Source organism: Coregonus lavaretus (genome assembly GCF_964263955.1).
Source record: "Coregonus lavaretus genome assembly, chromosome: 26".
NCBI lineage: Eukaryota > Metazoa > Chordata > Actinopteri > Salmoniformes > Salmonidae > Coregonus > Coregonus lavaretus.
In genome coordinates this window covers 4263820-4335908 of record NC_140013.1, presented here as the reverse complement: position 1 = coordinate 4335908, position 72089 = coordinate 4263820, and the positions used below count along the sequence as shown (strand labels likewise).

The 72089-nt window shown below is 44.0% G+C and overlaps 2 protein-coding genes across 2 annotated transcripts; one reads left to right on the top strand and one right to left on the bottom strand.

Annotated features, from left to right (window-relative positions):
• Positions 1-15809: 15809 nt before the first annotated feature.
• LOC311101481 (transmembrane protein 120A-A-like) lies at positions 15810-34781 on the bottom strand (the record flags this gene model as incomplete). Its single annotated transcript, XM_084142634.1, has 10 exons — positions 15810-16007; positions 16734-16740; positions 25797-25937; positions 27093-27158; positions 27823-27912; positions 30266-30361; positions 30593-30652; positions 30805-30924; positions 31047-31165; positions 34764-34781. 10 exons carry the CDS (start codon positions 34779-34781, stop codon positions 15918-15920), a joined length of 807 nt encoding a protein of 268 aa, XP_083998760.1. The 3' UTR covers positions 15810-15917.
• Positions 34782-40290: 5509 nt separating this feature from the next.
• Positions 40291-67259, top strand: LOC311102269 (lysophospholipase D GDPD1-like). The gene is made up of 11 exons (XM_084143553.1): positions 40291-40437; positions 40743-40900; positions 41065-41107; positions 44221-44356; positions 44913-44958; positions 45041-45162; positions 45295-45384; positions 45609-45742; positions 65850-65915; positions 66112-66163; positions 66258-67259. Exons 2-11 carry the CDS (start codon positions 40765-40767, stop codon positions 66408-66410), a joined length of 978 nt encoding a protein of 325 aa, XP_083999679.1. The 5' UTR covers positions 40291-40437; positions 40743-40764; the 3' UTR covers positions 66411-67259.
• The last annotated feature ends 4830 nt before the right edge of the window (positions 67260-72089 follow it).

Below are 72089 nucleotides of genomic sequence, written 5' to 3'. Positions count from 1 at the left end.
TTCTGGTTAGTGCCAGAATGCGCTGTTCTGTGAAGGAGTAGTACACAGCGTTGTACAAGATCTTCAGTTTCTTGGCAATTTCTCGCATGGAATAGCCTTCATTTCTCAGAACAAGAATAGACTGACGAGTTTCAGAAGAAAGTTATTTGTTTCTGGCGATTTTGATCCTGTAATCGAACCCAAAATTGCTGATGCTCCAGATACTCAACTAGTCTCAAGAAGGCCAGTTTTATTGGTTCTTTAAATCAGCACAACAGTTTTTAGCTGTGCTAACATAATTGCAAACGTGTTTTCTAATGATCAATTAGCCTTTTAAAATGATAAACTTGGATTAGCAAACACAACGTGCCATTGGAACGCAGGACTGAAGGTTGCTGATAATGGGCCGCTGTACGCCTATGTAGATATTCCATTAAAACCAGCAGTTTCCAGCTACAATAGCCATTTACAACATTAACAATGTCTACACTGTATTTCTGATCAATTTGATGTTATTTTAATGGACAAAAAAAATTGCTTTTCTTTCAAAAACAAGGAAATGTCTAAGTGACCCCAAACTTTTGAACAGTAGTGTGTGTGTAATGTAATATATATATATACACACACACACACACACACACACACACACACATACACATACACATACACACACATACACATACACATACACATACACATACATACACACATACACACATACACACATACACACATACATACACACATACATACATACATACATACATACATACATACATACATACATACATACATACATACATACATACATACATACATACTTACTACCGGTCAAAAGTTTGGACACACCTACTCATTCATGGGTTTTTCATTATTTTGCACTGTTTTTTTATATTGTAGAATAATAGTGAAGACATCAAAACTATGAAATAACACATATGGAATCATGTAGTAACCAAACAAGTGTTAAACAAATCAAATATATTTTATATTTGAGATTCTTCAAATAGCCACCCTTTGCCTTGATGACAGCTTTGCACACTCTTGGCATTCTCTCAACCAGCTTCATGAGGTAGTCAACTGGAATTCATTTCAATTAACAGGTGTGCCTTCTTAAAAGTCCTTCTTAAAAGTTAATGTGTGGAATTTCTTTCCTTCATAATGTGTTTGAGCCAATCAGTTGTGTTGTGACAAGGTAGGAGGGGTATACAGAAGATAGCCCTATTTGGTAAAAGACCAAGCCCATATTATGGCAAGAACAGTTCAAATAAGCAGAGAAACAGTCCATCATTACTTTAAGACATGGTCAGTCAATACGGAAAATTTCAAGAACTTTGAAAGTTTCTTCAAGTGTAGTTGCAAAAACCATCAAGCGCTATGATGAAACTGGCTCTCATGAGGACCGCCACAGGAATGTAGTCCCCTGTAGCTCAGTTGGTAGAGCATGGCCCTTGCAATGCCAGGGTTGTGGGTTCGTTTCCCACGGGGGGCCAATATGAAAAATGTATGCACTCACTAACTGTAAGTCACTCTGGATAAGAGCGTCTGCTAAATGACTAAAATGTAAATGTAAAAATTAATGGAAGACCCAGAGTTACCTCTGCTGCAGAGGATAAGTTCATTAGAGTTACCAGCCTCAGAAATTGCAGCCCAAATAAATGCTTCACAGAGTTCAAGTAACAGACATCTCAACATCAACTATTCAGTAGAGACTGTGTGATTCAGGCCTTCATGGTCGAATTGCTGCAAAGAAACCACTACTAAAGGACACCAATAATAAGAAGAGACTTGCTTGGGCCAAGAAACATGAGCAATGGACAATAGATAGGTGGACATTTGTCCTTTAGTCTGGAGTCCAAATTTGAGATTTTTGGTTGCAACCGCCGTGTCTTTGTGAGACACGGTGTGGAACGGATGATCTCCGCATGTGTATTTCCCACCGTAAAGCATGGAGGAGGAGGTGTTATGGTGTGGGGGTGCTTTTCTGGTGACACCGTCTGATTTCTTTAGAATTCAAGGCACACTAAACCAGCATGGCTACCACAGCATTCTGCAGTGATATGCCATCCCATCTGGTTTGGGCTTAGTGGGACGATCATTTGTTTTTCAACAGGACAATGACCAAACACACCTCCAGGCTGTGTAAGGGCTATTTTACCAAGAAGGAGAGTGATGGAGTGCTGCCTCAGATGACCCGGCCTCCACAATCCCCCTGACCTCAACCAAATTGAGATGGTTTGGGATGAGTCGGACCGCAGAGTGAAGGAAAAGCAACCAACAAGTGCTCAGCATATGTGGGAACTCCTTCAAGACTGTTGGAAAAGCATTACAGGTGAAGCTGGTTGAGAATGCCAAGAGTGTGCAAAGCTGTCATCAAGGCAAAGGGTGGCTACTTTGTAGAATCTCAAATATAAAATAAACTTTTTTGGCTACTACATGATTCCATATGTGTTATTTCATAGTTTTGATGTCTTCACTATTAATCTACAATGTAGAAAATAGTAAAATGAAAAGAAAAACCCTGGAATGAGTAGGTGTGTCCAAACTTTTGACTGGTACTTTTCACTACTGCTTGACCAAAAAAAATCTGCCCTAGCCAGGAGTCACACAGTAACTGGAGGGGTAGTAGGTAGTGAATAGGCCTATAGACCAGTTTTTTTGTTTACAAAGACGTCACGTTCCAGTGATGCGTGCGCATCCCGTTACCAAAAAGCTCTGTAGCAGGATAGCGGACGCTAAAGTTGGGACATGACAAACTTAACAGTGAGTGAGTGATGAAAATGAAAACATACAAGACTAATCGCTACAGCCATGTTCAACAAGTGTATTATTCTTTTGGCGAATGGATGATACTGTATATGCTCCAAAATGTGATGTGGTTGGACAAAAACACTGACATTTTGCCAAGGCAGGGATGAATGGCCGACACCGAGATGCTCGCGGAAAGTAGAAATTCTGGCCTAATGACAATCACTGAATGTCATACATTTTTTTGGTGTTTTGTGTATCACGTCTCTTTCCATTCACTACTGTTTGGAGGCTTGAAATGTGTTGCAAGTGGATTAACTTGCACAGGAAACAAGGTGCCAGGGTTCTGGTCTAGAAGGACAGTATCAACTGCTCCTATCGTTTTTCGGTACTGCAGTTTAACTGACGCCTGGCCCAGAAAGACAATTTCCAACAAATATTAGTGTTTTTTAAAGTGTAAAATTAATAACTGCACCATGCTCAAAGGGATATTCAATGTGTGCTTTTTTTACCCTTCCACCCTGCTTTGCGAATCATAGGAAAACCTCCCTGGTCTTTGTGGTTGAATCTGTGCTTGAAATTCACTGCTCGACTTAGGGAGCATAAAGATAATTCTATGTGTTGGGTACAGAGATTGGGTAGTAATTAAAAAATCGTGTTAAAACACCATTATTGCACACAGGTGCATGCAACTTATTATGTGACTTAAGCACATTTTTACTCCTGAACTTATTTAGGCTTGCCATAACAAAAGGGTTGAATACTTAGACTCAAGACATTTCAGCTTTTCATTTTTAAATGAATTTGTAAACATTTCTAAAAACATAATTCCACTGACATTATGGGGTATTGTGTGTAGATCAATGACACAAAATCTCAATTTAATCCATTTTAAATTCAGGCTGTGACAACAAAATGTGGAAAAAGTAAACAGGTGTGAATACTTTCTGAAGGGACTGTAGAGAAGTCAGATTTTAAAATTCCCAATAAAACACTTTAGTCATCACCTTTGTGCAACAAAACATCCATTGGATTATTTAAATAATTGTTGCTGAGGCCGATTTTTTTCCCATCACTCACAGCCGAAGATATTAACATTCTACACACAAAAAACTACAAACGCAATGTGTAAAGTGTTGGTCCCATGTTTCATGAACTGACATAAAAGATCCATACGCACAAAAAGCTTCTCAAATTGTGCCCACATTTGTTTACATCCCTGTTAGTGAGCATTGATTAAACAGCATGATCATTACACAGGTGCAATGCCACTCTAAAATGTGCAGTTTTGTCACAACACAATGCCACAGATGTCTCAAGTTGAGGGAGCGTGCAATTGGCATGCTGACTGCAAGAATGTCCACCAGAGCTGTTGCCAGAGAATTGTATGTTCATTTCTCTCCAATGTCGTTTTAGAGTATTTGGCAGTACGTCCAACATGCCTCACAACTGCACACCACATGTATGGCGTTGTGTGGGTGAGCGTTTTGCTGATGTTAACGTTGTGAACAGAGTGTCCCATGGTTGCAGTGGGATTATGGAATGGGCAGGCATAAGCTATGGACAACGAACACAATTGCATTTTATCGTTGGCAATTTGAACGCACAGAAACACTGTAACGAAATCCTGAGGCCCATTGTGAGGCCCATTTTTTTTAAAGGTATGTGTGACCAACAGATACATATCTGTATTCCCAGTCATGTGAAATACATAGATTAGGGACTAATGAATTTACTTCAATTGACTGATTTCCTCATATGAACTAACTCAGCAAAATCTTTGAAATTGTTGCGCTTATATTTTTTCAATATAGTTCTGACTATGCTCTTCAAGAGGTGATGATATTACAACCAAATAGTTATAACATTTAACAATCCCTTGAAAAACAGTACACACTTATCAATGGTTTTAGTGGAGCTGGGGGTCGCCTTGTCCCCCAGCAGGCAAATCAAACGTTCTGCACCTTATTGTGACGTTATTTTGATAACAACCTATTGAAATATGGATTCTACATGTCATTTTATGATTAGGCCCATAAAAAAAAAAGAACATGCACGTGGCAGGAGGTCCAGTACAAGGAGGAAATTAAATCTACTTTCACCCCGATGATGTCCCAAAGTGGTTCGCTCATTCCCAGTCAAATAAATTAGCAGTACCAGCTGACACACTGCAATAAACATCTCAACTAGTGCCATTTCATAAGGAGGAAGTTGATAATGATTTGTGACAATGTGCCCTTGAGCAAGGCACTTAACCCTAATTGCTCCTGTAAGTCGCTCTGGATAAGAGCGTCTGCTAAAATGACTAAAATGTAATGTAAATGTTATGATAACTAACCAAAGGAGCATAGACAAAAGGGAAAATAAACTGCTGAACAAGCATTTAGAAAGTGTGATTTGTCAGCCATGTGGCCAAGTGGCACGTTCTGGTTGTTAGGAGGAGACAAATGACACAATTCTGCTGATATATAGCTAGTTTGTATAAAGTTTCAACATGGCTCTGGGCTAATGACCTGTAGAGATTTCTAACTTATAATGAAACATGAAGAATAAATGCTAAATTGTAAGAGCAATGTTATTGTTGTTGACAGCCTATGCCGATTAATGTTTAGCTATTCACATGTAATGTCCACGTCTGCAAGAATGCAACAGGTTACAAGAGTTCATCTCATGCCTCTTTCCTTATCTCAAGGTTCATGATATCATATCGCTCATTTATTAACTTTGGACAAAATAGACAAATTAAAAACAGCCATCAAACAATATACCTAATATATAAACAATGCCTAATAAATGTATTATTACACTAATAACAAGACAGGAACTACGTTCAGTTTAGCCCAAGATGTACTCTAAAGGAGCTTACCATTACTCCCTAAGGTCCAAGGACTTTATATGTTATTTTCAGAGGTAGACTGGCTCTGGCAGCCAAATACTCCATCTAAACGTGAATCGATGCTCAAATTGCGATACGGTTCTAGAAACATAAAGCCCTTTACTTCCGTATCACATCAAAATAATTTCACAAATGCAAAATATACACTGTTTAAACCGGCTTTAATTACAGTTGCAGTGACAGTATTTTTCAATGACAACACGTTTCTGGCGGACTTCTTCCGTTACACACAGGTGTTCAGAGCATGCTAGATAGCTAATTAGCACTGTCTTTTATCTTCCGTAAACGCGCTGTAACATGGAAACATGGCCGTGTGGGAACACCAACCCTAGCCCTATAAAAGGTGTATCAATTAAACCTTTTGTTGAAAAAATATTTCTGGCTGGTATGAAAGATAAGGTCCTTATGCTTCCAAAACCATACCTCAAGCAATGTGTCTCAATGTTCAGACAGAGCTTCGGGGCTCTTAACAAAACTCCCACGTATAGAAGAGCCTTCGTCCAATGACTTGTGTAGTGTAATGGAACTGAGAGTCATGATCAAGTGCTACATTCAGTCAAGCAATGCCCAGAGATAAAACATTTTTTTTTTTAAATGCTTGATTTTTATTTTTGCTAGCTATAGGTCATCATCAATAAGACGTCACAATACAGTGCAGAGCGTTCGATTTGGCTGCTGGGGTGCAAAGAGACCCCCAGCTCCGCTAAAAACCATTTACAACTATGTGCTGTTTTCAAGGGATTGTTAAATAAATGTTAACTATTTGGTTTTAATATCATGACCACATGAAGAGCATAGTCAGAACTACACATTTCTGATTATTCCAAATCAGAGTTATACAGCCAGTAACGTCCTGCTGTTCATGATCAATCAACATCAATTGATCATGTAATTTCAGATTCATGGGTAGCCTATCCATTTGGCATGTAGCTAGCTATACAAACAACATGTGTCATTTAGCTTGCTCCATTAGAGATTAGGCTTTTTTTTTAAAGCTTGACATCGGCAAATCCTCATCCTGGTAAAGTGGTCAGTCGGACTTCTGTCATCACCACTATAGATGGCTAGCAAATCAAACAATATTTGGATATAGCCATCTAGTTTATCCCCTGAAAGGTAGCTAACTAGCCATATTGACGTGATCTGTTATTAGCTTGCTAGCCAATTTGATGTGGTCAGTCAAATAGACGTGGTCCATCAATCAATCAATGTAGCCGATTAGTTACCGGAGTGTAACTCCAGTTCTATGAGTGGAGCGGAGCCCCATAGGGGAGCTCTGCTCCTAGTGGTTTACCCTCTGCCCTAAGGCAGCAGCAGCCTGAGACAAAATTATGCACACACCTACAGCCAATAGGAGTACAGGTGTCCCTATAAGAGGGGATGCCTCTCCTCAATCAGCCTCCCGGTAACTAATCGTTCTATATCGTGGAGCTCCGCCCCATAGGGGAGCTCTGCTCCTAGTGGTTTAAGGCGGAGCGTAGCGCTCCAAAATGTACTCCCTGCCGAGCCTAACACTTCCCATCGAAACGAGAAAGTCAGGCCTAGCAATGGCTGCAACCGAGTCCCGCAACTAAAAACCCCTACGGGCGTCACAATATACCGCGTCATCGGTTAAAAGACCCGCCCCACCTAGTCCAATGGCAATGCCAATGACTAGTGGGCAGATCACCAGAATAGAAGCCATACTAACCTGTACTAGCAGATAGATGTGCCTCAATATCCTGTGAAAACACTACCGACCACTAATGGAATGACATCAAGTGTCACTCTACATTGTGAACGCGGTAGACCGCCTCACTCACTCAATGGAATCCCAGAGATTAGTGGGCAGGAACAAAAACATGAGTCATACTAACTGAACAAGCAGATAGATGACCTCACATTCTGTAATCAACGCATGCCTCTACTGTACTGACCCTGTCAGTCAGGATTCATGCCACAAAATATGTTTTCTTATCCAAAGCGGACCTGATGGAAACCCTGTCCATAGTCCTGCTTTTCCCTCTCTTCCTAGCTCAAGATCTCCCTTCAGCTATGCTGAGTACAGACCGAGCCAAAGAGTTAGAAAACACATCTGTCAAAAACACGTCTTCCTAACCAAAGCGGACCTGATGGAAACCTGTGTCCACAGTCCTGCTTCTCATCTCTTTCTTGCTCAAGATCTCCCTTCAGCCACGCTGAGTACAGATCGAGCCAGAGAATTAGAAGACATATCTAAGAGATAGAAACGGATAAATGGAGACGGCGTCGACCAGGATGCTGCTCTACAGATATCCTCCACTCCTGTTCCTCTGAAAAGGGCAGTAGAAGCCGCTACTCCACGAGTGGAGTGAGCTCTGATACCCTGAGGCAATTGCCGCCCTGCTACCTCATAAGCTGTCTCAATGCCTTCACAAAGCCAGTGAGACAACCTCTGTTTTGAAAGTGGTCTACCTAGTGCAGCCGCACCGTGACACACAAACAACTGAGGCGATGACCTAATCGCCGCTGTGCGCTCGACGTAACACGCCAAAGCGCGTACCGGGCACAGGCGATGGAGCTTTTCCTCACTCCTCTCTCTATGAGGAGGAGGAGAAAAAGCCCACAGCTCCACGGTCTGTGACCTATATGAACTCTTAATAACCTTCGGTACAAATGCCGGGTTAGGACGTAACACTGCTCTGCTCAGGTCACCATTGATGGCCAAGCAGTCAGGTCTCGTCGAAAGAGCACACAAATCACTGACCCGCTTAGCTGTAGTCAAAGCGAACAACAGTGCTGTCTTTATAGACAGCATCTTGAGGGGTATTTGATTCAATGGCTCGAACGGCGACTTACATAGCGCTTCGAGTACCAAAGCCAAATCCCACTGAGGAAGCGTGACTCTAGGTGTTGGCCTAAGTCGCCGCGTTCCTAATAGGAAGCGTTTCACTAGAGGGTGGCTAAAGACATTGTCTCTGCCAAAACCCTCATGACAAGCTGAAATCGCTGCTGCAAACACTCTAATCGTGGCAGGCGATTTTTGCTTATCAAACATGAGCTGTAGAAAAGAGAGAATACTCTCCACCTGACAGCTCATAGGGTCTACACCTTGTGTGACACACCATCGTGAAAACATGTTCCATCTACTGGCATACATCTTAGAAGTGGAACTGGCACGTGAACCCTGTATGGTCCTGATCACTGCATCAGATAACCCACGGCGCTCTAGCCTGTCCCTCTCAGCAGCCAGGCCTTCAGTGGTTGGCCGATTATGGGCAATTTCCCTATCGTGCCAGCCGCCTGAGACAACGCGTCCCGTCGATGTGGAATTGGCCAAGGTTGCGCAATCAACATCTGACTCATCTCCGCAAACCACGGAGCCCCCGGGCGATCGGGCGCTATCAGTATCACTGACAGCCCCCCTGACCTCACCCTGGCTAGCAGTGGGAGAATGCAGGACAGCGGAGGGAATGCATACAGGAGAACTCTCGGCCACGGTTGGTGCGCAAAGGCGTCCCTTCCCAGTGGCGAATCATCCAGTTCCCTCAGAGAGAACCACAGAGGACATTGCGCGTTCACGCGTGACGCGAATAGGTCCACCTCGGCTCTCCCGAATTGTTCCCAAATCTGGAGAACAATGTCTGGATGCAGACACCACTCGTCGTCTCGAGGACCCCCTCTTGACATGAGGTCTGTTCCTACGTTCAAGTAGCCCGGAATGTGTGCTGCTCTCAATGAGCGAAGGTGCTCGTGAGCCCACAGCCACAATTCCTCTGCCGCCCGATGGAGAGCAGGAGATCTGACTCCTCCCTGGCGATTTATGTGGGCTACTGTGGTCCGGTTGTCTGACCAGACCAGCACATCGCGACCCCGAAGGGAGGTTGATGTGACGACCTGATTGAGGCCACACACCTCCTATCGCTTGTGTCTGACATGTCCCTCCCCATCCCGTCAGGGACGCATCCGTGAATACTGGGATGTGAGAGGACACCTTTCCTATCGGGACTCCATGCGTGAGAACGCGCGAGTTTCTCCAATAGTTTAGGTCTGCACTGAGCGAGAGGGGAACCACCACCAACCGATGACGTTGACGCAATGGGTCTAGTCTTAGTTGGGCGAACCATCGCTGCGTCCTGCGCATATGCAGGAGTCCCAGCGGAACCACAGAGTGCGCTGACGACATGAGACCCAAAAGTGACATGATCGACAGCGCCGTCACCGTGTGATTCGGACGGCACTTCCTTAGGGCTAGCAACAAGGCTACCCTTCGGGGGTCCGAAATTCGAGCCCTCATCCTCACAGTGTCTAGCTGTATTCCCAGGTAGACAATCTGATGAGTGGGCCAGGGCGCGCTCTTTTTCCAATTCACAGCAAACCCCAGACTTGTGAGATGCATCACTGTCTGTGTTGTGTGAGTGATCGCCAGCTCTGCTGACGGGGCGAGAACCAGTAGGTCATCCAGGTAGGCTAGTAGCCGTATTCCCTGACGACGCAACGGTTCTAATGCCGCCTCCACACACTTGGAAAATGTGCGAGGTGCCAGGGCGTACCCAAATGGCATCCTCGTGTATTCGTACGCCACCCCTTAAAAGGCGAACCGCAGAAACTTCCTGTGATGCGGCTGAACCGGCACATGAAAGTACGCGTCCTTTAGGTCTATGCTCGTACAAAAGTCCCCTCTCTGGACACATTCCAGCAGACGTTTTGTCTGCAGCATTCGGAAGAGCCGTTTGGTTATGCTCTCGTTGAGAATGCGTAAATCCAAAATCGGCCTCACTCCCCCCATCTTTTTGGGCACTAGGAAATAAGGCGAATATAGCCCTTTGTTCCTTTGCTCCCGGGGAACTACTGTCACCGCCTCCTTCGCCAAAAGTTCCGTAATCTCTGTCATCAGAGCGGCCACTTTGTCTGGCGTTTTCATCACCGTCTCCACCACTCCCCTGAACGGGGGTGGGGTCCGGTGGAATTGGAGAGCATAACCCTTCTGCAATGTCTGTTCTAGCCAGCGTGAGAGGGTGCAGCTTCTTCGCCACTGCCAGCAATGCAGAGAAAGTGGCTGGGCGCGAAGCTGTGGTGCATCCAGTAGGAAGGACCTGTATTCCTCTATGGCCCTTACCGCCACTGTTCCCCAACATTGAAGTGGTGGAACAGCCCAAGGTGGGCCTCCCGTGAAAGGGAGAGGAAATGCGTTCTGAGAAAGAAAGAGGAGTAGGGACGTCGGTTAAACCCGTAACCGTCGTATTCCTGCCCTCCTTGAACGGATCGCGGGTCTGAATTGCGCTGACCGAGGCCACAGCCTGCGGCAGGGCACCATCCCCAGCAAGCGATTGCGTCATCTTAGGTGACTTCTGTGTGTGTTCAACTCTGCACCCCTGGTGGGTTGATTCACGCTCAGTGTGGTGAGTACTGGCTCGTTCTGTCAGGGGAGCTGATACTTTGGTTATACCCATAACGCTAGTAATCCTGCCCTCCGTGAACGTAGCATGGGTCTGAATCGCATTAACCGAGACCTTGGTCTGCGATAATGCGCCGTCCCCAGATAGCTGCTGTGTTACAATGCCTGGGGGCGCCGATACTCTGGGCACCTTGGTGACCGCGGTAATCGGGCCCTCCGTGAACGCAGCATGGGTCTGGCTCGTACTAGTGTAGACCTTAGTCTGTGCTAGTGCGCCATCCCCAAATAGCGGCTGCGTCCTCATGTCAGAATCTGACCGGGACTGCTGCCTTCTATGTAAAGCACTTCTTATACGTGAAGTGTGATGTGACGACCTGATTGAGGTCTTCTGGATACCTACTCTTAGTGCCTGTTCAGCAACGCACCCTCGGTGGGCTGAACGGCTCTTAGAGTGGTAAGGAAGAGAGGGTGAGATTTGAACGCTCTCGGACGTATTATGGAAAAGAGGCTCTTTTTTGACAAAGTCAGGTGGAGCCAACTCTTTATTAAACACATCAACAAAAGCATTTACATCAACACCCGTCCCTTCAACCGAAGGGTGGGGGGGAACAGTGGGCACGTTCGACACCATCGATGCGTCCTCCATCCTCTCCCCCGCGTCCCGTCACGTACGCCTCCCCTGCCTCCCTTGGAGGGCCAGGTCGGCGTCCTCGTCACCTCCCTCGCCGGCTGTAGTGGGGCTACCGTAGCTGCTGGGAGGGCCGAGCCCGCTCCCTTGCTGCTCGTGGCCGCCGGGTGACGCCGATTACGCCGCCTCGTCGTAGACCCCGGTCTACTTAGAGGGGCGGAGGTAGATGGCCTTTGGGGAGGAGGGGGGCCGAGTCGTCCTGCCAACGGCAGGTGCTTGGCCAGCTGCTTCTTCTCCTCCTCTATCTTTGAAAAACGCTCCGTCGCCTCTTTGACTGCGACCCCAAAGAGGCCGTCGTCAGAGAGGGGGGCGTTCAAGAGAGACGTCCTGTCTGCCTCTTTCATGGAAGTCAAAGACAACCAGAGGTGTCGTTCCCCGACCACCGAAGTGGCCATGGATCTCCCCGCGCAGACTGCGGACGCCTGTGTAAGGTGGAGTATGGCGCCAGAAATTCTGGACGCCTCCTCCGGTGCCATCTCTGTCTTACCCGTGGTTAAACGGGACAGAGAGGCCGCCAAGAGGGCAATGTTGTTAGCTGCTGCTACAGCTTGGGCTCCCAACCCAAAAGACTTCTCTAACAGCGACGCTGTGAGTCGGTCCTTCTGGGATGGCAACGTGGCCTTCTTGGAAGAGGGCCAAGGGCTCGAACCCGGTACGAGATACGCCGCCATGGCGCTCTCTAACCTGGGGATTCCCTGACCCTGAAACCTTCCTTCCACTCTCGTGAATGGGAGATACGCTTTTACAGGCGAACGCGCCGCTAAAGGTGCCTCCCACGAGCCCTCAACGTACCTAGCCAAAGAAGGCATGGCAGGAGCCACTGGCTCTGCCGCCTTCCTTGGCCTGGAATAAGGCCCGCCCTCCATCATATCAACCTCCGGTGCGGAGGGAAGAGGGGGCAGCCTTATTGCCAGCCGTTGAGCAGCTCTCTAAATGAGACCCAGAAAATCCGCTCTCAGAGAGGCTGCAGCGAAAGAGAGAGCTTCTGATCTCTCAGAGCTCGTATCCCCTTCGCTATAGGGACTACAAGCCCTCTCGCTCTCCAAAGGAAAGGGGGGCTTGAAAGTATGAGGGACGGGGTCCGACTGTTCCATTGGAATGCCAGACCCTTCCTCAAAATCCCTATCTTCCCCCGAGTCTGCGCCGTCGGACGACGCCTCTGAAGCAGAGGCTAGTATCGACAACACATCCTCAAGGGGGATGTCCTCCCTGAAAAACGCCCAACGCTGCTTCCTCTCCTTTAAAGAAAGGAGGGCGCAGGAGGCGCAATTCGGGGGACTGCAGACGCCTTCCTTGGCATGCTGGGATCCCAAACACACGAAACATAGGTCGTGGTGGTCACCGGCCGCCATGGAAGTGCATCTGCACTGAGCTCTGAAAATAGCTTTTGGGGGTGGAAAATCTCCCGGTGTGCTCATTTAGACGACGTTGATGACTGGAATATCAACTGCGTTTTTTTCGTCCTGAGTCTTCGTGCTTCGTCTCTTCTTGGCTCTTCAGTCTAGTCATCCAGTCGCTGAAGAAAAAGGGAGGCTGATTGAGGGGAGGCATCCCCTCTTATAGGGACACCTGTACTCCTATTGGCTGTAGGTGTGTGCATAATTTTGTCTCAGGCTGCTGCTGCCTTAGGGCAGAGGGTAAACCACTAGGAGCAGAGCTCCGCTATGGGGCGGAGCTCCACGATATAGAACTTGCTATAATGTCTGTCTGCCGCAATCGTGATTAAACACTTACAAACATTGTTGAAAGGGAGATAATGTTAAGCAACTTAACTAGGTAGGCGGGCCTACGTTGGTTGGAGAAAAGTACATAGGTCTACTTATCACTATGTTTAGCCAACTGTACGTTTCTACTGGTAGCTTCCAAAGTAAACGTCATTATTATCAACTAACGTTAATAGTAGATCCGCAAATGCGCCCTTCTGCTGCTTGAAAGGCAGAGCGCACAATCGGTTGGAAATTAACCTAAACTACCTCATCCTTGTCAGGTATAGTTCACTTATTTTATATCACTCAAATATCCAATTAATTGTGGCCAATATTGAGAGATATCGTCAGGCTATTCTCACGTATCTGAAATTGTGATCAATTGATGTTTACTGATCATGAAAAGCATCCAGTTACTTGCTGAATAACTCTGATAATAACGTTACTCAATATACGCAATTGATTTGCATGGAATAATCGGACATTTGTAGTTCTGACTATGCTCGTCAAGAAGTGATATTACAATAAAATACTGTAGTTAACATATGTTTAACAATGCCTTAAACGGCACGAAGTTTTATTGATAACGACCTATAGAACTTGGAATGGAGTTTCACCACGACATTAGCAATCAAACTACTAGCTGACTACAAAGTGACAAGTGGCAAAGCTGTTAACTAAAAACAGGGTTTGGTATATCATTAAGTGAACTAGCTTATAAACTAAATAGCAAACTATAGAAATTAATATTTAGCCATTAGCTAGAAGCTAACGTTAGCTGTACTTGCTTAAGAGTTTGTTAACGTTAGTTGTAACGTTAACTTACTTGCTTGACAGTTGGCTAGGTTAGCAAGCCTTGTCGTTGACCTAGTTGGCTAGCTAAGTTTGAAAGAAACTTGATTAGAAATTAGCTTTATTACATGAATTACAATCCATTCTCATGACATTAATCCTCATTGTTTTCAGAGAAACGGCACTTTAGTATATTAAACATTTCAACAAGCTACTTACCTTCCCGTCTTCACTGTCAAGCAAAAGCACAGTGCACAACACAATGCAGAAACTTCACGCAATGCCGGCACTCTGGAGGACTAAACCAAACCAGTGTTCTCACGGGGTGTAGTACTTGCTACTCAAGAGTTTAAAAAATGGACATACAAGTTCCCACATGCTATCTGTAGACAAGGTCAGATCACTTGTACAGGAAGATATCAAATAATCACCCATTCTCTTTGTCTAACAATTCAATTAACTATGCTTACTTACTTATTCAAAACGATTTTCTTAGTATCTCATTTTGCAGAATACACATTTTAAGAAATGGACTAGTCCATAAAGACCTTACCCAATGACTTTTTGCACATTTAACGGGAAGAATCAATCACAAATCACAGTGCAGTGGGCCAGGGTTGACGTAATCCACCCAAAAGAACAAACTGTCTTCACATCCCTGAAACAAGTTACCTTCGGTCATATTGAAAGTATCCTCGGATACTGAAAGATTACTGTGTATTTTGATTGGTGATAGTACCAAGGACAGATAGCAGTATAGCACAGACCTGTACCCAGTGGTGTAAAGTACTTAAGTAAAAATACTTGAAAGTACTACTTAAGTAGTTTTTTTTGGGTATCTGTACTTTACTATTCATATTTTTGACAACTTTTACTTTTACTTCACTACATTCCTAAATAAAATAATGTACTTTTTACTCCTTACATTTTCACTGACACCCAAAAGTACTCAATACATTTTGAACGCTTAACAGGACAGGAAAATTGTCAAATTCACACACTTATCAAGAGAACATCCCTGGTCATCTCTACTGCCTCTGATCTGGCGGACTCACTAAACACAAATGCTTCATTTGTAAAGATGTCCCTAGTGTTGGAGTGTGCCCCTGGCTATCCGTAAATAAAATAAAAAGAGCAGGAAAATGGTGCCGTCTGGTTTGCTTAATATAAGGAATTTGAAATTATTTATACTCTTACTTTTACCTTTGATACTTAAGTATATTTAAAACCAAATACTTTTAGACTTTTACTCAAGTAGTATTTTACTGGGTGACTTTTACTTGAGTCATCTTCTATTAAGGTATCTTTACTTTTACTCAAGTATGAAGGTTGGGTACTTTTTCCACCACTGCCTGTACCTTACTTATGGGTTGATATCCATGGAATCAATAAGAGAAATCTGTCACGCCATGTGGTATCACAAACACACACACACAAACACACACTGAGATCCAGGGTATTTAATATATTATTTTAGCAATAAGAGGCCATGTTATTGCACAATCCCAATCACACTGTGACTATTATTCTAACCTTTCAATTGAGTTGAAATGTCTAAGCCACACCATAAACATGCTGAAATGCTGTGCCATTATTGTATTGAGCAGAAACATCTTCATATTTAACCCATTCAGAAATCTCCATGATTATAGAAATGTTCTGGAGAAGCTCCTATGGGAAGAATCAGCTGATGCAGTTTCTGTGTATCATCTTAATCTCTCCATCTCACTGACCCTTGGGTTTTGCCTGATCCTAGCTCTTGAGCTTGGTGCGGACTACTGCAACAGTAGTGAGGAAGTTGCCCATGAACAGAATGAGGAAGGAGATCCCACACATTGAGACCTAGAATGACACAGCAGAAATGGTGAATATTGGCGTAAGATGGAGGAAGACAGCTTTTTTTATTATTATATTGTCTGCATTTATGGATGGGAGAATATTATCAAAAGGGCATAATACGTTTAATTAAGAAATCAACATTTTATGGACAAAACCGATGCCCTGCTTACACATTAACATCGCTAAGACATGAAGTTGCCAAAACTGCAACACAAAACATCACTTACCTGCTTTACACACATCTTAAATACACACAAAACAATTAAGTAATGCACACGCATGCATGCATGCATGCATGCACTCATGCACACACACACGCACACAAACACACACAAACACAAACACAAACACAATCCCAAATGCCAGGTCAATAAAATGTTCAGGGCAGAACTGGGTTCAAATAAATAAAAAATACTTGTCTGCCTGGAGTTCCAGATGGGCAGGGTTTGCAATTTTGGGACTTTTCAATTGGTTTATTAAGCCAGGCAACCTCAAACAAGCACAGATAAAGCATTTTACATTGTTTCAAGTTTGAAACCCAGGTCTGGTTCAGGAGCCTCTAAAACATGACAAAGCATCATTCTACAATATGACTGAAGATTTACAGTGCTTTCAGAAAGTATTCACACCCCTTGACTTTTTCCACATTTTGTTGTGTTACAGCCTGAATTTAAATTTGATAAATTTTTTTGATTTTGTGTCACTGGCCTACAAACAATATCCCATTACGGCAAGCCTAAATAAGTTCAGGAGTAAAAATGTGCTTAACAAATCACATAATAAGTTGCATGGACTTATTCTGTGTTCAATAATAGTGGTTTACATGATTTTCTAATGACTAACCCATCTCTGTACCCCACACATACAATTGTCTGTAAGGTCTCTCAATCGAGCAGTGAAGTTCAAGAACATATTTAGTCACAAAGACCAGGGAGGTTTTTCAATGCCTCGCAAAGAAGGGCACCAATTGGTAGATGTGTTAAAATAAAATAAAAAATAGACGCTGAATTCCCTTTGAGCATGGTGAAGTTAATAATTAGGCTTTGGAAGGTGTATCAATACACCCAGTCACTACAAAGATACAGGCGTCCTCCCTAACTCAGTTGCCGGAGAGGAAGGAAACTGCTCAAGGATTTCACCATGATTTTAAAACAGTTACAGAGTTTAATGGTTGTGATATGAGAAAACTGAGGATGGATCAACAACATTGTAGTTAGTACACAATACTAACCTAAATGACAGAGTGAAAAGAAGGAAGCCTGTACATAATATAAATATTCCAAAACATGCATCCTATTTGCAACAAGGCACTGAAGTAATACTGCAAAAACTGTGGCAAAGAAATTAACTTTATGTCCTGAATACAAAGCGTTATGTTTGGGGCAAATCCAACACAACACATCATTGAGTACCACTCTTCATATTTTCAAGCATGGGGGTGGCTGCATTGTTATGGGTATGCTTGTCACCGGCAAGGACTAGGGAGTTTTTTAAAATACAAATAAACAGAATACCGCTAAGCACAGGCAAAATCTTAGAGGAAAACCTGCTTCAGTCTGCTTTCCAACAGACACTGGGAGACGAATAATCACTTTTCAGCAGGACAATAACCTAAAACACAAGGCCAAATCTATACTGGAGTTGCTTACCAAGACAACATTGAATGATCCTGAGTGGCCTAATTACAGTTGTGGCTTAAATCGGCTTGAAAATCTATGGCAAGACTTGGAAATGGCTTTCTAGCAATGATCAACAACCAACTTGACAGAGCTTGAAGAATTTGAATGTAATAATTGGCAAATATTGTACAATCCAGATGTGCAAAGCTCTTAGAGACTTACCCAAAAAGACTCACAGCTGTAATCGCTGACAAAGGTGTTTCTAACATGTGTTTTCTCAAGGCGGTGAATACTTGCTGCCCTATCTACATAGTCATTGAACACTGGTCACTTTAATAATGTTTACATACTTACCCACTTCATATGTATATACTGTATTTCAGTCAAGGCTCAACTTATATAACTACTGCTATACACATGTTTTCTATTCATATACTGTCCATACTGTCTACTGTCATATAAATGTACAGTGCCTTCGGAAAGTATTCAGACCCCTTGACTTTTTCCACATTTTGGTAGGTTACAGCCTTATTCTAAAATTGATTAAATTGGGTTTTTTCCTCATCAATCTACACACAATACCCCATAATGACAAAGCAAAAACAGGATTTTAGAAATGTTTGCTAAAAACGGAAATATCACATTTACATAACTATTCAGACCCTTTACTCAGTACTTTGTTGAAGCACCTTTGGCAGCGATTACAGCCTCAAGTCTTCTTGGGTGTGATGCTACAAGCTTGGCACACCTATATTTGGGGAGTTTCTCCCATTCATCTCTGCAGATCCTCTCAAGCCTTGTCAGGTTGGATGGGAAGCGTTGCTGTACAGCTATTGTCAGGTCTCTCCAGAGATGTTCGATCGGGTTCAAGTCCGGGCTCTGGCTGGGCCACTCAAGGACATTCAGAGACTTGTCCCGAAGCCACTCCTGTGTTGTCTTGGCTGTGTGCTTAGGATCGTTGTCCTGTTGGAAGGTGAACCTTCGCCCCAGTCTGAGGTCCTGAGCGCTCTGGAGCAGATTTTCATCAAGGATCTCTCTGTACTTTGCTCCGTTCATCTTTGCCTCGATCCTGACTAGTCTCCCAGTCCCTGCCACTGAAAAACATCCCCACAGCATGATGCTGCCACCACCATGCTTCACCGTAGGTATGGTGCCAGGTTTCCTCCAGAAGTGACGCTTGGCATTCAGGCCAAAGAGTTCAATCTTGGGTTCATCAGACCAAAGAATCTTATTTCTCATGGTCTGAGAGTCCTTTAGGTGCCTTTTGGCAAACTCCAAGCGTGCTGTCATGTGCCTTTTACTGAAGAGTGGCATCCGTCTGGCCACTCTACCATAAAGGCCTGATTGGTGGAGTGTTGCAGAGATGGTTGTCCTTCTGGACATCTCCCCAGAGGAACTCTAGAGCTCTGTCAGAGTGACCATCAGGTTCTTCGTCACCTCCCTGACCAAGGCCCTTCTCCCCCAATTGCTCAGTTTGGCCGGGTGGCCAGCTCTAGGAAGAATCTTGGTGGTTCCAAACTTCTTCCATTTAAGAATGATGGAGGCCACTTTGTTCTTGGGGACCTTCAATGCTGCAGACATGTTTTGGTACCCTTCCCCAGATCTGTGCCTCGACACAATCCTGTCTCGGAGCTCTACGGACAATTCCTTGCACCTGAGCTAAATTTCGAGTCTCATAGCAAAGGGCTTGAATACTTGTAAATGAAGGTATTTCTGTTTTTTATTTTCATAAATTTGCAAGAATTTCTCAACCTGTTTTTGTCATGAGCCTCTCACTCCACCGGGTTACCACCTTAATTTTCTTCCACTCTGCTCACCACTCTCTCTACTCAGCCTAACTAGCTCCACCTGTCCCTGCTCTGCTCTGCTCTAATTACTCTGCCAGCTGCGCTGCATTACCCACTACCTCTCCCAGTATTTAAGGCCCTGTCTTTCAGCTCTCCGGTGTCAGATCGTCTGCAAAGCTCACACCCGGAACCTGTTTGCTCGCGCTTCTGGCTCACCCTGGTTTTGTGACCCCGGACCTGCCTGTTTTTTGGATACTCTTCTGCCCCAGGAGATCCAGACCTGCTTCTGCCATACGACTCCTGACTACTCTTCAATCCCGGTAACTCTGACCAGCCTTCTGCCTTGCTACTACGTATTTGGATTTCCCTTGAACTGTACTGCTGCCTTGTTTCATTCCGCCCTGTTGTGTCTGTGTCTCCCCCCCCCAGGACTTCTGGACCACCCACCACCGGCTTCATAGGACGCATCGCTGCCACTGGGGGGGGCACAGACCCAGCACTTTGGACGGGATCCCTGTTACCCCTGGAGCCTTCATTCACTCCCTACTTCCCTTTTCCCTTAAGTTTTAATAAACTTTCTGGTGTGACGCAATTGTGGTCCTCTGGTCGTCTGTCTGAACCGTGACAGTACGATCTGACCATTATGGACTCAGCGCACACTTTCCCCGACATGGAAACCGATGAGCATGAGCAGCAGTTCCAGCAGCAGCAACAACAACTCGCCATGATCATTCAACTCCTCACCAACCTTACCCCAGCCAGTCTGCCCACCAGCCCTGCCCCCGAGTTACCTGCCCCGGTCATTGCAGCCGCTGCTCCGGAACCCAAGATTGGAAACCCCGAGCGGTTCAACAGCGACTCAACCCAGGTCCGGCCATTCCTGACTAGCTGCCGACTTCAGTTCTCCTTGCAGCCAAGGACCTTCGCCACGGAGGGGGCTAAAGTTGGGTATGCCATCACTCACCTGACGGGCCGAGCTCGACTCTGGGGAACAGCAGAGTTCGAACGTCAAACCCCCGCATGTGCAACCTTCGACCTGTTTGCTGAGGAGATGCTGAAGGTGTTTGACCTGGATTCACCAACCGCAGAGGCGTCTCGTGAACTGTTCAGTATTCGACAAGGCAGACGTACAGTCGCAGACCATTCCATCGACTTCCGAACCCTGGCTAGACGAAGTTCTTGGAACACACCATCGTTGGTGGACGCGTTCTTCCATAGTTTGGCTGACTATATCAAGGACGAGTTGGTCTCCCATGAACTGCCTTCCACTCTTGATGAAGCCATCGCACTGACTGTCAGGATCGACAGAAGGATACAGACCCGTCGTCGTGAGAGGGGGCGCCAAGGTCCACCTACTACCGGCATTCGGAGAGATCCGACTGGGCTCCTGTCATCTACTGCCACTCACCCAGGTCAGTTTGATCAGTCTGAGCCTATGGAGATTGGGCGAGCCTCTCTCACTCCTGCAGAGCGCCAGCGCCGCTTCACCTCAAACCTCTGCCTCTATTGTGGAGGTGATGGACATCGTGTGGTAACCTGCCCTTTAAAGGGCCGAAGCTCACCGGGCATAGGGGGAGTCCGGTTGAGTTCTATGACCATCCAGTCCTCCGACCGCAAACCCCTGCTGCAAGTTCACCTCCGCCTCTCTGACTCAACTCACACCCTGGCTGCTCTGGTGGATTCTGGCGCCGAAGCCAACATAATGGACATCAAGCTGGCACGCCAACTGGGACTGGAGAACCTCCGTTTGACACCTCCTATTCCTGCCCGGGCACTGGACGGACACTTACTCGGATCGGTCACTCATGTCACGGCCCCGGTCTCGATGGGTCTGTCCGGAAACCATCAAGAAACTATCCAGTTTCACCTGCTCCCCTCTCCAGGCCAACCCCTCATCCTGGGTTACCCATGGCTCCGCCGGCACAACCCTCAGCTCGACTGGGTGACCGGGGTGATCAGGGAGTGGGGAGAGGACTGCCACCGAACCTGCCTGCTTGCTGCCGCACTACCCCCTCGGCCAGTACCTACTAACTCCGCTCCTGACCTCTCCAATGTCCCAGAATGCTACCATGGTCTCAGAGAGGTGTTTAACAAAGCAAGAGCCACATCTCTGCCCCCTCACCGACCGTACGACTGTGCCATCGACCTCCTCCCTGGAACAGCCCCTCCAAAGGGTCGTCTTTATTCATTGTCTGCTCCTGAAAGAAAGTCCATGGAGGACTACATCAATGGCTCTCTGTCCGCAGGATTAATCCGTTCATCTTCATCTCCTGCTGGTGCTGGCTTCTTCTTTGTGGGGAAGAAGGACGGATCTCTTCGCCCCTGCATCGACTACAGGGGACTCAACGACATCACAGTGAAAAACCGTTACCCTCTGCCTCTGCTCACCTCTGCTTTTGAGTTGCTCCAGGGAGCCACTGTTTTTACCAAGTTGGATCTCAGAAACGCTTACCACCTAGTGCGGATCCGGGAGGGAGATGAATGGAAAACCGCATTCAATACACCAACAGGCCACTACGAGTATCTGGTTATGCCTTTTGGCCTCACCAATGCTCCTGCTGTGTTCCAGGCTCTAGTGAATGATGTACTGCGGGACATGTTAAACAAGTTTGTCTTCGTTTACCTGGATGACATCCTAATCTACTCCAGAAACCTGTCTGAACACACCCGCCATGTCCAGCAAGTCCTTCATCGTCTTCTGGAGAATTCCCTCTACGCCAAGGCAGAGAAATGTGAGTTTCACGTCAAGACAGTGGCCTTCCTGGGGTACATAGTGGCAGAGGGAAGTATCCAAATGGATCCTGCCAAAGTATCAGCAGTCACTTCATGGCCAGTTCCGGAGAACAGAAAGAAGCTGCAACAGTTTCTGGGGTTTGCTAACTTCTACAGAAAGTTTATCCGGAACTACAGTACCGTTGCTGCCCCTCTCACTGCTCTAACCAGCACCAAGCAACCCTTCACCTGGACCCCAGCAGCCGACAAAGCCTTCAGTACCCTCAAGGTGAGGTTCACCTCCGCTCCCATCCTCCAGATGCCTGATGTGGACCGGCAATTCATTGTGGAGGTGGACGCCTCGGATGTGGGAGTTGGTGCTGTGATTTCTCAGTGGGCTGCGGAGGATAGGAAGCTCCATCCCTGTGCCTTTTTCTCACGTCGGTTGTCCCCCTCTGAGTGCAATTACGACATAGGGAACCGTGAGCTGCTGGCTGTGAAGCTTGCCTTGGAGGAGTGGCGTCACTGGCTGGAGGGGTCCACCATTCCATTTCTCGTTTGGACCGATCATAAGAACTTGGAGTACATCCGCACGGCCAAACGGTTGAACTCCAGGCAGTCCCGCTGGGCCCTGTTCTTCACCAGGTTTAATTTCACTCTGTCATACCGGCCTGGATCACGCAACACCAAGCCAGACGCCCTCTCCCGTCAATTCCAGAAGGATGACACCCCCTCCAAGGACCCTGTGTCGATTCTGCCAAGTCCCTGCATCGTTGCAGCTCTGACCTGGGCTGTTGAGGAACAGGTGCTGGAGGCTCTCCGTAACCAGCCAGGTCCCAGCACTTGCCCAGCTGACCGCCTTTTTGTCCCCGAAGACCTGAGGTCCCAGGTCGTTCAGTGGGGACATGACTCCCGCCTAGCTTGTCACCCTGGCTCCACCCGCACTTACAACCTGCTCGCCCAGAGGTTCTGGTGGCCCTCTCTGAGAAGGGATGTACGGGAATTCGTCCAAGCCTGCCCCATCTGCAACCAACACAAGTCGTCCTGCCAGCCCCCAGCCGGATTGCTGCAGCCCCTGCCTGTGCCCAGACGTCCCTGGTCTCACATCGCCCTTGACTTTGTCACGGGGCTGCCCCCTTCAAGTGGCATGACCGTCATTCTCACCATTGTTGACCGTTTCAGCAAGATGGCACACTTCATTCCCCTCCCCAAGCTCCCAACCGCCAAGGAGACCGCCCAGGTGGTCCTGGAACACGTCTTCCGGATCCACGGACTGCCTAAGGATGTAGTTTCTGACCGTGGTCCACAATTCTCCTCCGCTTTTTGGAAGGAGTTCTGTCACCTGCTGGGAGCCACAGTCAGTCTGACTTCCGGATTCCATCCCCAATCCAATGGGCAGTCAGAGCGGGCTAATCAGGAGCTCGAGAAGGCACTGCGATGCATGACTTCACGCAACCCCCACTCCTGGTCGCAGCAATTGACATGGGTGGAGTACGCACACAATTCTCTGACCTGCTCTGCCATCGGTATGTCCCCTTTCCAATGTGTTTATGGATACCAGCCTCCTCTATTTGCCAGCCAGGAAGAGGAGGTTACTTGCCCATCTGCACTTGCTTTTGCCCGTCGATGTCGCCGCACCTGGTCACAAGCCCGAGCCACACTCCTCAGATCCGTTGCCAGCTACACTACCGGGGCCAACCGTCGGAGAATTCCTGCTCCCACCTACCATGTTGGTCAAAGGGTGTGGTTGTCATCGAAGAACCTGCCACTCAGGGTGGAGTCGCAGAAGCTGGCACCTCGGTTCATTGGCCCATTCCCTATCATAAGAGTGATTAGCCCAACTGCTGTCCGGCTCCAACTGCCTAATTCCCTGAGGGTGCACCCCACTTTCCATGTGTCTAAGATTAAGCCCATCCATGAGAGTCCGCTGGTCCCTGCGGCGCCTTGTCCTCCTCCTCCACGGCTCGTCGATGGTGGTCTGGTTTACACCGTCCGCCGCCTGCTTCGGTCCAGACGGAGGGGTAGGGGTCTCCAGTACCTCATTGACTGGGAGGGCTATGGACCTGAGGAAAGGACCTGGGTGCCAGCTAGTCGGATTGTGGATAGGACTCTCATCACCGCTTTCCACCAACGGCATCCTGATCAACCTGCAATCCGTAGGGGCCGCCCCAGAGGGGTCCCTAACCGTCCTGCCCGCTCGGCTTCCTGTCCTGTGCCTGATCCTGTCTCGGGACCTGTCCCATCTCCCGACCACGGCCCTCCGGCTTCCTCCGAGGATGAGGACGTTCACTCGGACCGTTCGGAGGAGTTCTAGCCCTCCTCCGGCTCCCCTCCTCCCGCCCGGCGTGGTGTTGCTCTTGGGACTTCTGGGGCCGTCCCTTGGGGGGGGGGTTCTGTCATGAGCCTCTCACTCCACCGGGTTACCACCTTAATTTTCTTCCACTCTGCTCACCACTCTCTCTACTCAGCCTAACTAGCTCCACCTGTCCCTGCTCTGCTCTGCTCTAATTACTCTGCCAGCTGCGCTGCATTACCCACTACCTCTCCCAGTATTTAAGGCCCTGTCTTTCAGCTCTCCGGTGTCAGATCGTCTGCAAAGCTCACACCCGGAACCTGTTTGCTCGCGCTTCTGGCTCACCCTGGTTTTGTGACCCCGGACCTGCCTGTTTTTTGGATACTCTTCTGCCCCAGGAGATCCAGACCTGCTTCTGCCATACGACTCCTGACTACTCTTCAATCCCGGTAACTCTGACCAGCCTTCTGCCTTGCTACTACGTATTTGGATTTCCCTTGAACTGTACTGCTGCCTTGTTTCATTCCGCCCTGTTGTGTCTGTGTCTCCCCCCCCCAGGACTTCTGGACCACCCACCACCGGCTTCATAGGACGCATCGCTGCCACTGGGGGGGGCACAGACCCAGCACTTTGGACGGGATCCCTGTTACCCCTGGAGCCTTCATTCACTCCCTACTTCCCTTTTCCCTTAAGTTTTAATAAACTTTCTGGTGTGACGCAATTGTGGTCCTCTGGTCGTCTGTCTGAACCGTGACAGTTTTAGCTTTGTCATTATGGGGTATTGTGTGTAGATTGCTGAGGATTTTTATTTATTTAATCAATTTTAGAATAAGGCTGTAACATAACAAAATGTGGAAAAAGTCCAGGGGTCTGAATACTTTCCGAAGGCACTCTATGTGTATTCCGGACAATGCTTGTCCTGATATTTCTTAATTCCTCTCTTTTTATTTTTTGGATTTGTGCGTATTGTTTTGTATTGTTAGGTATTACTGCACTGTTGGGAGCTAGAAACACAAGTATATTGCTGCACCTGCGATAACATCTGCAAAATATGTGTACGTGACCAATAACATTTTATATGATTTATCTAATCAAGATATATGTTTTATTTTTCAGAGTTTTTAAAAATAAATATTATAATTTTCTTCCATTTTGATATTACAGACTATTTTGTGTATAATCGTTCACCAAAAATGACAATTAAATCAATTTTAGTCCCATTTGTGGAAAATGTGGAAAAAGTCAAGGGGTGTGAATACTTTCTGTAGGCACTGTATGTGTGATTTATTATGCAATCCCTATGCAACAACAAAGTAGCCTCAGTGTGACTCACTATTATATACGTGACAAAGCAAACTAACTCCAGCTCAACTAATCCCACAGCCAGAGGAATCCCACAGCCGTAATTGTTGTAACGCTAATGTACTCCTTGTGTTTTAAGACTTGTTTTGAAAGCTTACCTTGATACAAAGAAAAGGCGAGGAATTGGTTCCTGAAACCCTGGTACAGGTATCCATCAGGCCTACGAGATATCAGATAATGACTGTTGAATACAGTGTCCTCTATTGTCTACTGTATACTTTCGAACTTCACTGGCTCTCAGTTCAATACAGGATCATCTTCATATTGCTCATGGTCACCTACAAAGCACTCAAAGAACTGAAGTCCACATACCTTACTGAGCTCCTGCATCCCTGCACTCCCACCTGTTCACTCTGCTCCTCTGACACTGGCCTCCTCACCATCTCTCACACCAGGCTCTGCTCCATGGGAGACCGGGCTTTTAGAACTGCAGCTCCCCAATTCTGGAACTCCCTCCCTCTCCATGTCGGAACCTCACAATCCATACACAGATTCAAATCCACACCTCTTTACACAGGCTTATCCGGATTCTCTGTTGTCTTAGCTTTCATCCTCTGTCTAGTTCACTTCATTGGTTAGTCTGTCCTCATGTTTAGTGCACCTTTATATATTTACTTATTTAATATGTGATTTTATTGCTTTATATCCTGCTGATTTTGTTGTATGTTAAGTGAATTTGGGTTTTGTGAAAAGCGCAAAGCCCTTTCCTACAGTCAAATTACCAAATCGTCCTCTAGTGGACTCGTGGGTGGAATGCTGTTAATATTTTTCATAATTTCATAATTAATAAAGATGAAATCTGTTGTTTCTATGTCAAACGGTTTTGTTATATTTCAGTCTTCTGTGATGTTTATAAAGTGTAATATTGCGATACAAACTGAAAATTGAATACATTTCAACACTATATCTGACATGGTACAGGTGTCTGCTTTTTTTAAGCCCATAACCATGTGTGTGAGGTGTATACTTTTGTTTCAAAGTAGATTTGTTTAAGACTACAAAGAAACACTCTGTGCGACCCTGATTTAGCCCACTGCAGTAAAAGGTTAACTTAAAATAAAATGTATTATTATTATTATTAATACAATGTAACTTTCAAGAGTTGCAACATAACTCAATGTGCTGGTTTGCTAACACCATAGGGGACAATTTGACAAGGAAGGAAGGAACAGAATAAGAAAAAAGTGCAAACTGGATTCAGTTGTTTGCCATCTATCATACCCTTGCTTAAAACTGGAACTGACTATGAAAAAACCTACAGTTTGGTTGGTGTGTGATCAACTATTGGCAACAAGGGCTTCCTGAGTTTGCTCACCATGTCAGCATGACTCCAGACAGAAAGGCTGAGACGTAATGGAGGAAAACCCACCAGCCTTTGGTCCTGAAACAACAGCCAAATACAACGAGAAAATAATCAGAATAGACATAGACATGGCTGAATATGAATATGAAGAATGACTACTTGTATAAATGCATCATACTGTAACATACTGTAGTAGTTACTATTTTGCCAAAGTCATTTACGGTTGAGCTTCGGAAAGTATTCAGACCCCTCGACTTTTTCCACATTTTCATATGTTACAGCCTTATTCTAAAATTGATTAAATTAATGTTTTTCCTCATTAAACTACACACAATACCCCATAATGACAAAGCGAAAACAGGTTTAGACATTTTTGCTAATTTATTAAACATAAAAACAGAAATACCTTATTTACATAAGTATTCAGACCCTTTGCTATGAGACTCGAAATTGAGCTCAGGTGCATCCTGTTTCCATTGATCATCCTTGATGTTTCTACAACTTGATTGGGTCCACCTGTGGTAAATTCAATTGATTGGACATGATTTGGAAAGGCACACACCTGTCTATATAAGGTCCCACAGTTGACAGTGCATGTCAGAGCAAAAACCAAGCCATGAGGCCGAAGGAATTGTCCGTAGAACTCCGAGACAGGATTGTAGAAAAAGTCAAGGGGTCTGAATACTTTCTGAATGCACTGTATATCAAGCCAGGGATTAGGTCTGAAGACTGAAGGGCCTACCTGGACCCATTGCTGATGAGGATACTCTCCCGTATGGTGAGGGTGCAGTAGTACCACACCAGCAAGAAGTTGAGGTTCGCGTCAACAAATCTAGACACAAACACACGCACACATGCACGCACGCACACACACACACACACACACACACACACACACACACAGAGACTCAGACACTAGACAGAGTTGAATGAAATATTATTGCTTATGAGTACCTTCATGTATGTGTAAAATATTACTGTTCTCAGATTTTTTTATTAATAGATTTTAGATGTGTATTAAAATGGTTTTGTTGCAAATCGCTATATAGCCATTGTTTAGCTGAAATGGAATGTTCGTATCCTGTATATTTGACTGTGATATGTGGTTGTCTCACCTAGCTATCTTAAGATAAATGCACTAACTGTAAGTTGCTCACTCTGGATAAGAGCATCTGTAATGTAAATATTTTACATACAGATCTAAAAACAAATTACATTTAAAAAATATGTATTGATGTAACAAATGTATCATTTGTACTCGTTCTTTGTAAAAAACTGTGTTCTTTGTCACAATCCGGTTTCCGAGCTGGTCATGGGTGCACCTCAGCCAAGCTCAAGGTCCTAAACGATATTATAACCGCGATCGATAATAGACAGTACTGTGCAGCCGTCTTCATCGTCCTGGCCAAGGCTTTTGACTCTGTCAACCACCGCATTCTTATTGGCAGACTAAATAGCCTTGGTTTCTCAAATGACTGCCTCGCCTGGTTCACCAACTACTTCTCAGATAGAGTTCAATGTGTCAAATCGGAGGGCCTGTTGTCTGGACCTATGGCAGTCTCTATGGGGGTGCCACAGGGTTCAATTCTTGGGCCGACTCTTTTCTCTGTGTATATCAATGATGTCGCTCTTGCTGCTGGTGACTCTCAGATCCACCTCTACGCAGACGACACCATTTTGTATACATCTGACCCTTCATTGGACACTGTGTTAACAAACCTCCAAATGAGCTTCAATGCCATACAACACTCCTTCCGTAGCCTCCAACTGCTCTTATACACAAGTAAAACTAAATGCATGCTCTTCAATCGAACACTGCTGGCACCCGCCCACCCGACTAGAATCACTACTGTCGACGGGTCTGACTTAGAGTATGTGGACAACTACAAATACCTAGGTGTCTGGTTAGACTGTAAACTCTCCTTCCAGACTCACATTAAGCATCTCCAATCCAAAGTTAAATCTAGAATCGGCTTCCTATTTCGCAACAAAGTCTCCTTCACTCATGCTGCCAAACATGCCCTCGTAAAACGGACCATCCTACCGATCCTTGACTTCGGCGATGTCATTTACAAAATAGCCTCCAACACTCTACTCAGCAAATTGGATGTAGTCTATCACAGTGCCATCCGTTTTGTCACCAAAGCCCCATATACTACCCACCACTGTGACCTGTGCGCTCTTGTTGGCTGGTCCTCACTACATATTAATCGCCAAACCCACTGGCTCCAGGCCATCTATAAATCACTGCTAGGCAAATCCCAGCCTTATCTTAGCTCATTAGTCACCATAGCAACACCCACCCGTAGTATGCGCTCCAGCAGGTATATCTCACTGTTCATCCCCAAAGCCAACACCTCCTTTGGCCGCCATTCCTTCCAGTTCTCTGCTGCCAATGACTGGAACGAACTGCAAAAATCTCTGAAGCTGGAGACTCTTATCTCCCTCACTAACTTTAAGCATTAGTTGTCAGAGCAGCTTACCAATCACTGCACCTGTACACAGCCCATCTGAAATTAGCCCACCCAACTACCTCATCCCCATATTGTTATTTATTTTGCACATTTGCACCCCAGTATCACTATTTGCACATAATCTTCTGCACATCTATCATTCCAGTGTTAATACTAATTGTAATTATTTTGCACTATGGCCTATTTATTGCCTTACCTCCATAACTTGCTACATTTGCACACACTCTATATATATTTTCTGATGTATTTTTGACTTTATGTTTTATTTTACCCCATATGTAACTCTGTGTTGTTGTTTTTATTGCACTGCTTTGCTTTATCTTGGCCAGGTCGCAGTTGTAAATGAGAACTTGTTCTCAGCTGGCTTACCTGGTTAAATAAAGGTTAAATAAAATAAAAATAAAACATTTGACTGTGTGAAACCTAGCTTCACTACTTATTTCTCAGAGCGTGAGGCAGCTATATAGCGTTTTGGAACAATCATGATTATTTATCTTTCTGAAATGAAACCATCAAGTAATAGATTTCAAACAAATACATGTTTGTCATTGAACAACCCCATGCCATGACAAGATGGTGAAAAACAACAAAAGCTAATTTACCAACATTTCTGAAAATTGATATATAGTGTTTTGGAATAAAACTCTTCATTTGCTGTCAAGTCACAGTTATGAAGATTTTGTGGACTTATTTATAGCTATTCAAGCTTACCTGTAGCTAACAAAGAAATAACACATGAAGGAGAATAGGAGCAGTAAAACTGTGAGGTACAGCTTGAATTTCTCATATTCATCTTTGTAGCCAAATCTGAGGAGGAAGATGTTGCCATCTTCTCCATAAATCTATACACCAACTTTTGGCTGAAAACAGCTTGAAAGATTATTTGTTATGTATCAGCTCCATCTGATGGGGATATTTGGAGTAGGACGACTAATCAGTTTATGGTTTTTAATATAAATATACAATTCACTAGATAAGAAGTACAGTATGTTCACATTACTAAGAGTTAGCAAATCCATTGAAGTGGAAGCTACTTACTTTGACTGTTCGCTCAGAAGAGTCACGCTTACATTGCCCAGAACAAGATTGAGATACAGCCTGTGGTTTGTGAGATATGAATGAGAATTGCTTTATTTAACTAGCCATTAAAATATATAAATCATCAGAATAGGGAAACAGCCAACAACTCTTTCAAATGTCCCTCCCCTAAGACATGTGAAATAATGTTTTTAATGTAGTGACATTCATACCCATTTTTCTTTGGAAGGAAAGCCTCCATTTCAAAGAAAGTGTTGGGTCTTGCCTTGATGTGCTCCTTGATTTCATCCAATGTTTTTACATCCTCCTCTGTCAGTCTCTCCTTATTGCATCTGTTGATAAAGGATGGATAGAGGGCCTTAAAACAGTGTGTTAGGGTGCATGAAACCTTTCAGAGAAAGAGAGAAGGAGAGCGAAGGTGTGTGTGTGTGTGTGAGCGCGTGCACAAACTTACTTCTTCACTAGCTGAGACATGTCCTTCAGTCTACTCCGCTGGCGGGCGATAGAGGAAGAGCAATTGCTCTGCAGCTTGGAAACTTCGTCTAGTTTCTGCAAGTATAGCCGGTGGCTCTCCTGGTGACGAAATGTTAAATATCATCATATCAATGCACAAGATACTGACAATAATGTATAGCTTATTAAATATATTTGAATGATTCTTCCTTTTTGATGAAGCGCTTTGATTACTGCATTCGGAAAGTATTCAGACCTACACTTTTTCCACATTTTATTACGTTAAAGCCTTATTCTAAAATGGATTTTTTTTTAAATATTTCTCAATCTACACACAATACCCCATAATGACAAAGCAAAAATGTGTTTTTATACAAAATTAAAAAATTTAAATCCTTATTTGCATAAGTATTCAGACCCTTTGCTATGAGACTCGAAATTGAGCTCAGGTGCATCCTGTTTCCATTGATCATCCTTCAGATGTTTCTACAACTTGATTGGAGTCCACCTGTGGTAAACTCAATTGATTGGACATGATTTGGAAAAGCACACACCTGTCTATATAAGGACCCACAGTTGACAGTGCATGTCAGAGCAAAAACCAAGCCATGAGGTTGAAGGAATTGTCCGTAGAGCTCCAAGACAGAATTGTATCAAGGACAAATCTGGGGAAGGGAACCAAAACATTTCTGCAGCATTGAAGGTCCCCAAGAAACAGTGGCCTCCATCATTCTTAAATGGAAGAAGTTTGGAACCACCAAGACACTTCCTAGAGCTGGCCGCCCGGCCAATGTGAGCAATCGGGGGAGAAGGGCCTTGGTCAGGGAGGTGACCAAGAACCCGATGGTCACTCTGACAGAGCTCCAGAGTTCCTCTATGGAGATGGGAGAACCTTCCAGAAGGACAACCATCTCTGCAGCACTCCACCAATCAGGTCTTTATGGTAGAGTGGCCAGACAGAAGCCACTCCTCAGTAAAAGGCACATGACAGCCCGCTTGGAGTTTGACAAAAGGTACCTAAAGGACTCTCAGACCATGAGAAACAAGGCTCTGGTCTGATGAAACCAAGATTGACCTATTTGGCCTGAATGCCGAGCGTCACATCTGGAGGAAACCTGGCACCATCCCTACGGTGAAGCATGGTGGTGGCAGCATCATGCTGTGGGGATGTTTTTCAGCGGCAGGGACTGGAAGACTAGTCGAGGGAAAGATGAACAGAGCAAAGTACAGAGAGATCCTTGATGAAAACCTGCTCCAGAGCACTCAGGACCTCAGACTGGGGCAAATGTTCCCCTTCCAACGACCCTAAGCACACAGCCAAGACAACGCAGGAGTGGCTTCGGGACAAGTCTCTGAATGTCTTTGAGTTGCCCAGCCAGAGCCCGGACTTGAACCCGATCAAACATCTCTGGAGATGTTTTATATATGAGATTCTTCAAATAGCCACCCTTTGCCTTGATGACAGCTTTGCACACTCTTGGCATTCTCTTAACCAGCTTCATGAGGTAGTCACCTGGAATGCATTTCAATTAACAGGTGTGCCTTGTTAAAAGTTAATTTGTGGAATTTATTTCCTTCTTAATGTGTTTGAGCCAATCAAAATCAAATCAAATCACATTTTATTTGTCACATGCGCCGAGTCTGGGTAGCCATTTGATTAGATGTTCAGGAGTCTTTTGGCTTGGTGGTAGAAGCTGTTTAGAAGCCTCTTGGACCTAGACTTGGCGCTCCGGTACCGCTTGCCATGCGTCTATGACTAGGGTGGCTGGAGTCTTCAGCTATTTTTAGGACCTTCCTCTGAAACCGCCTGGTATAGAGGTCCTGGATGGCAGGAAGCTTGGCCCCAGTGATGTACTGGGCCGTACGCACTACCCTTTGTTGTGCCTTGCAGTCAGAGGCCGAGCAGTTGCCATACCAGGCAGTGATGAGAATGGGGGCGTGTTCGGTCCTCTTCTTTTTCCTGTAGTCCACAATCATCTCCTTTGTCTTGATCACATTGAGTGAGAGGTTGTTGTCCTGGCACCACACGGCCCTCCTCCCTATAGGCTGTCTCGTCGTTGTCGGTGATCAGGCCTACCACTGTTGTGTCATCGGCAAACTTAATGATGGTGTTGGAGTCGTGCCTGGCCATACAGTCATGAGTGAACAGGGAGTACAGGAGGGGACAGAGCACGCACCCCTGAGGGGCCCCCGTGTTGAGGATCAGCGTGGCGGATGTGTTGTTACCTACCCTTACTACCTGGGGGCGGCCCATCAGGAAGTCCAGGGTCCAATTGCAGAGGGAGGTGTTTAGTCCCAGGGTCTTTAGCTTAGTGATCAGCATTGAGGGCACTATGGTGTTGAACGCTGAGCTGTGGTCAATGAATAGCATTCTCACATAGGTGTTCCTTTTGTCCAGGTGTGAAAGGGCAGTGTGGAGCGCAATAGAGATTGCATCATCTGTGGATCTGTAATTGGCGTGGGTCTAGAGTTTCTGGGATAATGGTGTTGACGTGAGCCATGACCAGCCTTTCAAAGCACTTCATGGCTACAGACGTGAGTGCTACAGGTCTGTAGTCATTTAGGCAGGTTACCTTAGTGTTCTTGGGCACAGGGACTATGGTGGTCTGCTTGAAACATGTTGGTATTACAGACTCAGACAGGGAGAGGTTGAAAATGTCAGTGAAGGCACTTGCCAGTTGGTCAGCACATGCTCGGAGTACACGTTAATCCGTCTGGCCCTGCGGCCTTGTGAATGTTGACCTGTTTAAAGGTCTTACTCACATCGGCTACGGAGAGCGTGATCACACAGTCGTCCGGAACAGCTGATGCTCTCATGCATGTTTCAGTGTTACTTGCCTCGAAGCGAGCATAGAAGTAATTTAGCTCGTCTGGTAGGCTCGTGTCACTGGCAGCTCGCGGCTGTGCTTCCCTTTGTAGGGAACATCCGATGAGCGTCGGAGCCGGTGTAGTACGAATAGTTTTCAGGGAGTGTGTAATACATGTCCATGGGCTGTTTATGGCAGGCAGTGAACTTTGACTTTGTTACAAATATGCTTGATTGACATGGACATTGTTCATCTCGTTCTCCCAATCAAACAATATTCTTTATTACTTCTGCAACTAACACCAGTTTTGGACAACAGTCATAGTGCTGTGCTGACTGCACATTTTTATCCTCATTCTTGTTTGTATACCTTGTAACGTGGCAAAAAGCTATCAGTAGGCTATTATGTAATAGTTAAGGAAGGTGCATATAGATTATATTTTATTTGGTGACTTTTATTTGAATTACTGTGTGTGATAGAATCATTCTCTACATCAGTACAGGAAGGGTTATATATTTGGAATATTGAGATGGTCAGTAGTGGTTTGTTTGAGTCGCAGTGAGCATGGCGGCAGCCAAGATGGCGGAGGAAGCAGAAATGTTGCTTGATTCTGAAAGTGCGGAAAGTGAAGTTTGTGACAGTGAATGGAAAATGGTGAAATCAAAGAATGGAACAAAACAAACAAAAGTTATAGTGGAAGACAAGGATCAGTCCCATAATGTATTTCTTGTTGGAGTGCGTTTTTTGGACAAGGAGGTTCATTTGGGAGATCCATTTATACTATTGAGGACTGTAAAGAGAGCAGTGGGAAAGGTGGATTCAATCAAGGTGACTAGAAGAGGCCATGTTTTGGTTAATTGTGTAAATGAAGAACAGAAGAAGTGTGTACTGGATCTGGCAAAATTGCCCACTTTGGAAGTGACCTGCATTGATCTTCGGAGCAGGGCGCCTGCCAAAGTGTGAGAATTGCAAAAGATATGGCCACAAGTCAAATGTTAAGTGAGGTGGAAGGTGTGGTGAAGAGCTCTGAGTCCAAGCCTGACATCGATGGACATGATAAAGAAGAATCTGGTCCAGTGGGAGTGACATTTTTGGAGAAAGTGGATCCTTGCCTTTTGGTGGATCCATTTGTGGTTTCAGGGTGGGTGGGAAAGGAGTTGGGCGCAGTTGAATCAGTGAAGGTAACCTGTAGTGGACATTTGTTTTTGTTTCTTCTGCCCAGAGGGAATGGGCGCTCCGTGTCACGGAACTTGGGTCAAGATCTGTTTCTTGCTTTGCGCTTAGGAATAGGGCCCCATTTAATGAAGTGATTTCTGGGGTAGTGTTAAGTGTGGAGGTGAACATTCCTGGTTTGGTGCAAGGTAGACCCGGTGGTGAGCGTGGTGAAACAGAGGAGTCACGGTCAGTCCTTTTGAGTTTTTACCCGACAAAGTCATGTTAGAATATATCAGTTATCCTGTAAGAGTTTAGTGTGACCAATCCACTGCGGTGTTTCAGGTGCAACGTTTATGGTCATGTCGCAGCAGTGTGTAGGAGGGAGATTCCAAGATGTGGGATGTGTGCAGGAGGGCATGGGACAGAGGATTGTGTAGTATAAAGTTGTGTGTGTCAACTGTAGGGGTGCCCATGTTGCTGGGGATCGGAAGTGTCTGGTGTGAGATAGGCAGGTTGAGGTGACCAGAGTCAGAGTAGTGCAGAAGGTGTTGTATGCCGAGGCAGTGAATAAAGTAGAGGAGGTTTGGTCAAGGGTGAGGGATCCTAAGAGGATCCCTGTGAATAGTAGATCTATGCCAGCTTCAGTAAGGTTGGCTTTTTAGAGTTCGTAGCAATGGTTATCAACTGTACTGCAGAAATGGAACGTAAATTACAGAAAATAGATGTTGTGGTGGCTGCAGAGAAATATTTGGGTATATGAGATTTGACTTCAGAAGACTTTCAGGGTGTGTTGAGTGGTGGTGTCCCGTCCTCCCTGGCTGTTGGCATGGTGCAGGAGCAGATAGGGTTAAAGTAGTGGAATGAGGTAGTGGGTTTTTAATGAGTGTAGGGTTAGTTGGTAGGGTTAGTTGGAAGGGTGAATTTATTTTGATATATATGTTTTTTTAAATGTTTTTTCCTTTTCCCCTTTTGTATCACATAGTATAATGGATTTATATTATAGTCCAGTTGGAGGCAGTAATGCAACAATTGGATGTCAACCGCCGTTAAACCCCAAAGAAGAAGAAGAAGAAGAAGATTTCCGTTATCTGTCGTTGCAGTTGCTGACAGGGCTTGCAGAAACCTTTGCGATCACCAGACAGAAACTTCCACACATCCAGAAGGAAAGTTCGTTTGCTGTCAAAGGTAAAATGCAATTTGTTGGCTCACACTACTGTAGCTAAACACATTCACTAACGTTAGCTATTTTTAGCCCATCTACACGGATGGCATCTGTCATTTAATTGCTAGCTAATTGCATCATTATTGCCTCTTCGGCATAGCTACTACTGTGCCGGAAAACTAGCCCTTGATCATGACTCTCAGTTCTATTCAATGATGTATATACATCATTGGTTCCATTATATTACACAAAATAGTCATTGACTGGACGAAGGCATCGTTTGTAGGGGGTGGTTTTGTTAACCCTAGGATGCATATGCCGGGTCAAAATGACTCGGCCTAATGTTTTTTTTGCTGTATTGATCCCCCCCCAAAAATGTCATCTAATATTCCAGGAATTCCTTAAATAATGTGTCTTTAATGTTCCAACATCCTAGTTTTGTTTAATTTCATATTTTTTAAGTAAACTGAGTTTTTGCATCACTACCCCAAGTTTTCATATGTGGGTCAAATATGACCCCTATGTATTTCATATGGAATTCACTGCGTTGCACTCGTCAAACTGACCTTTCTTTTTGCAACAACAATAAAATCAATGTAATTAATAAAGTATTTATTAAATATATTGTTTTTAATGTTCATTAATCACTGTTTTCATTTCTCCTTTTTAACTCATAGAGTAAAAGGAGTTTCATAAGGAGGCTCATAAGAATGTTGCCAGATATACAACCAAAATGGTTTTACAGATGCTGGATGAGGAAGCCATTGGTGCCTCTCCCTCAGAATCTGAGGTATCCAATTCAGATGACACAGACTATGTGCCTGTGGGTCAAGTTGGAGTTGTGGATGAACCTGGTATTCCAGCTGTCCTCGATGATTCTACAGATGGGGAGGACTCCTCTGAGGAGGAGAGTGAAAACCAGTCAAATAGACTGAGTAAAAAGGGGTCTTACTGGAGTGAACATCCCTCCCACTAAAGGCAGGACCAGAAGCCATAACATCCTGAGGAGCTGCTGAGGGCCTGTGCCGGGGTCAACAGTTGTCACCAAAAGATGCCTGGGAGCTGTTCATTAGTGACAACATAATTGAGGAGGTCCTAAAGTGTACAAATTTAGAAGGACGGAGAACAGCGACAGCAAAAGGGAAAGAGTGGAGAGAGGTCAACAAAGAGGAACTAAAGGCCTTTATTGGTTTAACCCTCCTTGCCGGCGTGGAGAAAAGCTGGAATGTCTCCACACGGGAGCTATTTTTGGATCCACTGCAGAATCCAACGTATAAGGCCACCATGTCGGTCGGAAGATATGAGGATATCCGTCGCTACCTGAGGCTTGATGACAAGAGGACCAGAGTGTTCAGAGAGGCAACGGACCACCTGGCAGCCTTCTGGTATGTGTGGGACCTTTTCCTAGCAAACTGTAGAAGGTTCGTCCCCAGCGACTGCGTCACAGTGGATGAGCAGGTTTCCTCCAGACGTGACGCTTGGCATTCGGGCCAAAGAGTTCAATCTTGGTTTCATCAGACCAGAGAATTGTGTTTCTCATGGTCTGAGAGTCCTTTAGGTGCCTTTTGGCAAACTCCAAGCGGGCTGTCATGTGCCTTTTACTGAGGAGTGGCTTCCGTCTGGCCACTACCGTAAAGGCCTGATTGTTGGAGTGCTGCAGAGATGGTTGTCCTTCTGGAAGGTTCTCCCATCTCCACAGAAGAACTGAGGCAATGGAAAGATGTGGGGTGATGAAAGAGAGCCATGCCACCACCACTCAGAGCAGCCAAGGCCAGAAGAGGAAGAGGTGCCAGCTCTGACCAAGCACAAAGAATAGAAAAGTCAGCTGCTGGTGTTCTCAGTGCAACACACCCGTCTGCAAAGAGCACAGTCACATGCTTGTGGTTTGTAACAAATGCATGGACTAAGACCACATAAGTAAGCATGACACACGCACACACACTTTGTTCCTGTTAGTGTTTATGTTTTCTAAATTCACAATTGTTAGTGTTGTCGTTTATATTGATGATCTTTCGATTTACAAATAAATGTTTTGAAATATTACAAAACATGCTAAAGGTGGTTTTATTTTGTTCTTCACACTAAAAGGTTGAATGTGAAACTTTGATTGTAAGAAAAATGTGCTAATATTTTCAATAGCCGTTATGAATTTTCATAACATGTTATCATTGAAATGTGTATCAAACTGTTGAAGAGTGACTAAAAACATTTCGAACAATAAAATAATTATTGAAAGGTCCACAACCTCACTCAAAATAATTATGTTCCACAAAATTGATAGTATTTTAGACCCATATGAATAAAACACATACACTACCAATCAAAAGTTTGGACACACCTACTCATTCAAGGGTTTTTCTTTATTTTTAATATTTTCTGCATTGTACAATAGTAGTGAAGACATCAAAACTATGAAATAACACATGGAATCATGTAGTATCCAAAAAATTGTTAAACAAATCAAAATATATTTTATATTTGAGTTTCTTCAAAGTAGCCACCTTTGCCTTGATGACAGCTTTGCACACTCTTGGCATTCTCTCAACCAGCTTCATGAGGTAGTCAACTGGAATGCATTTCAATTAAACAGGTGTGCCTTGATAAAAGTTAATTTGTGGAATTTCTTTCCTTCTTAATGCGTTTGAGCCAATCAGTTGTGTTGTGACAAGGTAGGGGTGGTATACAGAAGATAGCCCTATTTGGTAAAAGACCAAGGCCATATTATGGCAAGAACAGCTCAAATAAGCAAAGAGAAATGACAGTTCATCATTACTTTAAGACATGAAGGTCAGTCAATATGGGAAATTTCAAGAACTTTGAAAGTTTCTTCAAGTGCAGTTGCAAAAACCATCAAGCGCTATGATGAAACTGGCTCTCATGAGGACCACCTCAGGAAAGGAAGACCCAGAGTTACCTATGCTGCAGAGGATAAGTTAATTAGTTACCAGCCTCAGAAATTGCAGCCCAAATAAATGCTTCACAGAGTTCAAGTAACAGACACATCTCAACATCAACTGTTCAGAGGAGACTGTGTGAATCAGGCCTTCATGGTCAAATTGCTGCAAAGAAACCACAACTAAAGGACACCAATAATAAGAAGAGACTTGCTTGGGCAAAGAAAGACAAGCAATGGACATTTGACCGGTGGAAATTTGTCCTTTGGTCTGGAGTCCAAATTGGAGATTTTTGGTTCCAACCGCCATGTCTTTGTGAGACGCAGTGTGGGTGAACGGATGATCTCCGCATGTGTATTTCCCACCATGAAGCATGGAGGAGGAGGTGTTATGGAGTGGGGGTGCTTTGCTGGTGACACTGTCTGTGATTTATTTAGAATTCAAGGCACACTTAACCAGCATGGCTACCACAGCATTCTGCAGCGATACGCCATCCCATCTGGTTTGGGCTTAGTGGGACTATCATTTGTTTTTCCACTGGACAATGACCCAACACCTCCAGGCTGTGTAAGGGCTATTTTACCAAGAAGGAGAGTGATGGAGTGCTGCATCAGATGACCTGGCCTCCACAATCACCCGACCTCAACCCAATTGAGATGGTTTGCGATGAGTTGGACCGCAGAGTGAAGGAAAATCAGCCAACAAGTGCTCAGCATATGTGGGAACTCCTTCAAGACTGTTGGAAAAGCATTCCAGGTGAAGCTGGTTGAGAGAATGCCAAGAGTGTGCAAAGATGTCATCAAGGCAAAGGGTGGCTACTTTGAAGAATATATTTTGATTTGTTTAACACTTTTTTTGGTTACTACATGATTCCATGTGTTATTTCATAGTTTCGATGTCTTCACTATTATTCTACAATGTAGCAAATAGTCAAAATAAAGAAAAACCCTTGAATGAGTATGTGTGTCCAAACATTTTGACCTGGCATTTGCGTTCTTTGAGCGTCATGTTTACTATGCATCCTAGGGTTAAGGGTCAAACATTAGGGTCTGAACATTATAAACGCATCGCTTGCGGTACGGTTTGGAAGCATAAGGACCTTATTTTTCATATCGACGAGAAATAATTTTCAAAAAACAAAAGGTTAAATTGATACACACCTTTTTATAGGGTTATGGTTCCCACACGGCCATATTTCCATGTTACAACGCTTGGTTTACGGAAAACAGACGGAAGACGGAGTGAACTACCTGTGCTAATTAGCTATATGCGTCTCCGAACACCTGTCTGGACACGGAAGACAGACGCCGCAAACGTGTCACTGAAAAATACTGTCAGCTGCAACTGTGTTGAAACCGGTTAAAACAGTGTACAGTAAGTGTGTGTTTTGTATTTATGAAATGATTTTGATGTGATATGTTTTTAGAACTGTACCGCAATTGAGAATCGATTCACGTTTAGATTGAGTATTTGGCTGCTTTGGCTTCCAAACAGAACATGTAAGGTCCTTGGACTAAGCAGTAACAGGCACCTTTAGTCCAATATTGGGCTACTGTACAGCAGTATGAACGTGTGCATTTTTAAAAATGTAATCTGACCTACATATTAAAGCTGAATCATGGTGACTTATCAGTATTTGCTAGTATAGCTATGCTTGATCATGCATGTTACCTTCCCAGTTGAGCTAAAGGAGAATCAGAGATGTGTGCTGCTGTCTACGTGTTGTCTACGGTGATGGGGTATGTGCTCACCTCTGCCTTGTTATTGAAATGCCCAACACTTCTGCATCGGCGGAAGAGAGAGCCATTCCTAAGCAGACACATATCCCATCGTGGAGGTTAGTGTTGCAATCTTGCTTCATCCATTCATGACACATTCATGAAACTGAAACTACAAAAGGCAGTGTTGTTCCTCAAGACATCTTGCTAACTTGCCTCACACCAACTCAGTTTCAGGCACCTCTAATTCATGAACTCCTCTCTGTCATGTCTGTATTTGCAGGGGCAGGCGAAAACCTGGAGAACACCATGGCAGCTTTCAAGCAGTGAGTCAAGTCCATATCCTCCCATTGACTCGAGCTGCATCATGTCATGTTTTACATAGGCCAACACAGGAGGATTAGGCTAAATATCCAGATTAACAGCAAGCAATGCCATAAGCAGATGATATCACATGGAACCGAATTGATGATAAACCTACACTCTCAATGGAGGAAGTAGGCAGATGGGACCGGATGTCCTTATGGGTAAAATATACTTCTGCTGAATGGACTATTCAGCTTGCCAAAATTACTCATATCATCAAGTTTGTTTTATAACTAGTAGAGGATGATTGTGTGTAAAAGTAGTCTAGACTCAATTGTATAAATCATGTCACGTCGTTGTGCTGGAATGCTTTATCATGTACTATGTGTGGATGTTGCAACTGACAGATCACAGACCATATTTTTCCATAATGACATGACACCAACCTTGTTCAAGTAGGATCAGTAGCGGTGCGTGGGTAAAATCATTGGGGAAGCCAAGCAAATGCATTGTTGGTTAAGGGCTGTAAGTAAGCATTTCACTGTAATGTCTACACCTGTTGTATTCGGCGCATGTGGCCATTTGATTTGATAACCTGTTAGTTCATATGCCTTGCCACTGTGATATACAGTGCATTCGGGAAGTATTCAGACCCCTTGACTTTTTCCACATTTTGTTACGTTACAGCCTTATTTTAAAATTGATGAAATTGTTTTCCCCCCCTCATCAATCTACACACAATACCCCATAATGACAAAGCAAAAACAGGTTTTTAGAAATGTAAATAAAAAACAGATATCACATTTACATAAGTATTCAGACCCTTTACTCAGTACTTTGTTGAAGCACCTTTGGCAGCGATTACAGCCTTGAGTCTTCTTGGGTATGACGCTACAAGCTTAGCACACCTGTATTTGGGGAGTTTCTCCCATTCTTCTCTGCAGATCCTCAAACTCTGTCAGGTTGGATAGGGAGCGTCACTGCACAGCTATATTCAGGTCTCTCCAGAGAGATTGGGTTCAAGGTCGGGCTCTGGCTGGGCCACTCAAGGACATTCAGAGACTTGTCCCGAAGCCACTCCTGCATTGTCTTGGCTGTTTGCTTAGGGCCGTTGTCCTGTTGGAAGGTGAACCTTAGCCCCAGTCTGAGGTCCTGAGCGCTGTAGAGCAGGTTATCATCAAGGATCTCTCTGTACTTTGCTCCTTTCATCTTTCCCTCGATCCTGATTAGTCTCACAGTCCCTGCCATTGATAAACATCCCCACAGCATGATGCTGCCACCATGCTTCACCGTAGGGATGGTGCCAGGTTTCCTCCAGGCGTGACGCTTGGCATTCAGGCCAAAGAGTTCAATCTTGGTTTCATCAGACCAGAGAATCTTGTTTCTCATGGTCTGAGAGTCCTTTAGCTGCCTTTTGGCAAACTCCAAGCGGGCTGTCATGTGCCTTTTACTGAGGAGTGGCATCCAACTGGCCACTCTACCATAAAGGCTTGATTGGTGGCGTGCTGCAGAGATGGTTGTCGTTCTGGAAGGTTCTCCCTTCTCCACAGAGGAACTCAGGAGCTCTGTCAGTAACCATCGGGTCCTTGGTCACCTCCCTGACCAAGGCCTTTCTTTTTTTGGTAGCCTTCCCCAGATCTGTGCCTCGACACAATCCTGTGTTGGAGCGCTACGGACAAATCCTTCCAACTCATTGCTTGGTTTTTGCTCTGAGACGCAATGTCAACTGTAGGACCTTATATAGACAGGTATGTGCCTTTTTCAATCAATTAAATTTACCATAGGTGGACTCCAATCAAGTTGTAGAAACATCTCAAGTATGATCAATGGAAACAGGATGCACCTGAGCTCAATTTTAAGTCTCATAGCAAAGGGTCTGAATACTTATATAAATAAGGTATTTCAGTTTTGTATTTGTAATACATTTGCAAACATTTCTAAAAACCTGTTTTCGCTTTGTCATTATGGGGTGTTGTGTGTAGATTGAGGATTTTAAAAAGTGTAATCCATTTTAGAGTAAGGCTGTAACGTAACAAAATGTGGAAAAAGTGAAGGGTTCTGAATACTTTCTGAATGCAATGTAAATATGATGTGGCTGTCCATGGTTCTGATTTATCTGTGTGTGCGCGTGCAAGTAGAAACAAATCTTTGCATATTGAACTTCCGTCCTCTCAGGCCAGGGGCACAATGTATGAATTTATGGTTGGATCAGAATCGCCATTTAAAATCATTGGCCAGTACGGTGAATTAAGTAAAACCATAAATCCAAATCCCTATCTCCATCCACGGCTAATTTCAGAAAGGGCCAATATTAGCTAGCTAGCTAGCCACCGGAGGAAAACGACACGAGATGTATCAATTCAAGTTTTCTGTCAATTACGTTGTGGTTTTGATGTGATTGGTGTGAATTCAAATCCAAACTGGCTTCCCTTCACATTTATTTTTGGTGCGCCAGGACCATTCACAATTGAGCTGATTTGGCTATTATTTTATATATTTTTTATCAAGGGAGGCCAAATGCTCGCTGGCTTCCCTTGCATTCAATGCTACGGGCGGCAAAAACGTCGTGACCAGACAGCATCAGATAGATGGGCTACACTACACATACAGAGACAGAGGGGGCGCTGTTTCGCTCGCTCGGATGCTTTGTCCGGTGAGATGCATTCAGCCTCTTGCGCGTTGAAGGAAAATTATGAAACACAGAGAGACGGAAGATGCTTTATTTATAGTTTTTTTTCCGTTGGTAATTTTTTTTGGGGGAAGCCTGGCTTCCCTTGGCATCCATGAATACACACCACTTAGTAGGAGCCATTTTGAAGTGTGGGTAACCAAGTTGAATTGGTTAACCTCACTCCTCAGCTTGACATGCCAACATCTGTGCCATCGACTTGCTAGCGTTGTGGTGGTGTAGTTGGCTATGGCATTGTCAAGAGGGCGGTCATGTGTGTTTGCAAGACAGAGGACACACGATAAATCCCAGTTGGGGAGGAAGATGTACTGTTCAGCAAGCAGCGTGATGTCCATTACGTGTGTGTGTGTGAGTTTACCCTGTCTAGATTTGTTGATGCGATCCTCAACTTCCTGCTGGTGTGGTATGTGTGTATGTGTGATTGCCTCCTTTACATGTGTCCAGTGCAGTGGACCTTGGCACCGACATGCTGGAGCTGGACTGTCACATGACCAAGGACGAGCAGGTGGTCGTGTCACATGATGCCAACCTGGAGAGGTCGACTGGCGTCAGCGCCCTGATCTCTGACGTGGCCTACGCCGTGAGTATCGCAAGGTTGGCTTCTCAACAGCCATATAAAAACTTAGCCTACATACTTTACCTAGGCCTCATTGCGGCAAGTGGTCTGTAAGGCCTCCACAAGGTCCCTCCATTTCTTCCTCTTGGGCAATTTTAGACGCCTCTTTCCAGGTCTTGAACTCAGCTTTCATATAATTCTACTCCCCAGTCTTTTGTTGCATTTATCTCCCTATTAGAATAGATCCTGTCAATTTTAATCAGACTTTTGACCAAATAATACATCTAAAGGGATTAGTGTTGTCGCGATACCTGTATCGCAATAATACGATACCAGATTCTCCTTGGCATAAGAGGACACGAAGCAGACTAAACTCTATGGTCCTTTAAAACGTAATTTTGTAAAATATTGTGTGCTATAGCTTGGAAAATAAACAAATGTGACATCATAAGGCTGTTTTTTCCAAGTAATTAAGCCCGCCTCATTCTTTGATTATTTTGCTACCTTACTTTCTGGTATCGTGACAACAATAAAAGGGATATGCATGATCAAATGTGTCTACTATGTTTGTTCTCTACAGGATCTGCCTCCTTACCTGTGCAAGCTTGGTGTGACTTTCCAGAGAGGTGAGTATCACTGTTTGTATGTAGTACGTGCTGCTTTGGCAGGTGTGGCTGTGTCCTCAATTTTCCTTGTGTGTGTCTGCAGAATGCGTCTGTGAGGGAGGGGAGGACAAAATCATGCCTCTCCTCAGGGACGTGTTCGAGGCCTTCCCTAAGACCCCTGTCAACATCGACATCAAGGTCAACAATGACACACTTATCAAGAAGGTGTGTCTGTCTGTGTGTGCCCTGGGGTTAGACATTTCAGGAAAGAAGTGGGTGCTTTGATTGTGTGATGGGATAAGTGTTCTCATCAAATGGTTGTCGTTGTTGTGGGTTGTGAACTTGTTTGTTCTGCAGGTCTCAGAGCTGGTCGTGAAGTATGACAGAGAACACCTCACTGTTTGGGGCAACTCTAGCAACCAGATTGTGCAGAAGTGTTACAAGGAGGTAACCAAAGGCTAATTGCCTTGTATAATGATTTCTTCTGTTTATGTTTGATAATATTTACCTTGATCAACACAAACTTGCAAATTATATTTACAAGTTTTTATGATGGCCGTTTAGGAAGAACCTTTTAGCACATAGGAGGACCCAGTTCTTTGTCATACTAGGAAAGCTGGATTGCGGACTTGTATTCATCACCACCACCTACTTTTCTCTCTGTGTTGTAGAACCCTCGTATCCCAGTGCTGTTCAGCATGCGCAGGGTTCTAATGCTGTTGGGGCTCTTCTACACCGGCCTCCTGCCCTTTGTGCCCTTCAAAGAGCAGTTCCTGGAGATCCCCATGCCCTCTGTCGTCACTAAGTATGCAACACCCAGACACACACTTTTAACTTAGCTTAGGCCATCATTTTAATGTAACACCTATCCTCCTTGGTTCTAGTGTTTGTATGACACGAGTAAAAGAATACGCCACGGAGCTAATAATGAGATGACTCCCCATTTTCTTTGGAGCAAGGGGCATTTAAGAGCGCGAGATCGAAGTCAGAGATGGTATTATAGAAAGCGATGGTCAGGAGGAATACAAGATGCCATATGTCTACTGACAATCTAGTTGCTGCATTAATAGTCATTGACACTGATCTGGTAGCCTTTTATATGATAATATCCATGTCATATACAGTGCATTCGGAAAGTATTCAGACCCCTTGACTTTTTCCACATTTTGTTACATTACAGCCTTATTCTAAAATGTATACAATTGTTTTTTTCCCTCATCAATCCACACACAATATACGATAATGACAAAGCAAAAACAGGTTTTTAGAAAGGTTTCCAAATGTATTAAAAACTAAAAACTGAAATATTACGTTTACATAAGTATTCAGACCCTTTACTCAGTACTTTGTTGAAGCACCTTTGGCAGCGATTACAGCCTTGAGTCTTCTTGGGTATGACGCTACAAGCTTAGCACACCTGTATTTGGGGAGTTTCTCCCATTCTTCTCTGCAGATCCTCAAGCTCTGTCAGGTTGGATAGGGAGTGTTGCTGCACAGCTATTTTCTTGTCTCTCCAGAGATGTTCGATTGGGTTCAAGTCTGGGCTCTGGCTGGGTCACTCAAGGACATTCAGAGACCTGTCCCGAAGCCACTCCTGTGTTGTCTTGGTTTTGAGCTTAGGGTCGTTGTCCTGTTGGAAGGTGAACCTTCGCTCCAGTCTGAGGTCCTGAACGCTCTGGAGCAGGTTTTCATCAAGGATCTCTCTGTACATTGCTCCGTACATCTTTCTCTCATTCCTAACTAGTCTTCCAGTCCCTGCCGCTGAAAAACATCCCCACAGATGATGCCGCCACCACCACCATTAAAAAATATATATATATTTCACCTTTATTTAACCAGGTAAACCAGTTGAGAACAAGTTCTCATTTACAACTGCGACCTGGCCAAGATAAAGCAAAGCAGTGCGATAAAAAAACAACAACACAGAGTTACATATGGGGTAAACAAAACATAAAGTCAAGAAAATACAACAGAAAATATATATACAGTGTGTGCAAATGTGCAAAAAGTTATGGAGGTAAGGCAATAAATAGGCCAGAGTGCAAAATAATTACAATTTAGTATTAACACTGGAATGATAGATGTGCAAGAGATGATGTGCTAATAGAGATACTGGGGTGCAAATGAGCAAAATAAATAACAATATGGGGATGAGGTAGTTGGGTGGGCTAATTTCAGATGGGCTGTGTACAGGTGCAGTGATCGGTAAAGTGCTCTGACAACTAATGCTTAAAGTTAGTGAGGGAGATAAGAGTCTCCAGCTTCTGAGATTTTTGCAGTTCGTTCCAGTCATTGGCAGCAGAGAACTGAAGGAATGGCGGCCAAAGGAGGTGTTGGCTTTGGGGATGACCAGTGAGATATACCTGCTGGAGCGCATACTACGGGTGGGTGTTGCTATGGTGACCAATGAGCTAAGATAAGGCGGGGATTTGCCTAGCAGTGATTTATAGATGACCTGGAGCCAGTGGGTTTGGTGATGAATATGTAGTGAGGACCAGCCAACAAGAGTGTACAGGTCACAGTGGTGGGTAGAATATGGGGCTTTGGTGACAAAACGGATGGCACTGTGATAGACTACATCCAATTTGCTGAGTAGAGTGTTGGAGGCTATTTTGTAAATGACATCGCCAAAGTCATGGATCGGTAGGATAGTCCGTTTAACGAGGGCATTTTTGGCAGCATGAGTGAAGGAGGCTTTGTTGCGAAATAGGAAGCCGATTCTAGATTTAACTTTGGATTGGAGATGCTTAATGTGAGTCTGGAAGGAGAGTTTACAGTCTAACCAGACACCTAGGTATTTGTAGTTGTCCACATACTCTAGGTCAGACCCGCCGAGAGTAGTGATTCTAGTCGGGTGGGCGGGTGCCAGCAGCGTTCGATTGAAGAGCATGCATTTAGTTTTACTAGTGTTTAAGAGCAGTTGGAGGCTACGGAAGGAGTGTTGTATGGCATTGAAGCTCGTTTGGAGGTTTGTTAACACAGTGTCCAATGAAGGGCCAGATGTATACAAAATGGTGTCGTCTGCGTAGAGGTGGATCTGAGAGTCACCAGCAGCAAGAGCGACATCATTGATATACACAGAGAAAAGAGTCGGCCCGAGAATTGAACCCTGTGGCACCCCCATAGAGACTGCAATAGGTCCAGACAACAGGCCCTCCGATTTGACACATTGAACTCTATCTGAGAAGTAGTTGGTGAACCAGGCGAGGCAGTCATTAGAGAAACCAAGGCTATTTAGTCTGCCAATAAGAATGCGGTGGTTGACAGAGTTGAAAGCCTTGGCCAGGTCGATGAAGATGGCTGCACAGTACTGTCTATTATCGATCGCGGTTATAATATTGTTTAGGACCTTGAGCATGGCTGAGTTGCACCCATGACCAGCTCGGAAACCGGATTGCATAGCTGAGAAGGTACGGTGGGATTCGAAATGGTCGGTGATCTGTTTGTTAACTTTGCTTTCAAAAACTTTCGAAAGGCAGGGCAGGATGGATATAGGTCTGTAACAGTTTGGATCTAGAGTGTCACCCCCTTTGAAGAGGGGGATGACCGCGGCAGCTTTCCAATCTCTGGGGATCTCAGACGTTACGAAAGAGAGGTTGAATAGGCTAGTAATAGGGGTTGCGACAATTTCGGCTGCTAATTTTAGAAAGAAAGGGTCCAGATTGTCTAGCCCAGATGATTTGTAGTGGTCCAGATTTTGCAGCTCTTTCAGAACATCAGCTGTCTGAATTTGTGTGAAGGAGAATCGGGGGGGCATGGGCAATTTGCAGCGGAGGGTGCAGAGCTGGTGGCCGGGGTAGTGGTAGCCAGGTGGAAAGCATGGCCAGCCGTAGAAAAATGCTTGTTGAAATTCTTGATTATTGTAGATTTATCTGTGGTGATAGTGTTTCCTAGCCTCAGTGCAGTGGGCAGCTGGGAGGAGGTGCTCTTATTCTCCATGGACTTTACAGTGTCCCAAAACTTTTTGGAGTTAGTGCTACAGGATGCAAATTTCTGTTTGAAAAAGCTAGCCTTTGCTTTCCTAACTGCTTGTGTATATTGGTTCCAAACTTCCCTGAAAAGTTGCATATCGCGGGGGCTATTCGATGCTAATGCAGTACGCCACAGGATGTTTTTGTTCTGGTCAAGGGCAGTCAAGTCTGAGGAGAACCAGGGGCTATATCTGTTCTTAGTTCTGAATTTTTTGAATGGGGCATGCTTATTTAAGATTGAGAGGAAAGCACTTTTAAAGAACAACCAGGCCTCCTCTACTGACGGAATGAGATCGATATCCATCCAGGATACCTGGGCCAGGTCAATTAGGAAGGCCTGCTCGCTAAAGTGTTTTAGGGAGCGTTTGACAGTGATTTGACCGCGGACCCGTTACGGACGCAGGCAATAAGGCAGTGATTGCTGAGATTCTTGTTAAAGACAGCGGAGGTGTATTTAGAGGGTAAGTTAGTCAGGTTGTACCTGGTAGGTTCCTTGATAATTTGTGTGAGATTGAGGGCATCTAGTTTGGATTGTAGGATGGCCGGGGTGTTAAGCATATCCCAGTTTAGGTCACCAAGCAGTACGAACTCTGAGGATAGATGGGGGGCAATCAATTCACATATGGTGTCCAGGGCACAGCTGGGGGCTGAGGGGGGTCTGTAGCAAGCGGCAACAGTGAGAGACTTATCTCTGGAAAGGTGGATTTTTAGAAGTAGGAGCTCAATCTGTTTGGGCACAGACCTGGATAGTATGATAGAGCTCTACAGGCTATCTCTACAGTATATTGCAACTCCACCCCCTTTGGCAGTTCTATCTAGACAGAAAATGTTGTAGTTGGGAATGGACATTTCTGAATTTTTGGTGGCCTTCCTAAGCCAGGATTCAGACACTGCTAGAACATCAGGGTTGGCGGAGTGTGCTAACGCAGTGAATAACTCAAACTTAGGGAGGAGGCTTCGGATGTTAACATGCAAAAAGCCAAGGCTTTTACGGTTACAGAAGTCAACAAATGATAGCGCCTGGGGAGTAGGAGTGATATTGGGGGCTGCAGGGCCTGGGTTAACCTCTACATCACCAGAGGAACAGAGGAGGAGTAGAATAAGGATACGGCTAAAGGCTTTAAGAACTGGTCTTCTAGTGCATTGGGTACAGAGAATAAAAGGTGCAGATTTCCGTGCGTTGTAGAATAGATTCAGGGCATTATGTACAGACAAGGATATGGAAGGATATGAGTACAGTGGAGGTAAACCTAAGCATTGGGTAACAATGAAAGAGAGAGCATCACTGGAGGCACCGATTGAGCCGGTCTCCGCGTGTATGGGGGGTGGAACAAAGGAGCTATTTGAGGCAGTTTGAGAGGGACTTGGGGCTCTAATAAGAACTAACTGGAACAGCAATAGGCAAGGCATATTGACATGGGAGAGAGGCATAAAGCAATCACAGGTGTTATTCGACAGAGCTAAGACAACAACTGGTAATGGCGATGAAAGTTTGGGCTAAGGCTAAACAGATAAACAGGATGGGGTACCGTGTAAAGGAACAGTCCAGCAGGCGTCAGCTGTGCAGCTGAGTGATCATAAAGTCCAGTGAACAGCAATGTGAGTCCAAGAGCAGTTTGAATTGGTGCTACAGCACAGGCGATCAGGAAGCACGGCTGTTGAATTGCGTGTACTAGCGGGCCGGTGCTAGCAGATGGATCTTTGTGGTCGTCGCAACGGGAAGCCTGTTGAAACCACAGACGATTACGTCGGCACACCAGTCGTGATGGATCGGTGGGGCTCCGTGTCGACACTAGGAGCTCCCGTCCGGTTGACAGAGAGGTAGATAGCCGGGAGATGGGCCTGACTCGAGGCTAGCTCAAGGCTGATTAGCCATCCACAACATCCATTAGGTTGCAGCTAGCTAATTGCGAATATCCAGTGTTAAAGGTCCAGTGATTCAGTGATTCCGGCAGAAAATACGATATGTTCTTTGTCGATAACACGCTGTGCAGAATGGCCGATAATAGTCCAGGCTAGAGCTGGCTGGTAGGTAGTGCAGGCCACGGACAATGGTGAAAAAAACCGCTAACGGTGGCTAATAGCAAGTAGCTAGTTAGCTGGCTACTCCCGTCCGGTAGACAGGTAGTTAGCCAGGATATGGGCCTGGCTCGAGGCTAGCTCAAGGCTAACTGGTGCTTGCTTCGGGGGCAGTGGTGATTAGCCAACAGCAACATCCATTCGGTTGCGGCTAGCTGGTTGCGATCCGGTGTTAAGGTCCAGTGATTCAGTTATTCCGGCAGAAAATCTGATGTTCTGGGTGAAAACCGCTAACGGTGGCTAATAGCAAGTTGCTAGCTAGTTTCAACTGGATATTCTAGATAAAAGGGAAATAAGTAATAGAATCCGTTCCACATTGAGTGATGCGGGTTGCAGGAAAGTATATTTAGTAGAAGGATGAAAAGTGTGATAGGGGAAATATAAACAACAAAAGACAAAAAATGAAAAAAACTGGCTATTTACACGGACACACAAGAGTACACGACCGCACTGCAACGCCATGCTTCACTGTAGGGATGGTGCAAGGTTTCCTCCAGACGTGACGCTTGGCATTCAGGCCAAAGAGTTCAATCTTGGTTTCGTGAGACCAGAGGATCTTGTTTCTCATGGTCTGAGAGTCTTTAGGTGCCTTTTGGCAAACTCCAAGCGGGCTGTCATGTGCCTTTTATTGAGGAGTGGCTTCCGTCTGGCCACTCTACCATAAAGGCCTGACTGGTAGAGTGCTGCAGAGATGGTTGTCCTTCTGGAAGGTTCTCCCATCTCCACAGAGGAACTCTGGAGCTCTATCAGAGTGACCATCGGGTTCTTCGTCACCTCCCTGACCAAGGCCCTTCTCCCCCGATTGCTCAGTTTGGCCGGGCGGACAGGTCTAGGAAGAGTCTTTGTGGTTCCAAACTTCTTCCATTTAAGAATGATGGAGGCCTCTGTGTTCTTGGGGACCTTCAATGCTGCAGAAATGTGTTGGTACCCTTCCCCAGATCTGTGCTCTGAGATGCACTGTCAACTGTGGGACCTTATATAGACAGGTGTGTGCCTTTCCAAATCATGTCCAATCAATTGAATTTACCATAGGTGGACTCCAATCAAGTTGTAGAAACATCTCAAGGATGATCAATGAAAGGATGCACCTGAGCTCAATTTCGAGTCTCATAGCAAAGGGTCTGAATACTTATGTAAATAAGGTATTTCAGTTTTTATTTAATAAATTAGCAAAAATGTCTAAACCTGTTTTCACTTTGTCATTATGGGGTATTGTGTGTAGATTGCTGAGGATAGTCTTTTTTTGAATCCATTTTAAAATAAGGCTGTAACTTAACAAAATGTGGAAAAAGTCAAAGGGTCTGATGCACACTAATAATTTGATATTAAGATGATTATGGCAATACTCATATAAACACCTTACACTGATTATCTTCATCAGCCTAAGGTCATAATCGAAGAATGCATAAACTAGGGATGTTGACGGTTAACCGTTAATCGGTTAGCCACAGAAAATACATTTGACTGTTCATGCTTTTCGGTGTGTACAGTGAGGGGAAAAAAGTATTTGATCCCCTGCTGATTTTGTACGTTTGCCCACTGACAAAGAAATGATCAATCTATAATTTTAATGGTAGGTTTATTTGAACAGTGAGAGACAGAATAACAACAAAAAAATCCAGAAAAACGCATGTAAAAAATGTTATAAATTGATTTGCATTTTAATGAGGGAAATAAGTATTTGACCCCTCTGCAAAACATGACTTAGTACTTGGTGGCAAAACCCTTGTTGGCAATCACAGAGGTCAGACGTTTCTTGTGAGGGAAATAAGTACCCCCTCTCAATCAGAAAGATTTCTGGCTCCCAGGTGTCTTTTATACAGGTAACGAGCTGAGATTAGGAGCACACTCTTAAAGGGAGTGCTCCTAATCTCAGCTTGTTACCTGTATAAAAGACACCTGTCCACAGAAGCAATCAATCAATCAGATTCCAAACTCTCCACCATGGCCAAGACCAAAGAGCTCTCCAAGGATGTCAGGGACAAGATTGTAGACCTACACAAGGCTGGAATGGGCTACAAGACCATCGCCAAGCAGCTTGGTGAGAAGGTGACAACAGTTGGTGCGATTATTCGCAAATGGAAGAAACACAAAAGAACTGTCAATCTCCCTCAGCCTGGGGTTCCATGCAAGATCTCACCTTGTGGAGTTGCAGTGATCATGAGAACGGTGAGGAATCAGCCCAGAACTACACGGGAGGATCTTATCAATGATCTCAAGGCAGCTGGGACCATAGTCACCAAGAAAATAATTGGTAACACACTACGTCGTGAAGGACTGAAATCCTGCAGTGCCCGCAAGGTCCCCCTGCTCAAGAAAGCACATATACATGCCCGTCTGAAATTTGCCAATGAACATCTGAATGATTCAGAGGAGAACTGGGTGAAAGTGTTGTGGTCAGATGAGACCAAAATGGAGCTCTTTGGCATCAACTCAACTCGCCGTGTTTGGAGGAGGAGGAATGCTGCCTATGACCCCAAGAACACCATCCCCACCGTCAAACATGGAGGTGGAAACATTATGCTTTGGGGGTGTTTTTCTGCTAAGGGGACAGGACAACTTCATCGCATCAAAGGGACGATGGACGGGGCCATGTATCGTCAAATCTTGGGTGAGAACCTCCTTCCCTCAGCCAGGGCATTGAAAATGGGTCGTGGATGGGTATTCCAGCATGACAATGACCCAAAACACACGGCCAAGGCAACAAATGAGCGGTTCAAGTAGAAGCACATTAAGGTCCTGGAGTGGCCTAGCCAGTCTCCAGACCTTAATCCCATCGAAAATCTGTGGAGGGAGCTGAAGGTTCGAGTTGCCAAACGTCAGCCTCGAAACCTTAATGACTTGGAGAAGATCTGCAAAGAGGAGTGGGACAAAATCCCTCCAGAGATGTGTGCAAACCTGGTGGCCAACTACAAGAAACGTCTGACCTCTGTGATTGCCAACAAGGGTTTTGCCACCAAGAACTAAGTCATGTTTTGCAGAGGGGTCAAATACTTATTTCCCTCATTCAAATGCAAATCAATTTATAACATTTTTGACATGCGTTTTTCTGTATTTCTTTGTTGTTATTCTGTCTCTCACTGTTCAAATAAACCTACCATTAAAATTATAGACTCATTTCTTTGTCAGTGGGCAAACGTACAAAATCAGCAGGGGATCAAATACTTTTTTCCCTCACTGTAGGTTAATTTGCATAATTTGGACAGCGAAAGCTACAGCTCTTCAAACCGCTGGTTGCTGCTGTAGTGAAACGTGTTCTTATAAGCCCAGTCATTGTGCAACAATTCTAAATGCAATCGTGTGTTAAAAACAAAGTTTGAAAAGAGGATTCCTGCTTTCTATTGCTACTATTTTAATTTCTCAACTCCTAATTGAAGCGCATCCTCCATTCGCCATTCGGGTGTATAGGCAATACGGTAGGCAGGCTATCAGCTTGTAACCACCTTGCGATCTGAGCTGGAGGCAGTATGCATTTTGAAAATGTACAGTAGCTCAGCTGGTAGAGCACAGCGCTTGTAACACCAAGGTAGTGGGTTCGATCCCCGGGACCACCCATACACAAAAATGTATGCACGCTTTGGATAAAAGGCTTATTTATTATTATTATTATTAAAAGTTTGGACACACCTACTCATTCAAGGGTTTTTCTTTATTTTTACTATTTTTTACATTGTAGAATAATAGTGAAGACATCAAAACTATGAAATAACATATGGAATCATGTAGTAACCAAAAAAGTGTTTAACAAATGAAAATATATTTGAGATTCTTCAAATAGCCACCCTTTGCCTTGATGACAGCTTTGCACACTTGGCATTCTCTCAACCAGCTTCACCTGGAATGCTTTTCCAACAGTTTTGAAGGAGTTCCCACATATTCTGAGCACTTGTTGGCTGCTTTTCCTTCACTCTGCGGTCCGACTCATCCCAAACCATCTCAATTTGGTTGAGGTCGGGGGATTGTGGAGGCCAGGTCATCTGATGCAGCACTCCATCACTCTCCTTCTTGGTAAAATAGCCCTTACACAGCCTGGAGGTGTGTTGGGTCATTGTCCTGTTGAAAAACAAATGATAATCCCACTAAGCCCAAACCAGATGGGATGGCGTATCGCTACAGAATGCTGTGGTAGCCATGCTGGTTAAGTGTGCCTTGAATTCTAAATAAATCAGTGTCACCAGCAAAGCACCCCCACACCATAACACCTCCTCCTCCATGATTTACAGTGGGAAATACACATGCGGAGATCATCCGTTCACCCACACCGCGTCTCACAAAGACACGGCGGTTGGAACCAAAAATCTCCAATTTGGACTCCAGACCAAAGGACACATTTCTACCGGTCTAATGTCCATTGCTCGTGTTTCTTGGCCCAAGCAAGTCTCTTCTTATTATTGGTGTCCTTTAGTAGTGGTTTATTTGCAGCAATTTGACCATGAAGGCCTGTGGTCCTCTGTAGCTCAGCTGGTAGAGCACGGCGCTTGTAACGCTAAGGTAGTGGGTTCGATCCCCGGGACCACCCATACACAAAAAAAAAAAAAATGTATGCACGCATGACTGTAAGTCGCTTTGGATAAAAGCGTCTGCTAAATGGCATATTATTATTTATTATATTATTATTCACACAGTCTCCTCTGAACAGTTGATGTTGAGAGTTGTCTGTTACTTGAACTCAGTGAAGCATTTATTTGGGCTGCAATTTCTGAGGCTGGTAACTCTAATGAACTTGTCCTCTGCAGCAGAGGTAACTCTGGGTCTTCCATTCCTGTGGTGGTCCTCATGAGAGCCAGTTTCATCATAGTGCTTGATGGTTTTTGCGACTGCACTTGAAGAAACTTGAAAAGTTCTTAAATGTTCCTTCTGACAGACCTTCATGTCTTAAAGTAATGATGGACTGTCGTTTCTCTTTGCTTATTTAATGTCTTCAGTATTATTCTACAATGTAGAAAATAGTAAAAAATAAAGAAAATCCCTTGAATGAGTAGGTTTGTCCAAACTTTTGACTGGTACTGTGTACTTTAATTGTTTGAAACCTGGACGTTTGACATCATATTATGAGGCATGTCTTACCTTGCTTCAAAGTAGCCTAGCCAAAATCTGACTATAGAAACACGGAGGCAATTATTTTATAAAGACTTCTTCATATTTTTATTGGTTTATTTTACCCTTATTTTACCAGGTAATTTGACTGAGAACACATTCTCATTTACAGCAACAACCTGGGGAATAGTTACAGGAGAGAGGAGGGGGGATGAACGAGCCAATTGGATATGATGTCTATGATTAAGCGCCTTGCTAAAGATCTATGGAAAGAAATCCACAGGGGCTGGTTCACTTGACCTCTTCTTACTACAGCTCTCAGCCCCGTTCATTGTTGAACCTTTAACCTGTATTTTTAACTTGACAATTGCTACTGGTGTTATCCCTAAGGTTTGGAGAGCGGCACATGTCCTCCCCCTACATAAAGGCAGAGAGGTCCGTCTGATTTAGGTAATTACTGCCCAATCTCCAAGTTATTTTGCCTAACCATAGTATTATAATCCTTGACCAACTCCCAGTTAATAACTTTTTTTAACTTCTCACTCTATTCTAAATAAGCATAGTTTTGGTTTTAGATCTGTACGTAGCACTGTTTCAGCTACTGTGGTTGTTTTAGATTGTTAAATTGCCTAGATCATTAAAAATATTGTGCTGCCTTATTTATAGACCTTTCCAAGCCATTCCACTACATTGAGCATTCCCTTCTCATTCAAAAACTGTCTGAAATGGGCAGAGATAAGGACTCTTGCAAATGGTTTAAGAACTATTTGACAGACAAGACACACATATTACAAAATATATTTTGTCTATATTACGAAAGGTGTACCGCAGGGGTCGATTTTGGGACCTTGCGAAAGTATTCACCCCCCTTGGCATTTTTCCTATTTTATTGCCTTACAACCTGGAATTAAAATGGATTTTGGGGGGGTTTGTATCATTTGATTTACACAACATGCCTACCACTTTGAAGATGCAAAATATTTTTTCTTGTGAAACAAACAAGAAATAAGACAAAAAAACTGAAACCTTGAGCGTGCATAACTAGCCCCCCCCCCCCCCCAAAGTCAATACTTTGTAGAGCCACCTTTTGCAGCAATTACAGCTGCAAGTCTCTTGGGGTATGTCTCTATAAGCTTGGCACATCTAGCCACTGGGATTTTTACCCATTCTTCAAGGCAAAACTGCTCCAGCTCCTTCAAGTTGAATGGGTTCCGCTGGTGTACAGCAATCTTTAAGTCATACCACAGATTCTCAACTGGATTGAGGTCTGGGTTTTGACTAGGCCATTCCAAGACATTTAAATGTTTCCCCTTAAACCACTTGAGTGTTGCTTTAGCAGTATGCTTAGGGTCATTGTCCTGCTGGAAGGTGAACCGCCGTCCCAGTCTCAAATCTCTGGAAGACTGAAACAGGTTTCCCTCAAGAATTTCCCTGTATTTAGCGCCATCCATCATTCCTTTAATTCTGACCAGTTTCCCCGTCCCTGCCGATGAAAAACATCCCCACAGCATGATGCTGCCACCACCATGCTTCACTGTGGGGATGGTGTTCTCGGGGTGATGAGAGGTGTTGGGTTTGCGCCAGACATAGCGTTTTCCTTGATGGCCAAAATGCCCAATTTTAGACTCATCTGGCCAGAGTACCTTCTTCCATATGTTTGGGGAGTCTCCCACATGGCGTTTGGCGAACACCAAACGTGTTTACTTATTTATTTATTTAAGCAATGGCATTTTTCTGGCCACTCTTCTGTAAAGCCCAGCTCTGTGGAGTGTATGGCTTAAAGTGGTCCTATGGACAGATACTCCAATCTCCGCTGTGGAGCTTTGCAGCCCCTTCAGGGTTATCTTTGGTCTCTTTGTTGCCGCTGTGATTAATGCCCTCCTTGCCTGGTCCGTGAGTTTTGGTGGGTGGCCTTCTCTTGGTAGGTTTGTTGTGGTGCCAAATTCTTTCAATTTTTTTCTATAATGGATTTAATGGTGCTCCGTGGGATGTTCAAAGTTTCAGATATTTTTTTTATAACCCAACCCTGATCTGTACTTCTCCAAAACTTTGTCCCTGACCTGTTTTGAAGAGTTCCTTGGTCTTCATGGTGCCGCTTGTTTGGTGGTGCCCCTTGCTTAGTGGTGTTGCAGACTCTGGGGCCTTTCAGAACAGGTGTAGATATACTGAGATCATTTGACAGATCATGTGACACTTAGATTGCACACAAGCGGACTTAATTTAACTAATTATGTGACTTCTGAAGGTAATTGTTTGCACCAGATCTTATTTAGGGGCTTCATAGCAAAGGGGGTGAATACATATGCACGCACCACTTTTCCGTTATTTATTTTTTAGAATTTATTTGAAAATATTTTTTTTTTTTCACTTCACCAATTTTGACTTTTGTGTATGTCCATTACATGAAATCCAAATAAAAATACATTTAAATTACAGGTTGTAATGCAGCAAAATAGGAAAAATGCCAAGGGGGATGAATACTTTTGCAAGGCACTGTAAATAATATTGGTCTATGTATTAAATCATAATGAGGACGATACGGTTACATATGCCATTGCACCAACTGTTGACCAAGTTATGTTAGAGCTGAAATCTTTATTTGTTCAGAAACCCCTTGTTGATTTAAAACAGGGGTGTTAAACTCATTCAATGGAGGGCCTAGTTTCTACTGGTTTTTGTTTTTTCCTTTCAATTAAGACCTAGACAACCAAGTGAGGGGAGTTCCTTACTAATTAGTGACCTTTAATTAATCAATCAAGTACAAGAGAGGAGCAAAAACCCGCAGACACTCAGCCCTCCGTGTTTGACACGTGATGTAAAACTTGTACTTAATGCGGGCAAAACTAAATATATTTTCTGTAATTCATGGAAAAATGTCTCCGATGGGCTACATATTCACTCATTGGATGGTTCTCTCATCGAGCGGGCTCCCGCCTATAAATATCTGGGCATTTCGATTGATAAATATCTAACGTTTAAAAAACATACTGATAAGCTAGTTTAAAAGCTAAGATTTAAAGTGGACTTCTTTTTTAGACATATATCTTGCCTCTCCATGAACAGCAGGAAGTAGATTGTACAGTCAACTTTCCTGCCAGTTCTTGACTATGCTGACACCATTTACCAGAATGCAGCAGCCACTACTTTTAAACCTTTGGATGCCCGCTACCATAGCACCCTTTGCTTTATTACAGGTGACAGTTTTAATACTAATCACTGCATCTTGTATCAGAAGGTCGGCTGGACCTCACTAAAGTCCTGTAGATCACTTCATTACTCCCTTCTTGTTTGCAAAGCTCTGCTCCACAAGCTTCCAACATACCTCACTTCCCTGTTGAAATATACTGAACAGAAATATAAACGCAACATGCAACAATTTCAAAGATTTTACTGAGTTACAGTTCAGTCAATTACATTTACATTTACATCATTTAGCAGACGGTCTTATCCAGAGCGACTTACAAATTGGTGCATTCAACTTATGATAGCCAGTGGGACAACCACTTTTTTTTTTTGGGGGGGGGGGAGAAGGATTACTTTTATACTATTCCAGGTATTCTTTAAAGAGGTAGGGTTTCAAGTGTCTCCGGAAGGTGGTCAGTGACTCCGCTGTCCTGGCGTCGTGGGGGAGCTTGTTCCACCATTGGGGTGCCAGAGCAGCGAATAGATTTGACTGGGCTGAGCGGGAACTGTGCTTCCGTAGAGGTAGGGAGGCTAGCAGGCCAGAGGTGGATGAATGTAGTGCCCTCGTTTGGGTGTAGGGTCTGATCAGAGCCTGAAGGTAAGGAGGTGCCGTTCCCCTCACAGCTCCATAGGCAAGCACCGTGGTTTTGTAGTAGATGCGAGCCTCAACTGGAAGCCAGTGGAGTGTGCGGAGGAGCGGGGTGACATGAGAGAACTTGGGAAGGTTGAACACCAGATGGGCTGCAGCGTTCTGGATAAGTTGTAGGGGTTTAATGGCACAGGCAGGGAGCCCAGCCAACAGCGAGTTGCAGTAATCCAGACGGGAGATGACAAGTGCCTGGATTAGGACCTGTGCCGCTTTCTGTGTAAGGTAGGGTCGTACTCTGCGAATGTTGTAGAGCATGAACCTGCAGGATCGGGTCACCGCTTTGATGTTAGCGGAGAATGACAGGGTGTTGTCAAGGGTCACGTCAAGGTTCTTTGCACTCTGGGAGGAGGACACGATGGAGTTGTCAACCGTGATGGCGAGATCATGGAGCGGGCAGTCCTTCCCCGGGAGGAAGAGCAGCTCCGTCTTGCCGAGGTTCAGCTTGAGGTGGTGATCCGACATCCATACTGATATGTCTGCCAGACATGCAGAGATGCGATTCGCCACCTGGTTATCAGAAGGGGGAAAGGAGAAAATTAATTGTCGTCTGCGTAGCAATGATAGGAGAGACCATGTGAGGATATGACAGAGCCAAGTGACTTGGTGTATAGAGAGAATAGAAGAGGGCCTAGAACTGAGCCCTGGGAGACACCAGTGGTGAGAGCACGTGGTGCGGAGACAGATTCTCACCACGCCACCTGGTAGGAGCGACCTGTCAGGTAGGACGCAATCCAAGAGTGAGAAGCGCCGGAGATGCCCAACTCGGAGAGGGTGGAGAGGAGGATCTGATGGTTCACAGTATCAAAGACAGCAGATAGGTCTAGAAATAATTTAAATAAATACATTGGGCCCATATCTATAGATTTCGCATGACTGGGAATACAGATCTGCATCTGTTGGTCACAGATACCTTTAAAATAAAAAAAGGTAGGTGCGTGTATCAGAAAACCAGTCATTTTCTAGTGTGACCACCATTTGCCTCATGCAGCGCGACACATCTCCTTCACATAGAGTTGATCAGACTGTTGATTGTGGCTTGTGGAATGTTGTCCCTTTCCTCTTCAGTGGCTGTGCGTAGTTGCTGGATATTGGCAGGAACTGGAACGCTGTCGATCCAGAGCATCCCAAACATGGTCAATAGGTGACATGTCTGGTGAGGATGCAGGCCATGGAAGAACTGGGACATTTTCAGCTTCCAGAAATTCTGTACAGATCCTTGCGACATGGGGCCGTGCATTATCATGCTGAAACATGAGGTGATGGCGGCGGATGAATGGCACAACAATGGGCCTTAGTATCTCGTTACGGTAGCTTTGTGCATTCAAATTGATATCGATCAAATTCAATTGCGTTCGTTGTCCGTAGCTTATGCCTGCCATAACCCCTCAGCCGCCATGGGGCACTCTGTTCACAACTTATTTTTTGTATATACAGTACCAGTCAAAAGTTTGGACACACCTACTCATTGAAGAGTTTTTCTTTATTTTAACTATTTTCTACATTGTAGAATAATAGTGTAGACATCAAAACTTTGAAAAAACACATGGAATCATGTAGTAACCAAAAAAGTGTTAAACAAATCAAAATATATTTTATATTTGAGATTTTTCAAAGTAGCCACCCTTTGCCTTGATGACAGCTTTGCACACTCTTGGCATTCTCAACCAGCTTCACCTGGAATGCTTTTCCAACAGTCTTGAAGGAGTTCCCACATATGCTGAGCACTTGTTGGCTGCTTTTCCTTCACTCTGCGGTCCAACTCATCCCAAACCATCTCAATTGGGTTGAGGTTGGGTGATTGTGGAGGCCAGGTCATCTGATGCAGCACTCCATCACTCTCCTTCTTGGTAAAATAGCCCTTACACAGCATGGAGGTGTGTTGGGTCATTGTTCTGTTGAAAAACAAATGATAGTCCCACTAAGCGCAAACCAGATGGGATGGCGTATCGCTGCAGAATGCTGTGGTAGCCATGCTGGTGAAGTGTGCCTTGAATTCTAAATAAATCACAGACAGTGTCACCAGAAAAGCACCCCCCACACCATCACACCACCTCCTCCATGCTTTACGGTGGGAACCACACATGCGGAGATCATCCGTTCACCTGCTCTGCTTCTCACAAAGACACGGTGGTTGGAACCAAAAATCTCAAATTTGGACTTATCAGACCAAAGGACAGATTTCCACCGGTCTAATGTCCATTGCTCGTGTTTCTTGGCCCAAGCAAGTCTCTTCTTATTATTGGTGTCCTTTAGTAGTGGTTTCTTTGCAGCAATTCGACCATGAAGGCCTGATTCACACAGTCTCCTCTGAACAGTTGATGTTGAGATGTCTGTGACTTGAACTCCTGTGAAGCATTTATTTGGGCTGCAATTTCTGAGGCAGGTAACTGTAATGAACTTATCCTCTGCAGCAGAGGTAACTCTGGGTCTTCCTTTCCTGTGGCGGTCCTCATGAGAGCCAGTTTCATCATAGCGCTTGATGGTTTTTGCGACTGCACTTGAAGAAACTTTCAAAGTTCTTGACATTTTCTGTATTGACTGACCTTCATGTCTTAAAGTAATGATGGACTGTCATTACTCTTTGCTTATTTGAGCTGTTCTTGCCATAATATGGACTTGGTCTTTTACCAAATAGGGCTATCTTCTGTATACCACCCCTACCTTGTCACAACACAACTGATTGGCTCAAACGCATTAAGAAATTCCACAAATTAACTTTTAACAAGGCACACCTGTTAATTGAAATGCATTCCAGGTGACTACCTCATGAAGTTGGTTGAGAGAATGCCGAGAGTGTGCAAAGCTGTCATCAAGGCAAAGGGTGGCTACTTTGAAAAATCTCATATTTTGATTTGTTTAACACTTTTTTGGTTACTACATGATTCCATGTGTTATTTCATAGTTTTGATGTCTTCATTATTATTCTACAATGTAGCAAATAGTAAAAATAAAGAAAACCCTTGAATGAGTGGGTGTGTCCAAACTTTTGACTGGTACTGTGTGTATATATATATATATATATATATATATATATATATATATATATATATATATATATATATATATATATATATATATATATATATATATATAATTTTGTTGTTGTATTTTACCCCCCTTTTTCTCCCCAATTTTCGATCTTGTCTCATTGCTGCAACTCCCCAACAGGCTCAGGAGAGGCGAAGGTGGAGTCATCCGTCCTCCGAAACATGACCTGCCTAACCGCGCTCCTTAACACCCGCCAGCTTAACCCGGAAGCCAGCCGCACCAATGTGTCGGTTGAAACACACTTCAACTGGCTGCAGGCACCCGGCTCGCCACCAGGAATCGCTAGAGCGCGATGAGCCAAGAAAGCCCCACCGGCCAAACCCTCCCCTAACCTGGACGACGCTGGGCCAATTGTGCACAGTCCTATGGGACTCCCGGCCACGGCCGGTTGTGGCACAGCCCGGGAATGAACCCGGGTCTGTAGTAACGCCTCTAGCACTGCGATGCAGTGCCTTAGACCGCTCCGCCACTCGGGAGGCCCCCTGTCCACATCAGCAAACCGCTCGTACACACGATTGTGAGGCCGGTTGTACGTACTGCCAAATTCTCTAAAACGACGTTGGAGGCGGCTTATGGTAAAGAAATTAACATTCAATTCTTTGGTGACAGCTCTGGTGGACATTCCTGCAGTCAGCATGCCAATTGTACACTCCCCCTCAACTTGAGACATCTGTGGCATTGTGTTGTGTGACAAAACTGCACATTTTAGAGTGACCTTTTATTGTCCCCAGCACAAGGTGTACCTGTGTAATGATCATGCTGTTTAATCATCTTCTTGATATGCCACACCTGTCAGGTGGATGGATTATCTTGGCAAAGGAGAAATGCTCACTAACAGGGATGTAAACAATATGTGCACAACATTTGAGAGAAATAAGCTTTTTGTGCATATAGAAAATATCTGGGAGCTTTTGTTTCAGTTCATGACACATGGGACCAACACTTCACATGTTGCGTTCATATTTTTGTTCAGTGTATAAAAATATGAGATACCAAGCCCGTTTGCAGGGTTGGTTAACTCTTGAGGTCCTGCTTGTCCCCACAAAGTTTGGTAAATCCGCCTTTAGTTTTAATGCACCACAGTTATGGAATACCTTACAAAACAAATTACACCTGGATTCCCTGGTGCCGATAGGGCAGTTTAAAACTGTTAAATGAGTTCACTTAAGTGTGCAGTTGATTAATATAACTTGTTGTAATAACCTGATGTAATGTATTTATAGCTGTCTTGTAGTTTTTTTATATTTGTATTATTGATGCAATTTTTGTCCTCAGGGCACCATTGAAAATGAGACACTGGTCTCAATTGGGTTCCCCTAAATACATAAAAGTTCATAAAATATGCCCTTTAAACTAGCATTTCTCTCCTCTTCTATTGGTTTTCATATCAACATTAGTTGTCCAGAAGCCAATGGCACAATCCTAGTCTAAGTCGCTTTGGATAAAAGCGTCTGCTAAATGGCTTATTATTATTATTATTATTATTATTAGTCATATTATCAACACATCATAGTTGTTGCATCGTTAGATTCCCCCTCTTTCTAATTTTCTAACAGATTTTCATCTCCGTCACATATGGAACCGCTCGCATCAGGTCCGCTTTTTAGAATGCTGTTTCCCCTCGAATTTCATTTTGGCAAATTATTGAAAATGTGGTTTTACATTGGCTGCTTTAATTACAGGAGTTCCATGTTCTATAATATAGCCTTTTGGCTGTGAGACGATATGCTCGCTATTGTTGTATGTTTCAATTAAGCTCTTAATGAAACATTTGTTCTGTGTATGCATGCGTAGTATTTTCTGCTGTCACATCATTTTACTGTTTGGAACAAATTTAACCGTTTATTAACCGGTTAAGGAGGGTCAGCTAGTCAACAGCAAAATATAAATTTGCATACCTAGCATAAACCCATTTTAAAACACCCGTTTTTGTTTTGCTCTCTTTCAAATTAGTAGGAAACACCCTAATTAATTATTGTAAACACCTTAATCGGAGTTCCTGCAGTGTATTTGATCTGCACATGTGCTATCATGAGCAGCAGGAGCTTCCCTCATTGGCTCGAGTGAAGTGAGTTCAAAAAAAGTGTTTACAAATACTAACTTTACATGTCCGAACTCGGAATCAAATAGGCTTCCCAAAAATTGTATGGTCACTGTTTAAGAACATTTATTTTGCCTGATGGGACTTGATGGAAAAAATGCAGAAAGTCAACTTGATTGTCAGATGTCTGTGTAAACAGGATAATTAGGGAAATTGTTCTTCTTGCAAAGCTTGCAAACGTTTTAACCAAACTACTATATTAAGCAGAGTATTTTACAATCATAAATGCAATCAATGATTCTAACCAGTAACATTTAATCAAGTATCTTATTGTAAGATAAGTGGAGCCCTACCTCCCCTCACAATAGCCTCATGTTCTCTCTATCCACTGGCTCTCCTCCCTCTCTTGTTATCTGGAACAACAGGTTATGCCTTTCCATTTCAAGCAGCTGAATTTGGACGTAAGCAGAGATTGAGTTGAGGCCACTATGTGGTTTGTTATAAGCTAGCCATTTTTTTCTTTTTCCTTTTTGTTCACCGGAGGGGCCCTTTAAAGGGATACTGTGAGATTGTGTCAATGTTTCTTCTTACCCAGAGCCAGATGAACTCATGGGTACTGCTAGTGTACCTGTAGACTTCAAGTCATTGTGCTAACGCTAGTTAGCATTGGCTCGCAGAACTACCTCTAACTTCCTTCATACTGGACGCAGAGACATACAAATGGTATCGAGTTAATTTGACTCTCGGTAAGTAGAAAAAACGGCTTATGCGGCAGCATTTCGCACTATCCCTTTAAAGAGGTTTGACCTGTTGAAATACCTGAATCCTAAAGTTAGGTAAATTGTGGTTTTGATTCCTTAATTTTCACTTATGTATTGCCTGTGTTGTTTGCGTGATTCCACAGACATCTTATGAGGGATCCTGATAAGATGACCAGGAGTCAGCGTGTCATCACCTGGCTGGCAGATACGTAAGTGTAATAGTCTGAGATTACTGTATCCTCCACATGGAACAACTGCTCCATTGCACCCTTCAGAAGGAGCTCGCACAGCATTACATTTAGACTTCTGATCAGTGGTTGTCTGTAGCTGTGGTCCAGAACAGGTGATATGTATTATAAATGATGAGGTTCATTCATCAGGGTCTAAAAACTGTTTCTCATGCAGCCTGCTGATGAGAAGAGCTCTGTTCAATCACCTAACAGCAAGGGGAATACAAGTAAGGCCATTCTGACAAAACTGCTATCAATCGCTTTCATCACAGTCACGTTGTATAATGTTCTCTGCTCGTGCTCATATTTGTTTAATTCCAGGTTTATGTGTGGGTGCTGAACGACGAGAAGGACTTTAAGAGAGCCTTTGACCTGGGAGCCACAGGGGTCATGACCGACTACCCCACCAAGCTGAGGGACTTCATGGAGAAGAATGGCACTGCTAAATGCCTAAATAAACCAAAGACCGAATAATCTGCCAAAGTCGCCAAGTCCCCATCACTAATGCCAACTGACCTGTTAAAGTATCTCCAGACTCCATGTCGATACAGCACTGTTTGAACACACAGGCAGCTAAGATTATTTGGCCTTTGTCCTGCGCTTCAACTGGGCAATAAGCCTTGTTAGTGCATCTACTTTTACAGTGATGTTTTTTATGTTGTTCGGTTAATGTAATATGGCCAGTTAAGATGTTAATCGTAGGAGAGGGATATTTGATCAAGAAGTGGTTCAATATTAAAGTATGTTATTGTGTTCTGCTGTTTGACAGATAATGCACACATCTGTCAACTTCAAGACTTGTTTCAGTGCCAGTCTGTTTGCGCGATAATGCCAACTCCATTGCTCATTGTCGAGCCAAACGTGGCATGAGAAGGAGTTGGCATGATAGCACAAACTGACTGGCACTATAATTAGTCTTGAATTTGTGTAATAGCAAAGTAAAGTGACTGAGACCTGTTTTTAATGATTATCTTTCACCTGCAGAATCAATATAATTTCTAGTGTTTATGTTTTGCAATTTAGATTTTTTGTTGTTGATATACATAAATATTGATTGTAAAATTTTTATTGAAATATGAAATGCATTTGAAGTTTGGTTGTGCTGTGAAGACTACTCTCCAAAGGTGCATAGACTTGTATAAAAACACTGGGAAGGGATAGACGTGTACAGTTACTGGAGTTCGAACAGGTGACCTATTGAAAGGGCAACAGTCAGATGTTATATCAGGGAAAGATCTTTCATCAGAATGAAGCCATAGACATGGAAAATGTATGACCATACCCACCTTCAAAGTGTTAGAATGATTAAAGAGATTTTCTGGATGTTTTGTATAATTTCAGCCAGTAGTTTTGAAAGAAGCACTCCCGAGCCAAAATACAACATTGTGTACAACGCCATCACGCCATTGTTCTCAAGCCTCTGTAGCGTATTCTCAAAGAGAGTTAAAAAAAAACTCTGTGTTGTTCATGTTGGGCTCACCCCGCAACCTCATTGGACTATACTGGACCGACCTCATCCCGCCTCCCACTTTCACCTTGCAACCTCCTTGGACGTAATTCCACCTGCCAATTAACATTGTCCACCACGTGTTTGGTTGATGCATGCAAGTTCCCATAGATAGGAAGGAGAAGCGGGGATCAGCAACAAGTCAATTTGATGGAAACACATGATTGCTAGAGAACAACGACAAAAGGCTGGTCATAGTTATTTTGTTTTGTGTTCGATCATAATATTCGGTTTCGAAAGTGAACGCAGTGTTGCGTTTGGTTGGCAGATCTGCACAGCTGTACCAAAGATTTTTTAAAACTAAACAAAGATAGACCATAGTCTGTCATTTCCAATGGGAACAAATGAGTCATAGTGGGCAGAAAAAGTAAGGAGGTGGGCAGAGCCAAGCACGAGCTAGCGAGATCCTATTGAAGCTTTCTAGCATGCATCTGCATATTTCTGTTAGGGAACGCCTACTCTGAAATGCGCGTGTGCAATAACTCAATTCACCTTTGCACTCCTTCTGAACACTATGTTCATAACAGAGAGGTAGGCATGGCAGGAAGCTCAGATGGGAGTAAGTCTGAGATAATATACTAATAATATAATATGCCATTTAGCAGATGCTTTTATCCAAAGCGATTTACAGATGGATGAAGGTAGTAGGATTAGTGATGTGTCTACCTACACAACTGTACGGAAAGAAAATGGGAAAAGGTTCAAAAAAGGGGATGAGGCTGGATTTACCACAGATGGGGACATAGATGGAAGGGGAAAAAAAACCTGTGGTTTTTATTTTTCCTTTATTTAACTAGGCAAGTCAGTTAAGAACAAATTCTTATTTACAATGACGGCCTACACCGGCCAAACCCGGACGACGCTGGGCCAATTGTGCACCGCCCTTTGGGAATCCCAATCATGGCCTGTTGTGATACAGCCTGGAATCGAACCATGGGGTCTGTAGTGACGCCTCAAGCACTGAGATGCAGTGCCTTAGACCACTGCGCCACTCGGGAGCCCAAATTTGAATTGAGGAGGGCAGTCAATAAGCACAGACGAAGGATATCAAGGATATGGAGGAATGGGCTAAGATTCCTCCCAATGTGTTCTACAACTCATAACACATTTTAGAAAAAGGCTCAGTGCCGTTGTCCTCGCAAGGTGAGGGATTGAAAGGTACTGAAAACATGGGTGTCAATCATTTTGACCCCTACCTTTTTGAGATAAACAACATGACTTGTTTAACAAATTATTTGTCTATGAGCAATTGTATTAGTATAAAATAATATAATTTCATTTTGACCCCTACCCTTTTCAGAGAAAAAAACATGACTTGTTCAACAAATTCTCTGTCTATGAGCAATTGTATTAGAATAAAATAATATAATTTCCCAATTTTTGGAGCATATGTCGTATCGGGTGAATGGTGGCAATTATTGCTGATAAACAAAGGAGTCCGCTCATACTGAACTTTGATCATAAGGTTTATTCAGATCACATGCTTTCAGCATAAGTGACAGATGACATGACATCCGGAGAGCGACGCCTCAGAATGGCCGCTCTGCCTCTCTTCTTCGTTTAACCCCTACTTATAAACAATGCAAAAGGATGGGCTCCCTCTTCTGGCCAATCACCAGTCTCCCCTGTCTACAACACACTTCCTGTCTGTTGTATGTGGCATTACACTAAAACATTCCCTCTTGATACTAAAATCAACATTCTTTCAGTTCCACTTAAAAACATTTAACAAAGGCATAATCCTAATACACGACATTTCCCCCCTTCGAGACGAACTAAAAGTCTCGAAAACAAACAGAATAGGATTATGACAAGTAACAATTTATCTTATTGAGTATCTTTAACATTAAACCAAAAACATTCTTCTCTAGAGTGTAAATACCTTTCTATGAAATATGAACAAATCTTTATGGAGTGTAAGAGCGAAAAACTGTCCGGCAACCTTCGTTATCCATCCATCAATCAAGACAGTAAAATTCTCTCACGGTCCCTCTGCCCCAGGCAACCACCTCGGTACTCCCGATAAACTCATAAACAATGTAAATGCATTTGAAACTATGATGCAATTAAATACACATGTAAGCCCCTGCAAACAAAATCCTATCCAAAAAATATCCACTCTAAGGCTGGTCAACCCATTGGACCCTATAGTGGACCTCTCCCTGCCTAGACTCCCTGTCCCTAAGCATCACCGAAATAAACAAAAACATCTAAGTTCCTCACATGTATCCAATAACATCAAACATCATTCTACAAAAATTAATACCTAAGAATATGACACAATTATGTATTATACATCAAATATGTCTATATTTCATTGCAGACACTGGAATGTAGTCCACTACACTTCATCTCCCCGTAGTCTCGACTTCCAATGTATTGTTGATGATGGAATCGGAATCTTTCCACACCCTCCTGGTTTCATCTCCTCCAGTCATATTGTCCCTTCATATCGTCCTTGTTTGAGTATTTCAATCTCCACATGTTCCCCCAAATGCTTCTGGAAGAAAAAGAAAGACCAAACAGTATCTTTTGCAAAACAACACTTTCAAATTGAACATCAATATCAACTAAGAATATAGAAATGATATATAAATGATGTATGAATCACATTAACCCATTCCCCCCTTTGATTCATAAATCATACTACAAATCACACTAATATTGGGAAAAATTTTTTTGGGGAAAAATGATCAAAACATCAAAAAAGATATTTATCCATTCAGTTCCACTTGTCCATCTTCATCCAGATCAGGAACAGTCAACACCGGCATCTGAGTGTTGTCTCCAGGCATCACTCTCCAACCTATCTCAATATCATAGCTTTCTCAAAGGTCAGTAACAAATTACAAACATCACCCACAGTGCTATCAAAGCTGCAATTAAAATGTAACCCATCACTGCCCCTACTGGCCTACCTGATCTTGCAACCAAGACTTCGCTGACTTCTCCTCCTTCAGATCTCCCAAACGCATCCCTTATATTCTTCAATGCATATATAACCCTAGTGATAATATCTGAACTATCTGGACTCAAAGTATACCTAACATTATCAATAGGATCTTCCCAAATGTTACACCATACCATGGAAAAAGTCCCCCCTTCTCCCTTAGATTTATCCTTCAATGATAGGCTTGAAGACTATGACATGTCTCCATGTCTCTTTTCATCCAATTTCAAACCTAGCTTCAGATTTCTGTGTCCGGTGCTACCCCTCTTTTAATAGTAGAAACCTCATATGGAAGCTTCAACGTTGACATGTAACAACATCCTGTCCATCCATAATGTAAGAATATATATACTTTATCACCACAAACCCTCAAAATATCTCTAAAATTTCCCATAGTTACATTGACAGGCAAAAGCTGCTCTTCTTACTACCTGGAACATAAAAAGTTACATTATATTTGTCCTCTCTAACGTTATGTTCGTGCTTATCCAAAGTCATCATATAATCATCACAATCTGATATTCCCATAAACATACCATTTACATCATCTGTTTTATTAGAACAAAAACAACTTTTAGCCCTCACTGCTTTCACCTCAACTGCTTCAGTTACGCTGTTACCTGATTTTACTTCACATCTAACAAATTCACACAAGTTAATTCACTTAACCCAATACCACCTAAACCTAGACTTAAACAAATGTTTTGACAACGACATTATTTTATCTGTTACTGATTGTTGTTGCTGATACAACAGTCATGACAAAGCATAAGATTGACACATACTTGATAGAGGTCGAACGACCGTCTCTAAAATGTTTGACTGGAATTCTCAACAGACATGGACCCTCAAGATTCCTCACTGATCTTACAGAATGAGCTAACCGCTGGAACCAAAGATTCCTACCTTCCCATCTCTAATTTTCACAACAGAAGAATCAAACTACATGCATATAGTTTTTCTCCTCCCTACATTAAAATCAAAGACCTCATCCTGTACCTACATGATAGTATCCTTCACTATTTCAGATGAATCTATATTGTCTCTACTCCTATTTTAACCCTATTCGTACTATCATTGACAGCACTCTCCATCCGTAACATAAACTGAGTCCTTCTTGCTACCCCCTTTAATTTCAGAAAAGTTGTTCTCGGTGTCATACTTCCTACATTTGCGATTGCCATCGTATCATTAATCCCTTCCAAAGTTACCATTAAAGCAGTTGATCTAGTTGATGTATTAACACTCTTAACTACTTCTAGCGCGAAAGTTCCCGATATCCTCTGTGTATTATCTACTGTTGGAGTGACTACTGTAATCTACTCCTCCTGACCTCCTTCGGTGACTGTGGAAACTTCAACAGACTTCAAATCTTCCATTATAAGCGTCACTTTACGAATTACATAGCCCTTTAACCAATAATTCTTAACCAGAACAAATTTTAATGCTTGCACTAGATAAGTACACATATATTCTCCCTAATCTTCTCTTATCATTATGCAAAATAAGTGAACAGTCACTCATAACCCTCTTCCAAACTATACCTCCTTTGATTAGGTGCAACAGCTTCTACTCTTGGTCCTGATAACAATACTTCTTCTCCATAATTATCTCTCCATGGGGGAGGAACGTCCCCATCCTAACCCTAATAAGTATTTTTCCCCCTAAAATTGGTGCTGGAGCTATTGGTTCCCTT

Bases quoted from the DNA above. Each gene is read 5' to 3' on its own strand.
- LOC311102269 (XM_084143553.1), top strand. From the start codon at position 40,765: ATGTGTGCTGCTGTCTACGTGTTGTCTACGGTGATGGGGTATGTGCTC. The intron at 41,108-44,220 runs GTGAGTCAAGTC...ACATGTGTCCAG, and splicing joins ACCATGGCAGCTTTCAAGCA to TGCAGTGGACCTTGGCACCG. The intron at 45,743-65,849 runs GTATGCAACACC...GTGATTCCACAG, and splicing joins ATGCCCTCTGTCGTCACTAA to ACATCTTATGAGGGATCCTG.